Source organism: Wolffia australiana, chromosome 7 (genome assembly GCF_029677425.1).
Source record: "Wolffia australiana isolate 7733 chromosome 7, ASM2967742v1".
Taxonomy (NCBI): Eukaryota; Viridiplantae; Streptophyta; class Magnoliopsida; order Alismatales; family Araceae; genus Wolffia; species Wolffia australiana.
The window spans coordinates 14,746,706-14,811,601 of NC_135841.1; the positions used below are offsets into that span (position 1 = coordinate 14,746,706).

The 64,896-nt window shown below is 37.4% G+C and overlaps 5 protein-coding genes, 1 long non-coding RNA gene and 1 other non-coding gene across 11 annotated transcripts in view; 5 read left to right on the forward strand and 2 right to left on the reverse strand.

Moving 5' to 3' along the window:
- The window catches only part of LOC144705976 (O-fucosyltransferase family protein), a 3,379-nt gene extending 3,176 nt beyond the window's left edge, over nt 1–203 (reverse strand). Inside the window, exon 1 of one of the 2 annotated variants that reach the window (XM_078578858.1) lies at nt 1–203. This exon is cut by the window's left edge and continues 114 nt beyond it. In XM_078578858.1, coding sequence (XP_078434984.1) covers nt 1–150 — 150 coding nt within the window. In that variant the 5' untranslated portion in view covers nt 151–203. The other variant, XM_078578859.1, reaches the window with a different exon arrangement.
- A 14,083-nt stretch (nt 204–14,286) lies between these two features.
- Nucleotides 14,287–16,992, forward strand: LOC144705296 (GDP-L-galactose phosphorylase 1-like). Of its 2 annotated transcripts, none has more exons than XM_078577901.1 (6): nt 14,287–14,928; nt 15,123–15,250; nt 15,422–15,724; nt 15,831–16,016; nt 16,135–16,383; nt 16,510–16,992. In XM_078577901.1, exons 1-6 carry the CDS (start codon nt 14,844–14,846, stop codon nt 16,831–16,833), a joined length of 1,275 nt encoding a protein of 424 aa, XP_078434027.1. In that variant the 5' UTR covers nt 14,287–14,843; the 3' UTR covers nt 16,834–16,992. The 2 variants fall into 2 exon arrangements, with proteins under 2 accessions (XP_078434027.1, XP_078434026.1); XM_078577900.1 differs by having other exon boundaries at nt 14,290–14,946.
- Nucleotides 16,993–17,494: 502 nt separating this feature from the next.
- On the forward strand, nt 17,495–17,597 carry LOC144706229 (U6 spliceosomal RNA). Its single transcript, XR_013582201.1, has one exon. It is a non-coding gene; the product is annotated as a U6 spliceosomal RNA (small nuclear RNA).
- Nucleotides 17,598–43,453: 25,856 nt separating this feature from the next.
- On the forward strand, nt 43,454–45,589 carry LOC144705794 (putative clathrin assembly protein At1g03050). The gene is made up of 2 exons (XM_078578620.1): nt 43,454–44,195; nt 44,453–45,589. The coding sequence occupies exons 1-2, from the start codon at nt 43,553–43,555 to the stop codon at nt 45,511–45,513; spliced, it is 1,704 nt and encodes a 567-aa protein (XP_078434746.1). The 5' UTR covers nt 43,454–43,552; the 3' UTR covers nt 45,514–45,589.
- On the reverse strand, nt 45,340–47,432 carry LOC144705796 (uncharacterized). Of its 3 annotated transcripts, XR_013582115.1 has the most exons (4): nt 47,016–47,432; nt 46,176–46,297; nt 45,591–45,725; nt 45,340–45,465 (listed from the first exon to the last, which is right to left on the reverse strand). It is a non-coding gene; the product is annotated as an uncharacterized LOC144705796 (long non-coding RNA). The 3 variants fall into 3 exon arrangements; XR_013582113.1 differs by lacking the exon at nt 45,340–45,465 and having other exon boundaries at nt 45,525–45,725; nt 47,016–47,362; XR_013582114.1 differs by lacking the exon at nt 45,340–45,465 and having other exon boundaries at nt 45,525–45,725; nt 47,159–47,343.
- Nucleotides 47,433–47,770: 338 nt separating this feature from the next.
- SWEET1 (Nodulin MtN3 family protein) lies at nt 47,771–49,742 on the forward strand. The gene is made up of 6 exons (XM_078578619.1): nt 47,771–48,121; nt 48,234–48,270; nt 48,405–48,500; nt 48,570–48,849; nt 48,939–49,058; nt 49,444–49,742. Exons 1-6 carry the CDS (start codon nt 48,079–48,081, stop codon nt 49,615–49,617), a joined length of 750 nt encoding a protein of 249 aa, XP_078434745.1. The 5' UTR covers nt 47,771–48,078; the 3' UTR covers nt 49,618–49,742.
- A 463-nt stretch (nt 49,743–50,205) lies between these two features.
- Nucleotides 50,206–52,302, forward strand: LOC144705656 (PRLI-interacting factor). The gene is made up of 2 exons (XM_078578427.1): nt 50,206–50,985; nt 51,351–52,302. Exons 1-2 carry the CDS (start codon nt 50,335–50,337, stop codon nt 52,218–52,220), a joined length of 1,521 nt encoding a protein of 506 aa, XP_078434553.1. The 5' UTR covers nt 50,206–50,334; the 3' UTR covers nt 52,221–52,302.
- Nucleotides 52,303–64,896: the final 12,594 nt, after the last annotated feature.

A 64,896-nucleotide genomic window follows, 5' to 3' on the forward strand; every position in this document is an offset into this window, starting at 1 on the left:
GGATGAGGCTTGTCGGGGTTGACCCCTGTTCCTTCCATGGGAGAAAGAAGAAGAAGAAGAAGAAGAGAGAGGAACCAATCGGGGCACCATTTCTCGTCTTTGATTTCCTCGAGAGAACCTGCCACTGATTAAACTCCGCAGCTCTCTCATTCCGCTGTAGATGCGAATTCTCAGGAGACAGAATGAGAGTTCGTCGGAGAAAATGATAGAACTAATATTCATTCTGCTACAAGGTTTTCGCATAATCATTTTTTACAGCGTTTTACCATAATTATGATAATTATATCTCGTGTTCCTTTTGTATTATGCGTATTACCATGATATCTATTATGCATTTTAGATTCAGAGCTTATAATTCTGATGAAGTAAGTTTTAACGGTATCTTAAAGAGAGATATTTATATAGTATTTAAGCCAATTATATGCAGCAGAGTTCTGTGTTAATCAAGAACAACTAACACTGATTTTTTTTACTCACTATTCTCTTTACTCGGATGTCAGCTTGGGATCACAGCTTTTAATTATTTTCTTTTTTGGATTTTAATGTTACACCATTATGAGGATTTCCTTATTTTATAATGACTGAGTTCATTTTTTGAAGTTAGCAAAATGAAAAAGATAATAAACAAGTGAGCATCTCTTGATCCTATGTATCTGATGTACAATCAATGTATGATTTTTTGTCCATGTCTTCAATGGCTCTCCCTCCTACAAATTGGATGACCTTGTTTTTTCCAAACTCTATTTTTTCAACCAAAGTTGTGGAAGGGAAAAGATATAGTTTTTGGTTTACATCTACCTTGCAATACCTTGACAATTTTGACAACCCCTTCTTGTTTTAGAGCTTTAAAACACAAATCATTGGAGGAAAGAGAGAATTTGCTAATTTGTCAACATAATGAGAGTTCCTCTTTATAACCGAATTCTTGAACATTCCTAGCTTGTCTCAACAGCCCAAACCATTGGCTGCTCTGTTAGTTGGCAACTTGGTATGGATCTCTTTTGGTTGTGACCACTCTGAAAACTATGATACCATCTTTCCCATTCTTTGACATATGTTATTTTTCTCATTTGGTAATTTTTTTATGGTGGCCGCAATAGAAATGAGTTTTCATTGAGTGTTGGTAGTTACCTATTGATATTTTTGTATTAATTTAAGGTTCAGTTCCAATTAGTGGTTTAATTTGTAATGGTTAAGCTTGTGACATAACACGTCTAATAATTTGTATGTCATCTTTTCATGGCTAATGATCTTAGAATGTTCTTTTTAAGCGTCAGCCTATCACTTTTTGTTATACACCAACTCACGCCACAATATTTTGTATCATAACATTTTTTGTATGTTGGATTTGGGAAAAGTAATATTTAAAAATGTATTAAATTCCCCCATGCGATACATGTATTGTTATTTTTAATTTTTTAGTTAAAATCCTTCACTCTTCAAAACTTGGGAATGTCGATGTCAGATGATGTTAGCTCATAATATAGTCATAGACTAGTATAAAAAAATCACATGAGAAATACACTCAGCGTTAGTATTTTATATCTCTACAATATTAGAATCAACTCACAAAAAATGACTTATATTGTAGAAGTTAATGCAGTGGTTTTTAGAAAGGTCATGGCTTCAAAAATGTGTGGCGTTATTTGTTGGTCATTAGTAGCTAACATTTCATGGATTTATGTGGCCTACAAGCCAACCACACTCCTATAATTTTTCTATGTTCATTGAAATACATTATTGTTTATTATGAATCTTTTTTGATATTCATAATAAATCCTTGAAGACATGAAATGACTAAGATGATAGTCATGAGATAATAATACAATGATCTCTAGTATTTATCCATGTATTATAAATGTTCCTATCCCATGGATACTTGAGAAAGACAAGGAAGCAGCAGATCATACTCTCCAATGCACCTCAATGATCCTTTTTCATCATGTGCCCCGCTCCTGCTCCTTGTATATTCTTCTCGTTTGGATAGATAAAAGAGTCTGGTATGATCTTAAGTCATACTTCTTCCATGGGCGACCTTCCCAACATGTTCGGGTGATGCTACTACTATCTAAATAATTAATAAAATAAAACTACGTCCCACACATGTGATGAGTATAATAGCTCTTGTAGCCACTAATGTGGAGACTTATAGGATAGTTGTTGGTGCTCTTTAAGGAAATAGCCCATTAAATCGATACATATAAATCCCAGAATGGTATTACATCTATCAATCAGGTTGACTCATATCATAGTTGTGTTAGTGATCTTTTGACTTGAGATAGAGACATCTTGTAGATGGACAGTTGTGTCTTAGCTATAACCTAGAGTTCTTAATCACAAAATTTTCAAGTAGTCTTCATTTGGATGTAGAAACAAGTCCACAAAGATGACTACAAGGTCAAGGTGGAATTTTTCATCCCTCGTATATTTTGAGATTGACTGAAGGAAGGCAATGTACTTAATCCTAGCCACATAAGTTGAAATATCAGAGAATACCTTCTTCTCATATTACTAATTTATTGAATGACCAATTAGGGTTTAACAATAATCTATACATACCTTAATTCATTATTGGAGTCTCCAACTGATTAAGGATCATACATAAAAGGTAACTCATTCTCATATGATTCCACAAAAGAGTTGACATACTTCTTTTTAACTTCTAGGGATTAATGTGTAGAGGAGTACATCAACTCTAGATCATGAAATTTGAAATGTCAATGATAACCCCTTGTTAAATGCTTCTAGTCCTGTAGCAATTATGAATAAACAAGCCACAAGTTTCTCATGTTGCGGTAAGGTGATCTCACAATCTATTTATTCCTCAAAGGTAACTGAAGAATTTTCTCACCATCCTTCAGTTACTTTATTCATTTAGGCTACTCAAGAGTTGAGTCCTCGATAATATTCCTTTCAGACTATGGAACTTTTGTTAATGTTATTTTGTCTTGGTACTTCCTCACAACCAGGCCTCACTATTTGGTTGAGCATGCAAAATGTCATAAGCAATTTAGTAGAGAATAGTTAAATGAAAAAATGTGTTTCCTCTAAAATAATTTGCCTTTTTTGTTTTTATTATTCTTTTTTGCATGGTCTAGAAAAAGAGGCATAAAACTTCCCCTTTTCTATGACCCTTGCTGATTATATTGTTTGTGACATTGATTGTACTTAAATTTCATATATTGCTTATAACAATTCTTAAACGTTGCTTTCACAAGTTATATCACCTATAACTTGTTAGAAGGAAAGCTATGGATTGATATAGAGCTTGGACATGGAAACAGAGATTCATAAAAAGTTATCAAGACTAAAGAATGAGAGACAATAACAAGAGAATATGCTTATAAGATATATATGTTGGATTATAGTGCTTTGGTTGAACTCTGGAAAACTATCTTCTGTGAAGCAGAAGTTGAAATCAATATCTAAGACAAAATACAAGTTGTATATGTTGTGGGGAAATTGTTCCACCCTTGACCTGCTCCCATAAAGATTTTTCTAAAGCCGTTCGTGTGTCCTACCTCTATAAGTATCCTGCAACCAAGGTGCTCTTGGATCTCCACTTCCTCTTCTCCAACTCTTCTTAAAGTTTTTTGGATCTTCTCACCATGAAGACACTCTTCTTGGTTGAAGGGAGAAATGAGAAGGAAGAAGGGCGTTGAGGGGGGGGGTGTTGATTGTGTTGAGAGCAATGACATGGATGGACTAAGTGGATAAGTTACACTAACACTGATTGTGGTGTAGATGGCTACGAATATGCACCAGAAAGTGGCGGAGTGGAGTGAGTGATGCAGATTTTACCATTACTATGTGATGCAGAGTTATGGAACAATATTTATGATTTCCTTACGAGCATAGAGCAAGGGTCAAATCTAAAGAGAGAAAGTATTGAATAGGTGATTTTTTACCTTTGATTTATATCTTTAAGAATTTTTATATTGATTTTAAAAATTTTAATTTTAAAAAGTAAACTAGTAAAAAGAAATTTAAATTAATTCTAGGAAGGTCAGAGAATATTAATCCTATTTAAAATAATTTATTCAGATCTCATAGAATAATACTGAGAATTTAAATATGAATTTATAGTATAAAAATACTAATTAGTTATAATTTAAAGGTACCTTAGCCGGAACTTTGGGAGCGTTGGGTGACAGTAGATGGAGATGGATGTGAATGGAGTGGAATAGATGAAAAAGATATTGCATTGTTTGCAACAGAGATGATGGCAAATAAGCCCTGACAAACGACGGAGCGTCGCAAGTGATGTCAATTTTATTGTCATTGGCGCAATAGAGATGGAAGTTGATACGCGTTAACGACCAGCAGAGTTGAAGGTGGTATGCGTGAGAGTGGAAACCTAGGCTATCAGAGATGACAACTTTGGGAAAAAGATGAAGACATGAGTTGGAAAAAGACGTTGAATAACCTCATTGTCATGTGCCTGACGGACCGAGTGGTGCTTTTTCTTCATGTGTCTTGATCTGAATGTCACTCCAATATTTCACTCTTGGAGTCCAAGAATGGACCCAATCGAGATTTTGAATTAGTAAATCACTCAGCTAATCATAATTAGGACTAAAATCCTAGGATAGAGGAGGGAATTGTGGAGCTACCCTCAAAATTTCAGCCTGAAAATCCTTTTGGATCATTGATATCATTGTTTCAATCTTGAGCAATCTGAGCCATTTAATTTCTCTCTCCTCCAATTTTCTCTCTCCTCCAAATTATATTGCGGATTGCCAGCGTGGCAAAAACTTCTAGGACTGGTCAATTAATTCATTAAACATATTTAAATAAATTCAAAATTACATTTTCTAACTGATAAAATGATTTTTTAATGAACTTAACTCCAGAAAATTCCATAAAAGTACTAGAAAATCCAATAAATCAGAATATCATTTTAAAATATAATAAATCCATTAAAATATTTAATTAAATATACATAAATGTTTTTATGACTTTAAACTAATTTTATTCATGAAATTAAAGACAAAAGATTATGTTAAAATACCATAAAATCAAGAAAATTTTGGAAATTTATTCTAAAAGTGCAATAAACAATTTTAACCATTAAGAAAAAATATTTAATATCATTTCTATAAAAATAAGCACATTAAAGACATGAAATGATTGATAAAAATAAGCACATAATTTATGATTATCACATGGGTGATAATGAGAACCTAGGCTATTGACGATAATAATGTAGGAAAAAGGACAAAGACCTGAGTTCATTAGAGATGAAGATCATATTAATCTTGTCATCATATGTCCAGTAGGTCAAGTGATGAGTTTTTATCTGAACATTTCTCCTTGAATCCCTATTTTGGATATCACTATTTGAAGCTGAATCATTCTTGATCATCAGAATTTTTCTATGATCTTTGGCCCATGTGGTTCAGTACCAACATGACACAAACTTTATGGAAAAAATAATTTTATTTTAAAAAAATGTAATTTTTTTTTCAAAAATAATAATTATATTTGATTTATGAATCTTACATCATAAAGTTCCATATGAATACTAGAAAAAGGAAAAATCAGAATATCATTCTAAAAATATGAACCCTAAAAAATAACAATATATCTTCTAAAATTTTAAATTATTTTTCTTTATGAACTTTTGTTGAGTAAAAGTTATATGTATATTGTGTATTTTTTAGGTTATAATTTCAGCCTTGGGAGAAATAGTATTCAGTCATGAGCATCAGCTCTTCCTAGACCGCGAGGTTTTGTTCCGCAATTTCTGAAAAGAGAAGTGCCTACATTTTGTGGTGAGTATTGATGATAAACATTTCATTGATATTTCAAACACTGCATAAACATGTATTCTTTTTTTCAAAGTGAATTGAGATAATGGGAATTTCTTTAGGATTGGAAAAGATTAAGTTGGGGGATATTTGATAACCACAAATAACATGCTAATTTTTCATATTAATTTCATGTTTTATGTGTTTTTTTTATCAAATGATAAAAATGCATCTTATTAAGGCATTAAATTATTCACTAAAATTGTAAAATGAAACTCCAATTTTTCTTAGTTTGTATAGTATTTTAAAAACTATGACATTAAATTCATATAGAGAATACTTTTATCAGCCATTCAGTTTAAAATTCTTGGATTTGGTTCAATATTGTTAGGGGTTTTACATTTAAAGAATGAAAATTTTATTTCCACAATTTTATGGTATTTTAATAAAAAATTTTCATTAAAATTTTAGAGAAAATAATTTTAGAAATTTGAATGTAAAACTTTGAGTTTATTTATATTAACGTAGGTATTCTAATATTTTCCAAAAAAAATTGTGGGATGCTTGAAATTTGCCCATGGATCAGAGATGAGAGAGAAAATTAGAATATGTAGAATGATTTAAATGTAAATAATCATATCTAGTTATCTAATAAGAGTTTTAGGTGGAAATTTTTTAGGGTAGCTTCATCTTTGTCCTCTCTATCTATCTATCCCCATCTTTTGGAAAATGGGCACCCTTGGATTTTGTTACTAATAATGATTAGTAGAGTGATTTGTTCATTCAGAATCTCAAGTCTATTCTAAGATTCCAAGAGAGAAGGATTGAAGGAGTGATTTTCAGATTAAAACTCATGAATAGAAAATATTACTTGGCCTGTTGGGCACCTGATGATGAGGTTATCATTATCTTCATCTTTCCAAACTCATGTCTCGGTATTTTTTCTTTGGTTATCTCTACCGATGGCCTAGGTTATCACCATCATTCAACCCACCAGCAACTCCATCAATTGTCACCCATATTTGCCTCGATCTCTGGTTCTAACAGAGACAGTAAATCCTTACCACTTTCCCACTCTCCTGCTCAGGGCTATATGCATCTATCATCATCTATGTTGCACTCATTGGATATCTTTAATTATTTGCTCAAGTCCGTCTGTCTTATCACCATCGACCTTCACCTGATGCTGCCAAAATTAGGGTTAATATATTTATTTATAAATAAAGTGATGATTAAGGTATTTCTAATATTTATATAATTTTTTTGAATTATTTTTTCCAATTTTGTTTTATTAAATTAGGTTTAATTACTAGATATATTTATATAAATCCATTAAAATAAATTAAATTTGAATTTAGTTATACAATAATTTATTCCTATGGATTCAACACTTGTGATAAGCTTGCATAAAAAATTATAATTTTTTGGTATACACAACATATTAACCCTTATGTCTGGTTTATCAACTGCCACCATTGCTAGGAAGTACTTGTCATTGATATTTAATTAATTTTATTATTTATAATGTTCATTCTGTCATATATTTTTTAGTTCACAAACCTTTCAAAAAGGATTTTGGAGGTAAACCTACTTACTTAATCCTTTATTATTGTGGAATGAGTTTATGTTTTATACATAAGGAATTATGATTATCATGATCTTAGATAAAATGAAAGTTGTGATCCTTGTCATCCAAATGAGGAATCATGTGAGGACTACCATTATAAATTTCAGTCAGTTAAAGAAAAGTTATTGATTTCCCTAGATATTGCCATTCTTAGATATAATGAAATTTGATGTGTTTTATGAAAGTTATTATCATTCTTATCAAGTCAGAGAAAAGGATAGTGGTAATGAGTTGTGTTGTAGACATATTGATTACACTGCACTAAATCCTCTGGAAATTTCAATGCAATAGGAATTGTTTATCATGTTTTCAAGCATTAAAAATATCCATAGTTTGGGACCTTCCAAGTCTAATGAAACTTGTAAAATTGAAGGGAAACCTATAGTAAAGAAGGGAAAATAATGCCAACATCATTGTCCATCACAATAAAGACTGACTTTTTCGGTCTTCTCTTACCCCTTAATCATACAACATATAGTAAAGGAAGGAAAATAATACACATCAAATTCTTTTGAATGAATTCTTTCCCCATATTTTGTTCTACTTTAAAATCTAGAAGAAAATGAACAGATCTTAAGAGGAAAACTTTTTTTTTTGGCCAACCACAATTGGAGCACAAATATCAAGATCAGATACTAATAGAGGGAATAGAAGTTGAATTAGACAGCCCTAATATTGTCAGCCTTTGTCAATAAATTTAGGAAATTAGAACCCATGTTTGATGTCTTGAAATCCAGAATTAGCTAATGTTTCATCCATCATCCAATAGTAAATGAACTTAAAATTTTGAATTGTGGAGTTAGTACCACAAATCATGCGTCCTTTTTAACATGGTCTGCAGAGAGGATATTTTTCTCCATGAATTTTGGGGATCCTATTCTGTTACTGGTCATCATTTGGGCTCTCCTTCTCCAATTTGGATACAAACACTAAAAAAATTAATTTACTAAGTTCTGTATTTCAACAGAAATACAAGAAAAAGCGAGAATGTATCCGCTCAACTCAATGGATTTATATAGGGTTAGTCTCAAAAGTCGTTCATAAGTTTCAAATTCATTCATGAATATTTTAGGGTTTCTATCATTTAACCATAAACCATAAATGAATAGTTTATATGCATTATTGAATATATCAATTGATAAAGCACATTAGCAGGTGAGATTGAACATTTATTTGGTATTATTATGAAATATCTTACTGAAATAGAGTAAAAAAACACTAGTGAAATGCTTTTGTAAAGTCATTTTTCTCTTGAGTATCAGTTTTTATAATAAAATGACGGCTCTTTCAATGACCTTGATGCCAGTTCCTGTTTTTAGATTGTCATTATCTTCATTATTTACTTCATGAAAAAATCAGGAATTTGATGTGGGAGACTACATTAATCTAGAGAAAAATTGCCTTTCTAATATTTACATTTGACTACAAATGTAAAAGGCTAATATAATTTTCATTTTAATTATATATCCATTTGATGATGTATTTTTTAGAGTGGGTATCCATGTCTTCCAAGAAACTGTAATAATTAAATTAAGATAGGAAATAATGGTTGATATTATGTTGCCATTAAGCCAATTACAATTCCAGTTCCTTAAAATAAATATTTATTCACCATTATTATCATATCATGTTTATAAAAAGTCCTTGAATACATGCACTTTGTGAATTAGTATGAAAAAAAAATACACTGATCACTAGTCTCCAAACATGTATTCTAAATATTCCAGATTGTTGGATAATCAAGTTAATCATTAGTACCTGATCCAACTTATAGGATAAACATGGTTGACCTTATGGCCATTATTGTACATATACTACGGGCAAACTTGGGTACCTTTCAGGGAAATATTTGACTGAATTAATCCATGTGAATCTCTAAAATGTATAATGTTTAATCAAGTTATTTCGTGTCACAATTGTACAAGTAGTACATTGACATGAGGCACAAATGACATCTTATGGATAGATGGCAATATTTTTTACTAAGATGTACAAGTCTGTAATCATGATATTCAACAAATTCTTATCTCAGACATAACAAGATATATGAAGGTTATTAAGAGCCCAAGATGGGATCACCTACCCTTGGTATTTGAAGAAGATATATTAAATCCCTCTGAGTAGAGGAGATATTAGAGAAGGTGTTCTATAGTGAGCTATGTTACACGTCAGTACTTACTGGACTGATGGGTTAGTGTTTGATTATAAAGAAAACCCTAAGACATTCAAGAGTCTCATGTGGATGAAGGTTTATATGTATATGCAAAATGATGATAATAAAGGATATATGAGAGAGGTTATTCATCACTTTATATTTGTTAGACCATGAAGCATAGCTTTGCACCCCACGTGCTGGAAGCTTAACCTATCAATTACTCCTTGATTATTCAATATACATATATTGATATAGCTAATTAATAAGGTTAGCTAATAAGTGTTATTAGGACATTAAAGTTATAATGACTTTTCTGAAAATACCAAAATTGGAATACATACAGAGGGGCCACCCATTTTAGTGTTGGGTTGTAGATGCCTTGACATGGATGAAAAAAACAAAACGATTGGCAGCAAAAAACTTTTGCAAAATCGTAACGGCATCAATAAAAATATTAAAACGAGTACCTTTCCACGGATCGCATCCATGATTTCTTGGATCCTGAAGTGAGCCGAGTCAAGCTGCTCACGTGTGAAGCCTCTAGACGTATCCACGCGGTCCTCAGCACGTTGGATCTCCTCCTTCTCATTGACGAGCCCCGTTCCTTCTCCATCGGCGTCGTTACGTCGTCCTGATCACATCGGGTATGGAGAGGGGGGTGTTGGGAGAGTGGAGAAGAACGGGAAAGGCCCTTGAACAATTCTGGCCTGGGTGAATTTCGTTCAGGGCCTTCCCCTATTTAAACTAAGTGGGTATTTTTCATAAAACCCCCAAAATTTAAGTATATCTTCCGACGTCCAAAAGACCATTTGCGTGTGACTCTCTAGGCCCATGTATCAGTCTAGTTAATGACTCCAGCAGCCGAATAACCTTTATTGGCCTTTCAAATTAATTAACTATATCATCATATAGATTTATTAATGTCGGATCAATTTAACCCAATCAATAGGTCGAGTCTTTGACACGTGGGGTGCCAAGCTACACCTCGTGTCCTAGAAGATACAAAGGAGTGTTATCGACTTACTCATGGAACATGTTCGTCATCATTACCGTGTATGTATAATCCCTCATCCACTTGACGCTCCTTGGACGACTTAGGGTATGGTCAACTGTCAAACCCTAATCAGTCATCCGAGTTAGTACTGATGCATTTGGAAATCATCAAAGAACTCTTCTCTGATATTTCACTGGCTTGGCCAAGGACTTCATTGCATCATCTTCCTTAAAAAAGGAAGATGATTAGAGACTCATAGGCCATAGCCAAAGTACAACCGTCCGTCTAAGGTCTTTGGTGTCTTTGGTGTCTCAGGTCTAAGGACCACTTACACAACCGTGATGTGAATCAACCTGATTGAAAGTTTGGTATAATACCAGTCAGGGATTCGTACGGATTAATTTAGTGAACTCTTTCCATTAAAGAGCACCCACTATCTATCCTTAGTGTCTCCACATTAATGGCTACGGGAACGGTCATACTCATCATATGAGTGAGGCTAGATAGTGCTATTCTATCCGGATACTTCGATGTCCTTCTCGCGTATCCTTTCAATAGGAATGTTTAGAACACATGCTTAAATACTAGTGACCTCCGTATTACGATCTCATCATAATTCACTAAGTCTGATCATGTGTTCATGGACTTCATTATACGCATCACACGTGCACTACAATGAATATGTTCTATTAATGAATATGAAACGAGATGTGGAATGTGTGATTGGCTTGCCGGCCACATATATTTCCATCATTTAGGTCCTCATGCCATCTAGAGCTGGGCAGCCCCATTTCTTATTTTATTAACCATTCCACTCACTCTAATAGTGAGACTTGTGTTTAGGAAAGCTACTAGATCTTAAAAAAGAGTTTGGAGAAGTAAAAGAGGATATCCATATTCACATAGATCGCGTGGATAGGTCTCGGGGCAGGACATGTGAGCGACTTGAAGCAACTCTTCCAATGAGCATGTTAATGATGGAACTAGATTTCTGCAAGGTGACGCGATCATCAAGTTTTTATACATCAGCTATGAATTGACATCCCATCTTCCCCTACATAAAAAATATTTTAAGCACTTAATCAAAGCAGCACAATCCACTAGCTAATCAAAAGTGTTGATGGAAAATGAAGTCATTATCATGATCAAAGATATATGAAGACATTTCTTTATCACCATTTGGTGGATTATAATTTCAATAATTTTTTGACTTGGGGGAAAAATAATGCCAAGGTAGCAGTCCTCCATCTTTAAAGCTTGTGCTACAATGGTGTTGAAGATGACCTAGTTTGTGGTACCTCACGCTCATATCCGTGCCTTTGTGCTGGTTTAATTGGATGATCCCTAAATGAATATATATTTAATTAATTTTGTCTAACCAGCAGGATGCCCACTTTATGTGTTTGTTCTATTATTAGTATTCAACGATTAAATTAACGATACTGACATTTCTAGAGATTGATTTCATCCATGTTGGCCAGTTCAAGTCTTTCTCATAGAATAAATTAATGCATTGTTACCTAAAATGGATCAAACACTTGTTCGATCTCAGCCATGATCTAGATTTTTATACTCTCTTCCTATCTAGAGGGTCAAAATGTTACACTGGTGGCAGATAACAAATGAAATTTCTTATCTATGGTTAGCGAGGATTAAAAAGGAAAATTTTTGGGGGTCAACGACTAGTGTGCTGTCAAAGTGACTCCTCTTTGGTGATCGAGGAATCATCAACTATAAGAGGTCATAGTTTATGGTATCAAACTACAACTGACATTGAAGTGCTAGTGGTGGGCTGATGATGACATTGATGATGCTACTAAGCTGGACGAGAGCAATGATGATGATGATGATGCTATGATGGCTGTGTGATAGATTGGCCATATAAGTAGCAGGAACACAGCAATTGATGCCCTAATGCTATGAACTTTTTCAGAATGCTCTTATCTTGAATAATTTAAGAGAGCTTCTGATTCTTGTTCCCCAAGCATTTACTTGCATTTTCTTTCTTGAAGAAATTATACTCTGTGTGTTTATTTCCAGTTGATGAGAGACTGTCCTTTGAGTTTTTAATATTCACCTATACTTAGATTAGAAAGAAAGCATTTTAAGGATTTTGAAATAACTTTTTATATTTGCCTTTATTTGGAATAGAATGGAAGATTGATAAGGATTTTGAATTTGATTACTCACATCTTTAGTACGTTGACTATCCTTTACATAAATAAACCTAGTTGAAATACCATAATAGTTTTTTATTTCTTAATAAATACATATTACTCTACCTAGTTATTTCATAATATAAATTATTTGTATCATTACAGCTACATAAAACTTTAGAAATTACATAAAAATATTTATATTTACATTTATAAATAACATGTACATATTATTTTAACATATCACTATTTAAGAATAACAAATCATAATTAAAAAAGAACAGCAGTCCGGGGCATTGGGGGGTTTGAATTTCTGCCCTAACTTTGCCACCCTCACTGCCCCTGGGTCTGGGGCTGTCTAAAATTTGTCCACTTTGGATAAATTTCCGCTGCGAACCATGCGCCCATCCCTAGATGAATCCGTGTGCATCTAAATAATAGAGTTAGAATGAACCAATAATAGAAGAAAGATGATGCACAGATATCATACGAAATGATAGTCCACAGCTTTAATATATCTCCACCTCCCAAAATAGAAGTTGTTTCTTCTTCTCCTCTAACTACTGCTACATTATTTGCCTAAGCAAAAGCACTGGGCCGGCCAAGTCAACGAAGTAAAGACCACAAACAAACCCAGCATTTGAGATAAAATTATTTACATCAAAAGTCATATTAGTCACCAGAAGATTTAGGCTTTCTTGTGATTTGCGGTCAGTTTTTGTCAGCAAGTGATGGGCGATTCAATTCGGTTACGGATTGGTGCAAAAAAAAGAAACAAACCAATGGGTCCATGGTTGAGCCCTTTGATCAAATTCAGTTCATGGAGATCGGGTCCCATAAAAGCTAGGAATCAGATCGTCCATCCCAAGGACTATCAACTTGAAAAAATATAGAAAGTCCATTTAATACACCTCTGTAATCGCAAAAATATAGAATGTAATTCAATTCGGTGCTTAAATCCCACAAAACCAGGAACCCTTTCGAATCCAATAAACCACAAGTTCGACTTAGCACGTGATCCATGAGTTGCTTTAAATAAACCTATCAACATCTAGGTATTCGATAAAATAACAAGCCCAAAGAGGGAGCTGAAACGTGTTATACTAAACACCCCAATGATGGTCATCATCATGTTGTCAGTTTCTCTATAAATAATACACACCACACTCATCTAATCCTAGACAAAAGAGCTAAGTTGAAGTACTTTCTGATACAGAAAGTCTTCAAAAGTCTCCTGGATTGTCCGTGGACAGCTGACGTCCCCAAGTTGCTCATCTCTGTGGCCAGGAAAATCTCAACGCACAGAACTCTCTCGAAGCGCAGGGAACCGACCTTAATTGCGATAATTTTATAATGTTGAATAATCGAGAGGGGCCCAACTGTCACAAGGGCACGTCAAAATCTTCCAAAACTTGAAAAAGGAGAGCATCTTGTCAGGATTACTACAAGCCAACGGATCATGTGGAACGTAGAGAAGAGATAGAAAGGCGCATTCTTTTGATGGGCATGCAGATGAGAGAGGCGGCAGCAGCCACAAGAAGAGATATTTGGTCGGCGAGCGAAGATCGTGACGTTGGACTTTTGCGGCCGGGAGAGTTTGGGGCCGTAAACGAGCGAGGCGTGGGCTATCGCCCACCGCCAGCCGCAGTTTGCGGCTTCAACTTGCACCGGTCAAAAGCCAGGGACACGCGGCAGGCGCCCGGCGGTGCGCGCCGGAATATTCGGGCCGAGCCATTTGGTTGTATATAACGCCCCGGCGGCGCATGCGGGGTCAGTTGTGCGCTTGGCGAGAGTTTTGTGGCGAGGAAAGGAGAGAGCGAGCGGCGTTGAAGGGCACCACGGCTTTGGCAGGAGCAGGGCGGTGGGGGATCCGCCGCCGCTACCTTCGCCGGCGGCCACGTTCAACCGTTGAGGTGGAGAGCAGGAACAGCATCGCTCACTTACATCTCCTCTTCGATAAGAAGAGGAGCCCCTCCGCGCACGGCGGCAGGGGAGCTCTCCCTTCAGAGGGCGGCAGCCCGTCCGATCTCCTCTTCCTCGCCGGCGGCGGCTCCCTTCAAGCCACCCCCCTCTCCCCCCTCTAACCCGTAGTAGTTGTAAATTTCTTCTTAGATCTCTCTCTTCTTGATCGGTTCCCGAGTCGCCTGCCGAAGAAGGAACGATGCTGACCATCAAACGAGTTCCGACCGTCGTCTCCAACTTTCAGGAGACCTCCGAAACTGCCGGCTGCGGCCGCAACTGCCTCGGTCAGTGCTGCCTTCCCGGTAATTGCTCTTATTTCTCTTCCCCCCATCTCTTGATTTCATCACTCGAGGATTTTTCTTTTGTTCGATCTTCCTCTTTTGTTTGTGTCCCTTCTGTTTCTGAGATCTGGGTTTTGTAGCGAGGTCTTTACTTCTCTTCTTTACGTTCATCTAATTAGTGGTCGATCTGGTTTCAGTGTCGACACTCCCGCTGTATACCTTCACGAACGCGGGAAAAGAACAAGAGAATGTCAAGGGGAAGTGCCCATCTGTGCCCGATGAGGACTCTCCGATCGACTTCCTCAACACCCTGGTTCTCGGCCAGGTATGCTCTCGGGATTCATGGCTTCAGAATAATTTTCGTATCAAAATTCAAGTTTTACTCAAATCTAAAGTATTAATCCTTATTGCTTCTCATTGATTCTCGAAAAACTTCCAAATGTTCCGAAAACTTCTGAATGTTCAAAACTTATGTTGAAATATGATTAAATTTCAGTGGGAGGATCGACAGAGCAAGGGGCTCTTCCGCTACGACGTTACGGCATGCGAGTCGAAGGTGATCGAGGGCGAGCAGGGCTTCATCGCTCAATTGAACGAGGGCCGCCACCTGAAGAAACGCCCGACCGAGTTCCGCGTCGATCAAGTCCTCCAGCCCTTCGATCCCAAAAAGTTCAACTTCACCAAGATCGGACAGGAAGAGGTGCTCTTCAGATTCGAGGAGAGTTCCAATGGGACTTCTCGCTATTTCGACGGCGCCCTCGTCGGCGCATCAACCAAGTCCAACGTCGTCACCATCAACGTGAGACTCTAAACAAAGATCAATCTCTTCCTCCTCGCCATTAACGAGAGGTTAACTCTTCTCGTCGACTTCTTATTTCTCACTCGATCTGCCCTTTGAAATTCAGGTCAGCCCCATCGAGTACGGACATGTGCTCTTGATTCCCCGCGTATTAGACTGCTTTCCCCAGAAGATAGACGCGGAGAGCTTCTTCCTCGCCGTGAAAATGGCGGAGGAAGGAGGGAGCCCTTACTTCAGGCTCGGCTACAACAGCCTCGGCGCCTTCGCCACCATCAATCATCTTCACTTTCAGGTACTCTTTCCCTCACTTTCCTTGTGAATAAATCTACTTCTGCTATCGTTATCTTAATTGAATGTGTAAAAAGTATATTTTTCCTCGTGGGTTGACGGAAAATGATAATTCTGGCCAGGCCTATTACCTCTCGTTGCCGTTCCCAGTCGAAAAGGCTCCAACGAGGAGACTCACCTGCGCCAAGGGCGGAGTTCACGTGTCAACTCTGATGAACTACCCAGTGAGAGGCCTGGTTTTCGAGGGCGGAAGCGACCTGCGCTCTCTCTCTGACTTTGTCTCCAACGCATGCATCTTCCTCCAAGAGAACAACATCCCCTTCAACGTGCTCATCTCTGACTCCGGCAAAAGAATTTTCCTCTTCCCCCAGGTAAAGTCAAACCCAAAAATCCTCTCAACTTTATCTCAAAATGGGCTCTTTTAAAAAAATCAAAATTTTTGAAAGATGTCTTCTCCTTTCCAACGTCTGATCGAGAAATAATGAAAACCCCTGCAGTGCTACGCCGAGAAGCAGGCACTGGGTGAGGTCAGCCAGGAGCTCCTTGACACTCAGGTTAACCCCGCGGTGTGGGAGATAAGTGGGCATATGGTTCTGAAGAGGAGGAAGGACTACGTGGACGCGTCAGAGGATTACGCGTGGAAGCTCTTGGCGGAAGTGTCTCTTTCCGAGGCGAGGTTCAAGGAAGTTCAGACAGAGATATTTGAGGCGACTGGTCTGGTGGAAGAAGAGTCAAACGAGGAGGAGAAGTTGCCGGAGATGGCTATGGCCTCATCCTCTTCCTTCAAGCCGACGCCTCCGAGTTGCGTCGTCTGGCAGTGAAGAAGAGCGCTTGGATGGTGAAGAATTATCGTTCCGTAGGTTGCTTCTGATTCTTGAGGGGCTTTCTGCTTTGATTGGAATTGTGTGGTCTCGATGTTGTCCAACTCTACTAAAACCGTACGTATTGCTTCATGTGTAATTATTTCTCAGTTCCTTTCATTCCCTACGCGATAAGTTCGAGGCGAGGATAATGCGCGGATGTTATTGCACGTTAATTAGAGAGGAACATCATGGACGGTTGCTTAATTGTCTTGTAACCAAGAATATAAACGTTGCTCGATCCCTCCATTACACTGTGGAGATAAACAACTCCAGTTTAAGTCGCTAACTGATGAATGGATGGATATAAATGTGAATTAATTATATGGGTGGATGGAGTGAAATGGATATTATTTTGATGTGTTTTTTGAGAGAAGAGGGTAAAATATTAAAATTCCGTATTCAACTATTCAATGAGAACAGGAAAAGGATGAGGATTAATGGAGGAGATTCAATATGCCTTGGGTTCCTATATATCCCAGGGACGTTGGAAATTGCTCCACATAGCCAAGTGATGTTGACCGCTAAATCTATCGAACTGCCTTCAATTATTCAGCATAAAAATTCTTAAAGAAGAGTGGATATTGCGAGGTCTCTTGATTTTTCCTCTCTAAGGATGTTTGTCCCTTCGGGGACATCCGATAAAATTGGAACGATACAGAGAAGATTAGCATGGCCCATGCGCAAGGATGACACGCACAAATCCAGAAATGGTCCTCTCTAAGGATGTTTACAATACGGATGGCGGCCTTTGTCCTCTCTAGTTGAGTGCCCCTTTCCTACTTTAATATCTTTCTTGATTTAAGCGTTCGCTTGATTTAAGTGTTTGATATGTCCTTGATGCCAGAGGAGTAGGACAGAAATGGGATAGGAGGACTTAAGACAACATAGGATTGAATAAATAAAGCCACTAGTCCACATGGTCAACTCAAACCATGATTTTGTGGATGGGATGCTGCCTTACAACAACTACAATAAAAAAACCCCCAAATTCAAAATCTCAAACTATAGACCACATGAAATCATGTGACGAAGCAATGTGGATCACCAAAGAGTGAAGAGTGTACCTTTGACACTGTGCTAGCATGGTAGGCGGGTGCTGAGAGTGAGGATAGTGAACAAAAAAAGGGTGAAGGATGGTGTCCTTTGATGAGCAAGATTTGGGTGTGTGAGAAAAGCAAGGCAATGCTTGGGCGATGCACATCAACGTGGGAGGGTGACATGTTGGGCAACAAAGGATAAAAATGCGCAATGACACATGAGTGTGACACGAAGTGCTTCATGAGATGTCTGCGCTGGGCAACACTGTACAACGGGTTGATGCTTAGGTGTTGTGCAGTGATAAGGGAGGGTGGTTTACGGGGTGACACAGGATGATGACGTGGGATAATGCAGGAGGATGGAATGGGGTGACGCAAGCCAGCAGTGTTGCATAAATATAAGATAGCATTGTGTGGGGCAACACAATTCGAAAGATCACTAGATAGTCCATTACATCACCCACCAAATTATATGATGAAGATTAGGCTTTAATGGGATCTTAGTAAAATGCTTTAATGTGTGTTTATTGATGAATGGTCAAAGTAATGCTTTCCGTAAGAGGGGTCGTGATCAGGGACAATAAGTCATCAATCAACAAATTGAATGGGTGTAAGTGAAGACCAAATAGTGTCCTTAGTTATATTAAAATGCGTTGTAGTTTGACTATATGGTGAACACATCAAGTCACTGATTTAAGACTTGAATTTTGTATGATGTGAAGATAAACATATTCTCTAACCCTGTTGAAAATAGTTGTGTGGATTTTACCTCATTTGATTGGTTTAATGACTTCATCAAATTCCTAATTACTACCTATGATTATTTAAGGCTGAATTTATTGATGATTTAATGCACATTAATAAAAACAAGATATTCATATTCAATGACAATATCTAGAGTGAAATGATGCAGTAAACATAACTGCATTTACTGAATTTACTGAATTTATTGAAATGATAATATCTAGAGTGAAAATTTCAGATTATAAGGCTGAAATTGGCGGCATAACAACTAATTTTCATATTGTCTATTCAAAATCAATACATCTGTTGAACTCTTGATAAATTACAATTATGCCCTTTTGGATTTCTGAGTCCTTATACCGTTTTGAGTCCTAATTTAAACCCCCTATTTTCCTTGCTCTTTGAAAATGCAGTCCCCAAGCTAGAGAGCTCTTTCACCCTTTGAAGAAAATTTCAAGCAGTTTTTCAGAATTTCTTCAAGAGGATATTTCTTGGTAACATCAATCCGAATCCATAGAACTTGGAATCATATTTTTGGTGTGGGGTTATTCAAGATTCAAAGGAAAGAAGGCTGACCTCCAAAATTTGCACATCCTCGACCCCTCTGATAAGTTTGACATCTTTAATATAAGTTTTAGATTGATTTTGAGATTTTATTCAAATTAGAACTAGTTGTTAACATTCATAAAAATCCATAGAACTTAGGATCACATATTGTGATTGTGTTTCAAAAGAGTTACAAGGATTTGAATCAGAAAATTGATTAATAGCATGAAAATATCAACCTTTAGAGATTGATTTGATTTGAGTTTGAATATTTTTTCTGAGATAAAATTTATTGGTAATTGTGTTAAAAGTCCATACCAGTTTAAATTGTCTCATTTGGTTTAGGAATAAATAATATATTTTAGTTTTAAGCACCAAAGGTCAAACACAAATCAGCGGATTTCATCCAAAGAGAAACATGGAGGAGAAGACTAAAGGAAAGACAGACCACAAAAAGGAGGTATAGATGTTGGGAATTCATAATTACATTTGCAAATTTTTATCTCTGAAGTGAAAATTTTGTGATTTAAAAATATTCCAAGTGAAATACATGAAATTAGGCGTAGTCTTGAATACTACTCAAGGAGAGTGATTATATCTTAAGCGTGGTTGAGGAGAAATGCATTCTGTTTAAATTTTTTTTCCTTATTAGATCTTTGTGATGAATCAGGTTAAGGCTTTGGGGCATAAGAAGAAGGCTTTAGGACCAATTTGAAGTAGTTCAAGTGGCATTTCTTCAAAGAAGACTTTGGGAGTCGAGGACAATAGAGCTTCACCAATTTTTTTCCTTTTGGTAGCCATGTTCAGTCCTATTTCCAAGTGATTTTCCTAGGTGGCATTCACGCAAACACGGCTAGCGCAAATCATCACCTTGGGATGGATATCCCAGATATCATTAAGGATAAGCATAAACTGTTTTAAAAAATAAGCGTGTCTTCAATTTCATCTACCTCATTCCCTAGTTAAAAAAATCCTAGGTTACTTAAAAATCATAATATAATATAACTAAAGAATCTAGTTCACTCCCCCCAACTCTTAGCTTATTCCTTAGCCATTTAAATTAACATAGGGCCTTGGAGGAGGGAAAAATATATGGTGTTAATGGAAATCTGAGCCATCCAATTATAATTTATCTTATCACCAATTTTATCTCTCCTTTGAACTATATGGTGGCTTTTCAGCTACGCAAAAACTTCTAGGAAAGGAAATTTTCAATTAATTCATTAAAAATATTTAAATAAATAAAAAATTAAAATTTTGAATTATAAAATTATTGTCTTAATGAAATTAACTTCAGTAAAGTCCATAAAATAATAGAAAATCCATATAAATATAATGAACCCCTTTAAATATTTATATATATCTAAGTAGATATTTTCTGAGTCGTGAAAGTATTTTATTCATGAAATTTATGTCAGAAAATTATGTTAAAACACCATAAAATAAAGAAAAAATAGAAATTGAGAATAAAAATAAAATAAATCATTTTAAACTCTAATAACATGGATTTATGATAATTCCAAGGATAATAAACACATCAAGTGCATGAAATTACTATAAAAATTAGCATATTATTTGTGATTATCACTCACCCTAGATTCTTTTACAGTAAAAGACATCTCCCACATTTTCTGGACCATCTGTAGGCCTGCCTACTTAGTTTTCAATGAGGGGACCTGAAATTATGTCTGTTTTATTAAATAATATAAAACAAGGTAAAAATGTGATATAAAAAGTCATGAAATTGGTTTAGAGGGGTGAAAACAAACCTCATCTCCCTTATTAGGCTGTGATTCACTTGGTTTGAACAAGCCATGGGTAAATGGGATATATTTGTTCATTAATGGACATATGATACGACTAGTTTTTTTTAAAAATATAAAACAACTGCCAAGATCGTCAGGCCCACTAACAGCTGTTAATGGAGGCACATGTGGGTGCATGCTGACCATGGTATATGCTTGAATTTAAGTGATTTTGATGATTGCTTATAATGCTAAAACATATATCATTTACATCATCATTTTGGGTTGTGTAGTGTTCATGGAGAAGTGATGCACATTGATGTGGTGGCCATTGATAGTTACCTACCCAGAAAGGAGAATGTGCAGAGTGGAAATGGCACCAAGTAACTTTCCCATTGGATGTGTCTGATCAAGATGCATCATGCCATATCCAATGATGTTAAAAAAATAATATAATATTTAAATTATACTCTAGTCCATTGATTAATGGACTTATCAATTTGATAATCGTATGTTTACGAAAAAAAATCAAAAAATTAAATTGAGTAATTAAATCAATATGGATGAGTACACGATCCATCATTAAGCACAAGTTCATTGTGATTCTCATTTGAATTTAAAAATCAAACATGTGGTTATACATGCTCATTAGCAATAGTCACCTTGAAAAGACTTTTTAACTTTACCCTATGGCCAGCAAACATCTAATTTAGATCCATATCGAATAAAGAGTTAACAAATGAAATAGTTAAGTTTTGAATGATAATATTAAATAATATGAGGAAGGAATAAATAATATTTGATTGCATGCGATGTGAGCTAGATAATGGGTTCTAAAATAGTTCCTCGGTGTTTTGCTCCCTCTTACACTTGGGGCCCATATTTGTAAATATTATGGAAGGAAAGGGATGCACCCACGTTTCTATTCAGGCACCATGTCATCCCACAAGGGTCCAATTTAGAGATCCCTTGGCAAGATATCCCAGTCCATTCTCCTCTCTAATCCATTAGATGAAGTCTTGTTGGTCTTCCCTTTGACCAGACAGTTGCGACCTAGGTTCAAATGTTACCTATTTATGTTTTTAGAAAAACTTAGAACTAAAAGACAATTTGATTAGATAAGAGCTATAACAATGGCATCTAACTTTTTCTGAAATTATCAGGAAAATTAAGTTAGTTTAGTTATTTTATTTCATTAATTTTTATAAACTTGAATAAAATATGATGGAAGATGTATAATAAGATCTAACATCTACATTTGATCTTTCTTTATGAAAATGTTTGAAATTTGTAGGCTATATTCAGGATAAATAACATAAGATTGTATATTATTTAATAATGACTTATAGTAATAAATAAAAAATTTTAATTTAAAGTTAGTATTTTATCACAAAACTAACTGAAATTTTTAGTAATCCCTAAGCGATAACCTTAGATTGACCTTATAAAATCCATTCAATCAATACATACAATACATTTTGACAACAGGTGATTCATGTATCATATGATCATATGTTTATCACATAAATTATTAATGTATTTCTGAGGTTAATCATTGACGCGCCATGTTTCACGATGTCAACCATTGGTAAGTAAAAAAACCAGGAGTTTCCGCATTGACTAGGTCATTAACCAGTGTCACAAGTGTCTTTATGGCGTCACACATTGCAATCTTATAACGGCCTATGATTGCTTATGGTTGAATCTTTTTGTAATTACAAGCAATGACATGGACAAATGGAAAGGTCAGATTTTAATTACAATAAGCGCTTCAGATGGATCAATGAGGTGCATTTAATTAGGTTCATTTTGCCTTATTTTATTAAATTGACAAGTCAACAATAGCAGAACCAACCCCACTTGACACCTGACAAATGGTGCCACGTATACACGTGGGATGCATATGTATTTGTGGCGCAGACTTGTCTTAAAAGTAATGGTGCTTATTAAAAAGCATGATGATGTTGTACGTATCATTTTATTATTATTACAATCATTATCATATACTGTTATTCTTGTCATTTTTGTCTTTTTCCTGCAGGGGGACATGGTGTCGGGCAAGCCGTTGATACAGTATGATGCATAATAGAATGATGCATAATAATTATGATTACTCATGACTAATCATGACTAATCATAAAGGTGACGTGGTGGCAGTGACAAGGATGAGAAGAGAGAACTATTAGTTTAAATCAACGGCTAGGAGTCGTCCAACTTCAATGCTTGATATCTGAAAATTCAGAAGGTGGGTCGCGCTGATTTCTTTAAGGCCAGCTTTGTCTTTCTCTCCTCCATCCATTTGTATGAGTTATATCATATAGCCATTTCTGTTGATACATCAAGCACACGTAGTGGATTCTCTTTGGGAAAGAGTTCACTCAAGTGATCTATATCATGTCCCAGTCGAGTAAGTGGACGGTTGTGTTTTGACTAAGACAAATGAGTCTTAAAGATTGAGATTCCAAACCATTCTAGCTTGGAGGAATCATCAAATCTATTAAGGAGATTATGTAGTTTAAGATGATATCATTTGCCCTCATTTTAGAGGAAATAAACTCAATGACAAAAGGTAGTTAAAATATCAAAGAAGACATTCTTTATGAGTACCCCACACATGTACTAAATATAATAATAGATTATTTGTATCCTATGCCATTTTGGAGTCTCACATGGATGAAGGATTATATGTATCCAAAACCAATGACGGTAAACCTTCCATGAGAGAGTTGACATACTTCTTTTTATCTTCTAGGGAACAAGGTGTAGCTTGACATCCCATGGCCTAGCAACTTAACCTACCAATTGGATTAAATCAATTCCTGATTAATTAATTTATATGTTGATATAGTTAATTATAAGGTTGGTTAATTAGTTTATTAGGACATCAAAGTAGTTAAATAGAATGATACATGGGACTAGAGGTTCACATGCTCAACATTTTTAGATGTCAGTGGATATAATCTAATTTTGGGAATATTTTATAAATATTTCCCATACAATTTTATGAAAATTATGCAGATATTATATATAGAGGGGGACACCCTCACTTGATATTATATAGGCAGATATCATAAGATATTATGCAGACATTTTGACCACCCTCCCTTTTCATCTCACAAACTTCCCAAGATTTCGTTCGCATGAAACATGATGGAGAGGAAATAAGATTTATGACAACACAATCCATGGAAATAGGGGGAGTTCTGGTGATTCGAGGATTTCAAGGATACATCTCTACAATAGACATCTAAACGGTTTGATGCTACTCACTCAAGGAAAAAATAAATTACCAATTTTATCCATGAAAATGTGATATTTGGTTATAATTATGTTTTCAGTTTTCACATCCATCTTTGATTCAATATTCTAGTTTATTGAGTTGATATGTAGTCAATCGAAGACACAAAGTCCCAACATTGATATCAAAGGTAGGTTTTGTGATTTGATAAACATGAAAGCTGTCCAATTAGGTGTCTAAAAATGGTTTTTGGATAGTGTTTAAGGAAAATAATTGTAAGAGTTTTAAATATATATTTTAATTCGTAAATGAAAAGGTTATAAATCAAAGATATATATTTATATTTACTTAAACATTTATAAATGTTTATATCGCAGTTTTTTATATTTAAACTTCTCCTCCATGTATCACAATCTGTTTCATATGGATTAGAGCCAATGATTGTGATTTACCAGTTATTGGTTGCATTCAATGATTGGCACAACTAATCATTAAAATGTGTAATTCAAGGTAATTTCTTATTATTACTTTTAAACTCGGGTAGGATGCACCCAATAGGAAAAAAGACGCATTTTCACAATAAATGCACTAATTGCACCATTATTTCTTTATTTTCTCCTCTTTGTAGAATAATAACCAGAATAATAGAAACAAAAAGGATCCAAGACACGTGGAATAACAATAATAATAGCAAAAAAGGAGAATTAATTGCAACATTATTTCTTTATTTTCTCCTCTTTGCAGGTAGACGTGGCTTTTTTTGACCGGGCAGAAAATCACGCCAATAATCAGCATTTTTTTGGCAAAAAAAGACATGTAATTTGACCCCATCATCATTGGAGGGCATTATTAAATTTGGATTATGAAAAAGAATTTTCTAGAAATCTAATGATTAGGTGCCACACTGGCAATCCGAGATGGGGAGGGGAAAAATAAATGGCCTAGATTGCTCAAATTTGAAATGGCAATATCTAACAATAGGAGTTACTAGCTGAAATTTTAGGGGTAGCTTTATCTTTCTCATGCACCTCTTGGTTATATATTAGACTGACCATTCAAGTGATAAAATGTAGAGTTATATATTTGTTCCTAATTTTAGTTAGTCGAGTGATTCGGTCATTTAAAATCCATTTAGGTAAATTCCTACATTCCAAGGGTGAATGATTAAGTGAGGGACACTCAGATCATGACTCATGAAGAAAAAACAAAACTTGTCCCATTTCACACTTGATCATGATTTTAGTGTGATCTTTGCCATTTTCCAATTCAATTCTTAGTCATTTTCCTAGGTTATCGTTACCCATAACCTAGGTTTTTTAACATCATACAAACTACTTCCAACTACTGCCTCCATCTCAGTCTAGCATCCACCACAACAAAATCGTCATCACTCGCCCCATTGTGCTGATTTTGGTGCATATCCTCAGCCATTTCCGCCACATTTCACAATGGTAAAAATCATCTTACCTATGCCATCAAGTGTCCAGCAGTGCTTCTAAAGCTCAAACGAAGGTACTTATTTCTAAGGTTTGGCATTTTTTACCAACTTTCAGTAAAACCAATATCATCGGTTTGGGTTTCACGGTTTTACTGAAAGCTTGCTACAGGTTTCAGTTCGGACCGCAAACTGGATAAAAAAATGAACCAAAAATAAATAAGCAAAATATTGATTTTATTTTTTCTGGAACAAGGATTTGAATCCTGGTCTCCTCTATTGGGGCACCCATACGCTTCAACCAACTTAGCCATTTCACTTTTATGAAGAAGGTAAATATGTAAAATATATAATCATATAAATATAAATTTATTAAAATTGCTGATCCAAGAGGAAACGATTTCCCAACTTTCTGGCTTCTAAGGTAGGATATTGCACAGGTCATTAATCGCTGTTGCCACTTGCATTTTGTGTTGTTGCCACTAGTTGCCGCCGCTTGCATTAGTGCTGCCATCAATGGCGTCATCATTAAACCTCTAGTCATAGCCTCTTGTTGTCCATATTTCAAAGTATCATCAACTTTTGTCGATGGATTTGAATGGGGACAAGGTATATCCCATATTTTTTACATATTTAATTTTATTGATATCGAACGTTGGTAGTATTTTCCATTACATAGGTCCCATCAAATCATGCACAAATTGAAACTAATTTGCCCATGACTGAAGATGAGAATTCTCACCATAAGAGAGTTTCACCTCTCTTGAAATACTACATAAAAATGAGTAATGGAGATTATTGATGTAAGCTTTGTAAGGCGAAGGAGTTGATAGTGAAAAAAGATAAGACAGGCAGCACAATAAGGTTATCGACACACTTAAAAAATTTTCATGTTGTAGTTCATAGGCAACTTAAGCCTTCATCTAGTCAAAAGCCTATATCAGAATATTTTCACACAACAACAGAATTTACAGGTAGAACACCAGAGCAAAGGTGACCACGACATCGCACCAATACAGGACGTGTCTCAACTTTCACATGAAACGTCCCGCCTCATGACATGTCTCCAACGCCAACTTCAAAACCGTCCATTAGCCTGACACGTTGACACGTCGCCAACGTCATTCAATATTAGAATTTTTAATTAACAGTTATCTTATTTTCTACGCCTGCGCGTGCACGTCAACCGTCTACGACCGTCTCATGCAGGCCGCCCGCCTGTGCCCGTCATGCACAGGTCATCCGCCCGTGCCCATCACGCGCAGGCCGCCATCTCCTTGCTTCGTAGACTCCATAGTCGATTCAGCTCCACTCGATCACGCGACCTGTCCTCAATCTGATCTGCCAACTCCATATTGTCCCTTCTTGCTGTCGCCAGATCAAGAATTACCCACATCGCCACGTCGCACTGCTTTAGTGTCGAGGTAAATTCTATCCTCTTTGGTGTTTGTGTTCTTCATCCGATATCCTCAATTGTTTTCCACTGCCGTCGGATTATCTGATTTGGCTTTTGAATCTTCTAGCGATTAGTTGATTAGGCCTTTGAATCTTCTAGCAATCGACCGTTCGATTTATTGAAATTGTTGCTTTGTTTTCATCACGGTTGTTGTAAGACAGTACTCCCACCCTCGAACGAGGAAGGGGCTGCACGCATAAGTATTTGCACCAGACTGAAATCTTCGAATTTGATCATGTAATTGTGGTCTGATTTATCCCACCCTACACTAGATAGTCTTTCCTACCTGTGTTAGTCCTAGTCATCCTGCATCATCTCATCACCTGTACTGATACGCCATTAACGATAATTGAACAACCAAAATTCAAAAAGTGTGTGAGAACTTTGCGCAATGGACTCACACATGGAATAAGACGTAAAGTGGATGAAATATTTTAAGAAGAGAAATCACAGTTTAAAGAGGAGCTTAGCTGGGTTGAAAAAGTCTCAATTATGCTTTTTTTTTTTTGACAACTCATTGGATCAGTGCGGAATGGAAGCTTTGTGAATGTGTTCTCAGTGTAAAGCAATTAATTGGATCACATGAGAGCTCGTACTTGGCAGAGATATTGCACTTAGTTTTGAAAAATTACAATTTGACTCACAAGTTAATGATGTTTTATTAGATTTTTCCTCTTAATAACTAAGTTAATTAACAATTTTTCCTTCTTTTTTACGTATTTTCCATCCCGACTGATAATGCTAGTGATAATACTACAATGGTTGCAACTTTTAGAAAGGCTATTGAAGCATACTTGCTCCAAGTTCAATAAACAACGCCATGCACCATGAATGGCCCATGTTTTAAACTTATATGTGCAGTGAGGCTTGAAGGAACGAAGTATTCAATTATAATAATACTTTTATTTCATTGATTTTTTTACAGTTATTCTTTTAAAATGTTTTAAAGTAATTTTTTTATTGATATGTTGGGGCCAAAAATATAATTGAAGAGGGTACTGAGCAACATGAAAATACAATTGAAGAAAACATTCTTACATTATTCAAAGATATTCTCTATAGACTTCGTAAACTAATCATTGCAGTTGGAGCTTCACCACAATGACTTCACCACTACCAAAATAGATGTGAGAAATTGGGCATGGAAAACTATAATTTACGCCTTGAAGATGTCCGTATAAGGTGGAACTCAACATATGATATGATTGAGTTAGCTTGGGAGAAAAGAAGAGTATTGGAGAAGATGGCGAGTGACTATCTCAACACCAACTAAGTGAACTTTTCCTAAAGCTTCTTCCAGGTGAACTTCAAGATTTTCATGACATAACTGCGGTAATTTCAAAGTCCAAGTCTGTTACCTCATCAACAGTTTTAAGAGGTTATGCATTTTTATCAAGAAAATTGCAAGCATCAATTGAAGGTCTAGACAACCCTCTTCAAAGTCAGGTAAGGGTACCCCTAAGCTTTGAAAAATGAAGGTCACTTAAAAGTGCATATGTTGCCATGAAGGATAAATTATTAGAGTATGAGGTTCTTTCAAAGACTAAGCCTATTTTGTATATTGCTACGATGCTTGAACCAAAAATGAAGTTTGCATTCATTGCAATAAGTGAGCATAATTCTATCATTCAGTCTGTACTTAGGTTGCTTGAAACTACTTTGTTGATTTCAAATACATATTCAGTTATTGAAGATAGACCTGTTCCCAGTGGCAAACGATAAAAAGGTAATTAGTGCATTGATGGAGAAATAATTACCAATATCTACTAAAGATGAAGTGGATAGTTATCTAAGTGAACCTCGGATTGGTGTTGAGGATGATTCACTTGAATGGTGGCATTGTATTGGATCTAAAAGATACCAACATCTTGCTATCCTTGCAAAACAATTCTTATCAATATGTACATCAAGTGCACCTTCAGACCGTCTTTTTCATGCAGAGTGAGGAATTGTGTTGATCTTGAAAGTACTTCTGAGACATATTTGCAGAATTGATCTTGATATCACATTTTGAATCTTAGTGCATTTGATCATTCATACATCATTGAGAGCGGTGATTGACCTTTGATCAATCACGGGGAGCGGTATATCGTTTCTTCCACTAATCTGAACAGGTGTTGAAGATCGAGAAGGCAGGGAGGTGATGTTGGTGGCACCAAGGACGTGATGGTGACGAGGGAAGTGGACGTACGAGGAAGAGCTCGTGACGGTCTACCCGAAGGTGATTCGGGGGTGAAGTTCGTGCACCCAAGGACGTGACGTACCATCAGAAGACTCCTCTACAGAGGCAACTCGGTGAGTTGGGTTGGGGTGCCTTACGAAGGAGGATCCTTAGTAAGGTTATCTTGAGTCCTAATTAGGACTCGAAGGGGGGCCTTGGATTGACTCGATCACTAGCGGATCGAGGAACCAAGTAAATCTTGTGTTTGAGAGAAAGAAGGTGAGCGACAATCCAAGGAATTTTAAAAGTAATTTAGGCAAATTAAAAGTAGACAAGCTAATTCACCCCCCCTCTTAGCTTCCATCAGTATTGGATCTAAAAGATACCAACATCTTGCTATCCTTGCAAAACAATTCTTATCAACATGTACATCAAGTGCACCTTCAGACCGTCTTTTTCATGCAGAGTGAGGAATTGTGACTTTTAAAAGAGGAAAGTTATCAGCAGAAACAATATCAGGTCTTGTGACTTTGAAAGGTTGGGCTCGTGATGACCATATGGATGATGAGGTAACAGAGTCCGAAGTAGACGATAATGTAGAGGAACTCAAATGACACATATTTTTATTTGTTTCAGGTGGCATTCTTATCTTTTTTAAAAATATTATTTTGATTTGTCCTTTTACTCATATATTGATGCTTTTTTATAATTTCTACAGGTTGAGAAGATAGATCATGATGCATGGTTTGAAGCAATGTAATGGCACATTGGAGTCAAATCAAGAAAAGTTACGAGCAAAGAAAGATAAGGAACCACATGTTGTGGGATCTCTTATAACAAAACTTAGAATATTTTACAACTCAATAACTTATCTTTATTTAGTACTTTTTTCTTCTTGAAATTTTGAAATAGAAAACTCTTATATGACCCTTTTTTGATTATGTAGTGAATCAATAGTGAAAACGTTTTAATTACATTCTAAAATTGATTGATTCACTTTATAAATTAATCATTTTAGTAAAATTTTGATTTTAATTTTTTAACTTTGATCTTGATTGTTAGTTTGTATTCATGACCAAAGTATAGTTTTTACCGAACCGAACTAACTTGTAGATGGCCACATTTGAGATTTTTCTTGGGTTTGATCGGTTAATCAGGAACGCCATGGTAAGTCAGTTCAAGTTTGGATCAGATTTGATCCAATGTGACTTGATCTAGCCCAACCTACAGGTTGACCTGATCAAACCGTGATTCGACACATCCAAGATCCCACCCAATTCACTTGAGTTAAATGCTCCTCTAATCCACTAGAAGCAGAAATTGAAGCTTGGAGTCATTATTCCAACAAATGCTGAACCTTTTGTTTGGACTTGAAGATCAAAGCTGGCTCAAGTTGGTTCTTTCGGGTGTCCCTGCCTGGCGGTGGTTGTTGTTCTTGGTCTTCTATCCGTATATCTTTCCTTTCAAGCGAATGAGTGAACCTATAGATTATATTGATCAATTGGATCAGACCTGGGTGATTTGGTGTGCCTTGCATTCTGACCAAATCATTCTGATCTGATCAGATCAGATTTTTATTTTGATATAATTTGGAATTATTCATGTTTGGGCTCTTCAAGCACAATCTGATTACTTTTTCACAGAGTTATAAGATATTTCCTAATGCATATTATAGATAGGAATTTTAAATAACTCTTTAATTCCATTTATTTTGATAAATATTTAAATAAAAATTTATAGACGAAATGAATTGCAAAAAAATCTAGAAATATTTGAAAATATAAAATGAATTTATGAACTTGAGTAAATTAAACTGAACATTAGTTGATCTCAATTTTTTTTGAAAAAAATATAATTTTGGATTTATTGATTAGAAAAATTTAATTTGTTTTTATAAAACATTTAAATATAAATTCCTAAAATCATTAACAATTTTAAATGATGATTATTGGTTTTTCTTGGTTTAAATGTTATATTATGGTTAAATAATTTAATGTGTACAGTTTTTTATTATAATTATTTTAATTATTTGTGGTGTGTTGAACCTAATAGAATCTATATGGATTTAATATAGGTTCAGTTTAGTCTAGATGATGAACATGATTGAATCATGAGGTTGACTATGGGAGATGGTCAAGCCTCGCCAATATCCACTCACTACGTTTTATGTGTATGAGATACACATTGATGATAATTTTGACAATTATAAACTGTATACATTTCAAAATCTACATAGTAGAGTGAATAATAATGAACAGCAAAACACATCAAAATAATTTAGAAGATAAACGTAAAATTGGTGAACAAGTGATGGGCGTACATTAAAATGAGTAAGGAAAAAACATACTATCATACTGATCGTAAAATAATAATGATCATAAAATTCAGATGATTATATAATAGAGACGAGCATACAATTGGAGAACATGAAAATTTATCAAATAAAATTTATAATCAATATAATTTCAACATATTGAGAGAATGATAATGAAAATTGACAACTTGAACAATATTAATGACTAAAAAAATCCCTAATTATTAAGCATCTCTCAACATATGGAAGTAGGCAGTAGGCACATATGGATCATAAGAAAATGTGAAGAACTAGAGTTAAATTTGCATGAAAAAACTTGGCTCCTCCATTGCTTATCACCCCATCACTTCACTGCCACTCATGGTCACTCACCTTACCAGTGATCATTGGGTGTCACCCATGTTGCTTGCTGCCTCACCATGGCTCAATGTTCATGGCCTTCAACGTGACTATTTCCAATGATAGCCTCACTGTGATACCACCAGTCATCCCCTCTCTTTGACACTACCACCTTTCATCTCATTGCTTGCCACCCATGACCTCATTGTTCCACGTGTAGCCTCATTGTGGTACCATCCTCTTTCAGCTCTATCCGCTTGTCAATGGTGAGATAGTGACTTACTTCCGATGGATATTATGTGGCCATCAATCCAATTACACCATCGTGTTTATTTGATTTCATTGAATAAAATATTATGTTCTATTATTCTAGTGTGATGATTATAATGAAGTCCATGAATACATTCAATGGCCTAGTGAATCATGATGAGATCATATACAGTCATCACTAGTCTTTAAACATGTATTCTAAATATTCCTATTTGATGGATAGTCGAGATGGACTTCAAATTATTTGGATAAAATAGCCCTAATTGATCCTACTTGTACGATAAGTATAGCTGATCCTATCGATAATTGTGTGACGACACTAAGGACAGATAGTGGGTGCCCTTTGGAGAAAGAGTTCACTGAATTGATCTGTATGAATCCCTAAATGGTATTACACCTAAACATCAATCAGGTTGATTCATATCATGGTTGTAAAATCATAATACTTGAGATACCAAGGAGATCTCGTGAATGAACGACTATATTTTGAGTACGACTTAGGAGCTTCTAATCATGGGATTCAAACAAGTCATAGTTTTGATGGAGATGATTGATTGGTCAAGACGGGGTGATCCACCCTCGGTATAAGAGGAGGTTTGATCAAGGAAGACGATGTAGAAAATCCTTGGCCAGGGTAGTGAGGATATTGTAGAAGGAGTTCTCCAATGATCCCCATTACACATTAGTACTAATTGAATGACGGATTAGGGTTTGACGAGAAACCATATCATAAGTCGTTCGAGATTCTCACGTGGATGACGGATTACACGTATATGCTAACCGACGACGGTAAAGGTTCTATGCGAGAGTTCAAACACTACTTGGTATCTTCTAGAGTACGAGGTGTAGCTTGGCACCCCACGGGATGGAAACTTAACCTATCGATTGGGTTAACTTGATCCTTAGTTAATTAATCTATATCTTGATATTGTTAATTAATAAATTTGATCGATAACTTTTATTGGGCCACTAAATTTATTGACTAGAGTGATACAGGGGCCTAGAGGGTCACACGCATAAGGTCATAAGGGCATCGATGGATATATTTTACTTTCTAGGGTTTTTGAGAAAAAACTTAAGTAAAATATAAATAGGGTAAGGGCACTCATTTCAAGCACCTAGGCCAGCCAGATTTGAGAGGCCCCCTTTCTCCACTCTACTCTCATCTCTACTCAACCAAGGAGAGTGTCTTCAAGGAGAGTGTTCAAAGAAGAGGTGGAATCCAAGCGCCAAGTGATCCCCTGGACACCTCTAGAGGCGAGCACATGAACGACTTCAGAATGATCTTAAAGAGGTAAAATCAAGGGTTGAACAAGTTCCCCACATGGTACATTTGATGTATGTGTTAAAAGATCGATTATGAATCAATTTCATACGCTTCTTGATAAGCCAAAAATAGGGGTGAATTTTGCAAAAAATTTAATCCTTTGTCGTAGTTCATTTTAGCTTATACAATAAAATTTCTAAAACCATAAGTTAAGATGTATAATGATAAGTATAGGTATCATCCAAGGGAAGCTAGTAAGGAATCTAATTACTGATCTACTTAAATAATTTTACCCTAAGTAGAATTAATTTAATCTTCAATGAAGATCAAATCACCCTAACTATATTAAGAATTTAGAGAGGGAGGTTAAAAAAATGGGAAGAATACAAGAAGTGAGAAGCTCTAGATTGACTTCTTTGATCCAATAAAAAGGATCAAAGCGGTCAATTAAAGGGATAGGAAGGAGATTTGGTTTTAATATGTTTTGGGAGAGATTTGGAAACCAAATTCACTAACTAACATTTCATAAGAGCACTTTAACCTTTTTAATATGTTTTTTATCAAGTTCTAGTCTTAATTTGCAATTGAAATAGCTAGACCAATTCCATGATCTCTCCTCTCAATCCTAGTAAGGGCTCTTATATGCCACTCAAGCCAAGCGATTTAGAAATTCAGACCAAGGTCAAGAAGAATAATAAAATTTTTCACTAAAACTTAATCCAAATCACACAAAAAATCAAATACAATGCAGTAAAAGAGTACCAAATACAAGTGATCCCAGGATGAAGCTCCTCTCTGTCTTGCAGCTGTGAAAGAACCGCTCTAGAATGACCTCCTCTCAAAATTCAGCTTTTATACTTAGGTTAAATTATCAAAATTACCATTTTACCACCAATCAGTAATTAATTTTTATCCATCAATTTGGGATTGATCTGAATGATCGAACCATACAAATAGAAAGTCAAGACAAACAAATCCATAAAAAATCATCTCAATCGGACTTCAGAATCAAAAGTTATTAATAAATGAATTGTGACCAATCATAGTCGTTGGATCAATATTCATTTATTTCATTACTTTTTTTCCTTACATGCAATGATGTATCAACGTCTGATTGGCAGGAAAATTTTCACTTTATTTGTAATGCCACGTACCCCCTGGCAGAAGTGGAAAGAAATAATTAAAAAAGGGAAATACATATCAAATGCACTTACCTGTGCATCTTCATTACCGTTACCCAATCAAAGCCCTCCACATCACCCTTTGTGCACATGATGTGTCTGCGTGTCACTGGCAGTGAACTTACCGCCCTCAAACCAAGCAAATTCATGTCGCATTAAAGCCATCGGATTCGCATCCGATGGCTGAAATTTAGCCACATCTTCACCCAAAAAATTAGTTTTGGAGTGTTACGCTTAAGTCCCTCCTATAGTTTGCACGCGCAATTTGACGCTGCCCAAAAGTATTTATGTATATGCCCCTCTGATTTCTCTCTCCTCCATCTTTTCCTGAAAATAAAATAAAAATCTTGATTAATTTCAATAAAAGCCTGCAAATATTTTAATTGTACATTTACACCTGCAACCATGAACCGAGAGCTGTTTTAAGGGCATAATTACAATGAAAATTTAAGAAAACCCCCTCCAACTTTAGAAATTGCTTAACACTCTTATTTTCCTTATAAATATACTTTTTTCCATATAAAAAATCATTTCTTCCTTGAATAATTACCCAAAAAATTCAATAAAATCCAATAAAATTTTATAAAATTCAGGAATTCGCCCCCACTTCAATAAAGATTAAAATAAAATTTTAAACCTGCCATTTTCATTTAAAAATAATTATTCCATGCTTAGATAAATTCCATAAAATTCGTAAATTAACAGAAAATGAGGGAAAAATCTGAATTCACTTGGAAAAATTGATTAACATGTAATATATGATAAAAAAATTTAATGCATAAAGGGTATTATCACTTCTGCTTCATGGAATCATGGTTTCCATAGATGAACCAAGGCACATAACCCAACAGCTTCAACAGTCCCCACATTTTACTGAATAGTAGAATACCCATTCAAATTTACACTTTTATTCTTAAAATACATTTGAGACATCGGATATCAAAACATGAAAATCAGAAAAAAAAGTGGAATGCCGAATTATAACATACCCCGTTCTGTATACTGTATGAGAATTTCCTATTATCAGATATCAAATATCCTAAAATGGATATCAGCTGTTGAGAACGAAATCCGATACTGAATGAAAAATGAATGAAAGACTAGTTTATATTGTTATCTGATATTTAGTTTCATATCTGTTATCTGAATAGTAGCACCCTATGTCACAAAAACTCAATATGATGACACATTAGAAAGTGAAAATACCTTCTCTGTTGGGTTTCAGTCACAATTATCAATTCGAGATGATATATTCACAAGGGAAGAAATACAAAACTAGACCTTTTAAACTAAAACCAAAACATATGGGTCTTGATCAACTCTATTAGGTATTCCCAGTCCACTTGCACCAATAGGGGAGACTGCTCAAGAAGGGATAAGAAAGAGGTTGCTAAGAAGAAATCCACATAGGTGTCTCACTGAGGACTTCGGGTCCTGTTAAACTCATCAGATTGATATTCATGTGCGACACTCTTGGCTCGTACAATAGTCTATTTAAAGACTCCATTTTCCTAATAACTCTTTAATGGATAACCTAATCAATAGACAGTATCTAACATATCAAAAGTTAATAAAAAATTGTCTGAACCTAATCGATAGGTGTAGTTGCCAACACATGCAGTGCCAAGCTACACTGAATATTACATTATGTACTAGTGGTATGATAAATCCTTTCACATAATATGTATATCATCATTTATTGTGAGCGTATAATCCCTTATCTATGAAAAAATCTTGGAATGACTTTGGGTATGGTCAACTATTAAACCCTAATTGATCATCCCTGTTAGGACCAATGAACAAGAAAGTCACCAAAACATATTTATAATTTTTATAGTACCTGGTACAAAGTATGTATTGCATCATCTTCATTGAGTTTTGTCTCCTCTCATACAATCATATTAGCAACATGGCCCAACACATTACGTCGGCATGTGACTAAGGACTCCTAAGTCATCGTCAAAACACAACCATCCATTTAAAAGATGTCATAAATGTGTAAGATCAAAGGACTAATGAATAAAAATGTTGATAATTACACAACCATCGATCCATGAATTTATACGGAACAATTCAGCATGTGTAGCTTCGCTGCTCTTACATATCAGTAGCCGAATATCCCATCCATGTGGGATGTCGGCATAAGCATGGTTTGATGGTGCCTCGCCGACACACAATGCCGACACGACAATGCATGCCCCATGGTGCCCCAAGCTCCCATGCATTTGATGCATCGCTGCTGTAGTTGTTGGGCGCATGGCCACTGTAATAAAAAAAACAAATAGATTGGGGCTCCCATATACATTTCCCAAAAAAAGCATCAACCATGATCCTCAATGTCTCCATATAAATTCTTAGATGATCAACTATCCTAATCATATGTCCAGGAGTAGCTAGTGACATTCAATCACAAAATTTTGATATCCTTCTCAAATACCCCATGAATTGGAATAACTAGGATCCCTGCTTAATTATAATTAATAATTTTAGTATCAATATGAGTATAATTCCATCATCATCAAACATATCATTGGAATTCATATAACATTGTACATCAATAATAGCATATATGAGTAGTATTAATGAATTAAAATAACACGTGGATGTTTATAATTAATAATATTCTATGATCTTCATATTTTACTACTACTTAATAAGAAATGATACAATTTCACTCAACAAATGTAAAATAAGCCTTTAAGATGTTAATCACATCACTTAACATAGATGTACTAATGTTTTAGATACCATCTTTGTGTCAAAATAGTTTATTTGGAGCATTACATCATGGTTTTTGGAAATAAGAGCCAGAAAATAGACCTACTTTTATTTAGTTATGATGCCAAAAAATGTGATCTCCGCAATTTCAATTAAAAGGAAAGATCTCACTACTCATCCTAGTTGCTATTAAATTTTTTTGAGTTCCTGATTTGTTAATATTAATTTCCCATCAGTTCTCCACCTCATTTCCCAAGGCACACTTTTAACGTTCATAGGGTTATTAAATATGTGGAATTGCCTATAAAAGTTATCTTGTTCTTGTTATTGATTTCCATTTCTGGCATTAACAATGTGGAAACAAAGAAAGCAAAAAAAATGGGATAGCATAACATAAATTGAATGTAACTCATGGAATTGACTTCCATCTCCCCTTTTTTCTATTCATGGTTTATAACAGGATTAAATTTATGTGGATCAGAATAAAAAACTATAATTAGTTAATGCATTACATTTAGTTTTTAGAAAAAAATGAGAATTTCCACTAAAGGGAGTTAAGGTTAACTTACAAGGATTTTGGGTTATTTTTTTATTTTATCGTATACCTAAATATAGATTTTAATGAGTGAAATTAGGATGGAACCTATATATCAGACAAAAAGGAAAGATGAAAGGTTTTTGAATCACCAGAAATCCAGCTGCGTGAGAACAATAAAAATGTGATAATTGGTGATTGATGTATGATTCTTATTGATTTTAAGATAAAATTATATTTAAAGTCATGAATAAAATATCAACCAATTGTCTCATGAAATTTACCATATCATCGTCAAATTTTGATTTATCTCATATGGTCCTTTGCTTGGACCTTGATTCATGCTCCAATTTCTCCCTCATCTATCATTCAATTCACATAATCTTTATGCTCATAAGAAATGCTTATATATAATCTCCCCAATGAATCTAAAATATTACTGTCACTTGGAATAAATGTTTCACAATGATAAGTCTATCACCAAGCAAAGGGGAGAGAAGGGGATATATGGACGTACGACTCTTATAATTGAAGTCCACGATTACATGAAATGATTTAGTTAATTATAGTGATATCATAATATGGAGATTACTAATCTTGAAACATGTGCTCTAAAAATGCATATCAAATGATACTTGAGAAGGATATAAAAATAATGATAGAATAACACTATCTAGTTTCACCCATATGATGAGTATGTATGATCTTGTAACCATTAGTGTAGAAAAATTGAGGACAAATAATGGGTGCTCTTTGGGGAAAGAACTAACTAAATTGATCCCTATGAATATTCTAATGATATTATATGTATCATGAATTACGTAGATTCATATCACAGTTGTGTAAGTAATACATGAACCTGAGACACCAAAGAAACTTTGTGGATTGATGATTGTGTTTTGAGTATGACCTACAAGTTTCTAATCAAGGGATTCCAAATCGTCCTAGCTCATACGAAGCAACAAGTCAACACAGGTAGTTATGTTGTCAAGATTGGATCCTCCACCTTCAGTATTAGAGGGGATTGACTAAATAAATATGATGCACTTAAATACCTATCCAAGGAAGTGAAAATACCAGAGAATGTGTTATATGATGATTTCACCACACATTAGTACTAATTGAAACAGTTGATTAGGGTTTGGTGATTAACCGTACCTTGAATCATTACAGAGTCTTGTGTGGATGCGGGATTCTACATACATGGTAGCCAATGACAGCAAAGTTCCATGAGAGAGATGACATGCTTCTTTGTATCTTCAAAGGCATGAAGTGTTTTTTTGCACCCCATGGGCTAACAACTTATCAATCAATTGGCTTAAATTGATCCTTGACTAATTAAAATATATGTGATATAGTTAAGTAATAAGGTCAGCTAAATGACGGTTATTGGGCCATTGAATTTATTGACTATATTGCTACATGGGCCCAGAGGATCTTACACAAGGTTTTTTTGGATGCTTGAGGATATACTTTAATTTTGGGAACTTTTATTTTATTTTTTCGAGGAGAGGGACTTTTATGAAAATTTCTATAAACAGTATGAATAGAGTGGGGAACCCTAATTTAATACCCATGAGATTTAGTTTGAGTGCCCCACTCTTCCTTCTCTCCCTCTTCCTTGAGCGTTGCTTCTAGTGGACACTAGATGGAGAGGAAACCAAATCTCCATTAGTATAATTTGTGGAAAGAAGAGAAGACATGCCTTCATCGTCATCCGAGACACCCCGCATCATGACAAGTCGTCAACGCCAACTACAGAACCGCTCGGATGGCGACCATGTCAACGCACCGACATCGGACGCGCCTCCACTTACACACGAGATGTCCCGCTTCATGACACGTCTTCAACGCCAATTGCAGAATCACCCTTTCACGTGACGAGTTGACACGTCGCCTACGTCGACGTGATGGTTATCTTTAATCTTATTTTCTCTTTCCTCAAAGGCCCATACAGCCAATGTTACAAGAAGCACTTGGTGAATTTTATTTCAAGAACTGAAGTTTTCTTCTTGAAAGATTTTCCCTAACCTTCCCTCCTTCTGAGCCACTGCCGCTGCTCCCTGCCCTCACAGATCGCCTGCCCGCATTGGCCGCCACCGCGCAGGCCGCCCGCCTGCACAGGCCGCTCGCTGTGTAGGCCGCCCGCTCGCATGCAGGTCACTCGCCGCGCAGGCCACCCACCCGCGCAGGCCACTTGCTCGCGCAGGCCGCCCGCTGTGCAGGCCAACAACCGCGCAGGCCGCCCACCTGCACCAAGCGCCCATTGTGCAGGCTGCTCCTCTACCACCGCACAAGTCACCCACCCCGCCAGTCGCCTGCTCTCACAGGCCGCCGCCGCACTCTTGCCCGCTGGCCACACGCACGCCACCCTTACAACCACCCATACCCATTCATCAGGACCATCCACTCCCACATTCACGTCACTCCCCTGCGTCCTCTCGATCGCTCGGCTGCTCGTCTTTGTGCTTGTCATGGACGCTTTGAGAATTCCCTACAACCTCGTCATGCACTATCTAGTGCAGAGGTACTTCTACACTCTATGGTGTCCGGTGTTCATCATCCAGTATTCTTCGATTGTTCGTCTACCGCCGTCAAATTTGTTTTGGATTTTGAATCTTCTAGCAATTGCCCGTTCAAATTTATTGATTTTGGTGCTTGGCATCACGGCGGTAGTTTAAGACAATACTCCCGCCCTCGAGAGGAAAGGGGTTGCATCATCAATATTTTGTGCCAGATTTAATCCTCAAATTCGAACGCGTGATTTGTGGTCTATTTTATCCTATTCCTACACTAGGTTGTCCTAATATCCAGTTACACCTCGTCATCCTGCATCACTCAGTTGAGAAACTAAGAAACTACTGATTTGATCTACATGAAGGTGATTTTTTTATTTTTTATTTTTTCTTGGTTTCAGATCCATTTTCGATTTGATACACCAGTGGACAATTGAGTTCAGATTGTGTCGATCAAAGGCCCTAAGATTCCAAACTGAAATGACAGCCAATTATGTATCTTGTCACCTATAAGTCTGACCGTCTGGACTGCTAGCCTGCTTCAACATTCCATTAGCCCATTAACCTAAAAATCTAACCAGAGATCCTATTGACCCACTCTAATGATCAACAAATGCACTCTGCACTTATGATAAGAATTGAAAGTCCAGGAATTAATAAAGATAGTAATATAACATTAAACACATTATATATAAAAAATGATTTATGTACCAATAAATTCCATGATATTGGAAAGTTTTTTTTTAATCTATAAAAATCATAATGACACAAAAATCCAAAATAATATTAAATTTTGTTTATTTTTTGCATGTGATTTTATATTAATCATCTTAAATGTTCTAAGTAAAGGAAATATTATATTATGCATGAATAATAGAAATAGGTATAAAATATATATTATCACATTCGTTAATTGCATAAATTGGTTTTAAATGACATGTCAATGCATGTTATCATCTTCCAATGAGGATGGTAATGACAGTAAAAATTAGATTTCCTTCCTTGCCCACCAAATAATCCAATTTTTTATGTCTTTAGAATTTTTTATGAGGATGATGTGGGAGGTCTCAGTGGACCAAATGGTTGTGTATGTATTGATGCTCATACGATTCTGGGAGGTTCAAACCCATATTCGACGATTATAAAACCAAAAAATATAAAATTTGAGAGGGCAACAAATACTTCATAGACTAACACTTGGATCTTTACTCCTAGTTTCCCCCTTAGAAATTTCGGTCACCCATATGGAAGGCTGAAGATAGAACAATATTCCATAATTGGGAATAGTGAGGCTCCACTTATCCCCTTATATCTTCTTTGTAAGCCTTGTAGCAGCACATGTGGTTCATTGATGTTCTTTATCAATGGGGAATGATCACAGATGGCTTTTGTATCCCAAATGACCAGAGTTATTGACTGTGTGGCCATTAGACTCACATTACTATGAGCACATTTTCATGTTTTAAGAAAACCTCAAAAAGAAATCTATTTTGACGTCATAAAAATCCCATGGAAAATGAACTCTAAATCTGAAAATGGGTTATGTGAAAAATAATATTATAGAAATACCTTTTTTTTCTCAAAATTCCAGAATTTTTGAGTGAATATCAGTGCATTGAAATATGTTTTAATGTCTAATTCATGCACATAGATGAAATCCTTAATTCATTCCTTTTTTTGCCATTGAAAGAAGTTTACCTTGTCCGCCTCATCAAAGCCAATCGAGTCATTGAATCATTTGACTGGTTCTTCAAACTATTGCAGTCATCTACCAATCAATTCCAATTTGAAAGCCAAACGAGCAGAATCGATTACCAACAACTTATGATTACTTTTTCTCATCATTTGGTTGGATCAACCTAGTCAATCATCATCAATCAATACATCATGAAAGTTAAAGTGGACAATATTGATGTAATGGATAATCATCAATCCTATCCATTGATCATGATTAATGCATTAAACTGATCAATCATCATCAATCCTACTTGCTCATCATGATCAATCTGATCAATGCGTCATTCAGGGGACCATATACCTTATTGATATAAATCGGAATCGATCAAGAAAATGATTGATCAATCAGGTTTTATTGATGATGAATCATTTGAGCATAGATTGACTGGATGATCCAACCAATCTGGTACAGAGCATCTTTCAAATAGGATCCTTATTATCTTATTTTTTCCCCCTCTTTTCTTTACATAATATAATAGTGCCCTCTCATTCTCTGTTTCGAGTTTTGTGAATAAAAATATATAATAGATGATGATGCTCTAGCTGGTTGTGGTGAGGAAGCTTGAACAATTGAAATAAGATGACATATTTTTTCTCTCTCTTCATCTTTCTTTCTCCTTTGACCCTCCCTCATTCCCTATCATTTTAATTTCTCCATAATTCACAATAGATAAACTCTCTCTCTCTCTCTCTCTCTCTCTCTCTCTCTCTCTCTCTCTCTCTCTATAGTCGAATTCAACATCCACTCTTCTCTCATCAACCATGTTCCTGTATCGCTTACTTCCCATTGAAATATATTCCACTCAGTTCTCTTTTTTTCCTTAAATTCTCTTCTCTAATCATCTTGTCCACATTACTTTTAGACCCACTTTCACATTCCTCATTTATGTCCGGCCTTCACCTCTTTCTAAATCAACTTCTACCAATTCAAGACCATTAATCCCCTTATTTGTTCATTTCTAATCTTCGTTCCCACAATTGTTCTCTCTCCTGACCATGACAATTACTTTGACTTTTTGACTCTGACATTCTGCCTTTGACCAATAGGGATGACCGACAGAAATGTCACCTAACAAAGAATAGGTGTAAGTTTAACCAAATCCCATGGGTGTCCTAATGAGCTTAGAACTTTGCATACGTCGATATGGAAAAAACATTAACCGTTGAGGGAGAGGACGAGGCGAAACGGTAGACGGTTGTGCATGGGCGGTGCGAACGAGCTCCAACTCAAGCTTCCTCCGGTACAGCCGCATGATCCGTAGATTCTTTCCATAGCCCGGTTCAAATCAGGGCAACCATCCCGTTTTGGCCATGCGGAGAGGGCGACCCAATGCAGAGAAACCAGAAGCCGGGAAGCAGAAAACAATGAGAATCGGCCACAAAGCCAAGCATTAGGGTTTCACCATAGCACCGTAGTGGAGAAGGCGAAGGCTCAACAATGGCGCCAAGCAGGATTCGCAAGGCGCTGGGAGCGGTGAAAGACCAGACTAGCATCAGCCTAGCCAAGGTGGGAAGCGGCGTCGCCGTCTCGGAGCTTGACGTGGCCATCGTGAAGGCGACGCGGCACAGCGAGCATCCAGCCGAAGAGAAGTACATTCGAGAGATACTCAGCCTGACTTGTTATTCGAGGCTTCACGTCAGTTCATGCATTCGCTCCATAGCCAAGCGCCTTTCCAAGACCAGAAGCTGGGCCGTGGCGCTGAAGTGCCTCGTCCTCGTCCACCGTCTCTTGAACGAGGGCGACCCCGCGTACGAGCGCGAATTCTTCTTCGCCACTCGGCAGGGAACTCGGTTCCTGAACTTGTCCGATTTCCGGGACTCGTCGAGGTCCGATTCTAGGGACTTTTCGGCTTTCGTGCGGACTTTCGCGCTGTACCTCGACGAGCATCTCGAGTTCCGCATGCAGGGCCGCCGCGCTTGCCGCAATCGGAGCACCGGCGGTGGCGACGACGACGTGCTTGAGCCGGCGCCGCCGTCGGCTCGCCGCACCCCCGTAAGGGAGCTGAAGACGGAGGGTATCTTCCGCCGGACTCAGCACCTCCAACTCCTGCTCGAGCGATTTCTGGCGTGTCGCCCCACTGGTAAATTCCCGAATACGCCATCCACCTTCATTTTTAAACCTTTTTATCTCTTCGTCATCGAACTCCGATCGATTACTTTTCTTACAATGGGATTTGAGTTAAACCTACGTCATCGAACTCCGATCGATTACTCTACTTACAGATAACTACTTCATTGTCATGTCAACGGCACGACATCGAACTTCGTTGACGAGTACAATCCTTATGTCGCTGAAGCCGCTTTTTTGTTATTATGATTGATCGAGGAGTACTCGCAGGTGCAGCGAAGAGCAACAGGATTGTGGCGGTAGCGTTGTACCCCATGGTGAAGGAAAGCTACCAGATTTACTTCGATCTAACGGAGATGATGGGTATCTTCATCGACCGATTCATGGAGCTTCAAGTCTCGGACTGCGTCAGAGTGCACGAGATCTTCGCCCGCCTCTCCAAGCAGTTGGAGGAGCTGGACTTGTTTTACGCATGGTGCAAGAAGTCAGGGATTGCAAGAACGTCCGAATACCCCGACGTCGAGAAGATAACTCCCAAGAAACTGGCCGTCATGGAGGAGTTCATACGCGAGAAGTCTGCCTTGGCGAGCAGGAAGAAGAAGCCAGTGGAACCCGAACCCGAACCCATCCCCGAACCCGATATGAACTCTATCAAAGCCTTGCCGGCCCCGGAGATCATCGTCGAAGTACCCGCCGAGACGATAACGGTCGTTCCCTGCGAAGAAGACGAAGAAGAAGAAGAGAAAAAACAAGAAGCGCAGCTAGAGAAAGAGCCAGCCGACTTTCTGAATCTATGGGAAGACGCGCTCAAGCCGGAGGAACACGATAACCAGTTAGCGCTGGCCTTGTTCGACGGCGGCGGCGCTGGGGAAGGAGGCGCCACGCTGAAATGGGAAGCGTTCACGACAGAGGAACCGGATAGCTGGGAAACAGCTCTGGTACAATCAGCGAGCAGCCTCCCCGATCAAAAACCAGTTCTCGGCGGAGGTTTCGATCAGCTTCTGCTAGACGCGATGTACCACCACGCGCCGACGGCGGCAAACGCGGGGGAGTTCACTGGCAGCGCGAGCAGCGTCTCGCTTCCGCAGGCCCAACGTTTGCTCGCGCTGCCGGCGGCAGCACCGGCGGCGGGTGACCCCTTCGCCGCGTCGCTGGCGGTAGCGCCGCCGTCGTACGTGCAGATCTCGGATATGGGAAAGAAGCAACAGTTTCTCGTTGAAGAGCAGATGATGTGGCAGCAGTACGCCATTGACGGGATGCAAGGGCAGCTCGGCTTGGCGAGGCTGCAGCAGAATCCCCATCCCATGGGCGGATATCAACAGAGATTTTGATTCTCAAGTCGAACCGCAGCACGACATTGTATATGATTAGACTTAAATGAATAACTTGAAGAGATCTTTGACTAAACTCGTTCTTGCTCGCGAAGTCCGAGTGGATAATTAGTTGAAGTTATCGGGGTCCGCCGAAGCACGTAGACGCTTAGACGGATTCAGAACCACGTAAAATGGGCATTGGCTCAGACCTCCAGATGAGCCCCATTTTCCTGATTGTAGTAATAATCACATCGGTTGGTTAGATTTGAAAGAATCATTTGAATAAACATTTGACAAAACTTGTTCTAGGTCGCAAATCCATTTAGACATAAAAGAATCATTTGAATTAACATTTGACAAAACTTGTTCTTGGTTGCAACTGTTGGAACCTAGCTCTCTCATTTCAGTTACTCACACAGAGAAGGGAAGCACAAGCACTCACTCTCTTTATCTCACACAGAGGAAAAAGAAAAAGTTTTCACTTTCTTGATCTCACACAGAGAAAGAAAGATTAAACTCTCACTCTCTTGATCTCACACAGAGAAACAGGAAGAAAGAACACTTTGAGAGAATAAGGAACCAGTTGTTGCACACAGCATAATACAACAAAGGAATTCAGACATATTTTTAGGCATTCTCCCATAACTGCCTATAGACTCAAACTAAACATGGCCACACACCTGTCCATGTACTTGGTCCTCCAAGACACCCAGTCTTTTGCTCCTCAAACTCAGCCCCTACCTCCACATCTCTCTATACCATGCTGACTTGGTTATTTCTTGAATTATTCAAATATCAACTCCTAAAATAACTCATTCAAGATTATTATCCAACAGCAACATAGATTAAGATATAAATGAATAATTTGAAGATATATTTGACAAAACTTGTTCTTGGCTGCAAAATCCATTCAGACTTAAAAAGAATAATTTGATTTGGCGAAATTTGTTCTTGGTTGCAAAATCCATTTAGACATAAAAGAATAATTTGAAAAAATATTTGACAAAACTTGTTCTTGGTTGCAACATCCATTTACATATAAAAGAATAATTTGAAAAGGTATTTGACGAAACTTGTTCTTTGTTGCAAAATCCATTTAGACATAATAGAATAATTTGAAAAGATATCTGACAAAACTTGTTCTTGGTTGCAAAATCCATTAAGGTATGAAGGAATATTTGAAGAGATCTTTGACTAAACTTGCTAATGTTTTCAAAATCCGTTTATACATAAAATAATGATTCGAAGAAATCTTTGACTAAAGTTCTTGGTCACAAGATCTGTTTGGATGATAACTTAGCGGGTTATCGGATTTTATTGACTAATTTGAAGAAATCTTTGAATTAAATTATTTGTGGTCTCAAAATCCGTCTGGAAAACAATTTAGCTGGTATTCAGATTTAAAAGAATAATTTGAAGAGATCTTTGAATTACATTGTTCCTGGTCTCAAAATCCGTCTGGAAAAAAAATTAGTGGGTGATCAGACTTAAAAGAATATTTTGAAGAGATCTGAACAAACTTGTTCTAGTCAAAAAAATCCGTTCAGGTAATAACTGGGGATGGTTTCATGAAGAATGCGTCCATGAATGGTGTGGCAGTGGTTCCCCTGGATCGTTCTTGTTGCAGACGACCAAAATAAGAACATTAATGGTCGAACCTGACCTTGACGTCCTGCTGCCGCTATTTTCAGGGCTCTGACTGCCCAGCGGCGGAGTGGGTGGAGGGCCCGTTAGCTGCCGCCGGGAGTCCTAAGCCCTCGTGGCAGAACCCCTTCTGAGCCTTTCTCTCCGCCATTCTGCCCTAATATTAAAAGCTTTGTGCGATCAAGCTGTCATCTTTCTTCTTCTTTTGTCCTCATGCAGGCACACGCCAGAGGTCTAGAAAAATAAGCGGAGTGTGTGAGAGAGGGGGTAGAGAGAGAAAGAGAACAAGGGATTTGGGAAGGCTGGATAGGAGTTCCGTGACGTCAGGGGAACTTGAAAGCGATGGAGTAGGAGGAGCGGCCGGCGCGAAGAAAGAAGACGACATCGTTTTTTGTTTTCTTAATCATCATCACGATCCCATATTTTATCGAAGCCTCTCAGGTCTTATGGAGGTCAAGTTGGCGAGTCTTTGAATGGGTCGGTGAAGGAACGATCTGAAGCTGGGAGAGGCACGTCGTTTTCTCTCAGTCAACTGCTTGATCAAACCCAACAACAAGAGCGACGCCTAATTTATTGGCCTTCAGAAAATCCCTCTTTATCAGAGAGACATTTGAAGATGAGGGAGGAATTTGAAGTTGTCGAAATGCTGTAGTTTCTCAGCTCTGACGATTTTTTGGTGGGTCCAGTGATTGAGATGAGAACGAATTCAAGCTCGAGAGAACGTCTCTGCCCTCCATGAAGGGGCTCTCTCTCTCTCTCTCTCTCTCTCTCTCTCTCTCTCTCTCTCTCTCTCTCTCTCTCTCTCTCTGAGTGTGTGCTTCTATTTCTCTTTATAAGACCACATCTTGTCTCTCAACTCGCGCTTCTCAGAGACTTGCCACGGACCCGTCTCTACCGAGAGCGCCGTCTACAGCCTCTTTCGCTCTCGTCACCTCCGAGATGGACGCCGTTCACGTCCTCCATTTCCTGTTTGGGATCTTCGGTGCACCCATTTCTCTGCCGTTTTCTCTCTAGCGCGCCATCATTTAGTTCTTGCACTCATTCCACCCCATCGTTCTTAACTTTCCATCACTCTCTCTCTTTTTCTTTCACAGGGAATGCGACTGGCCTCTTCCTCTTCCTCGCCCCTATGTGAGAATAAAAACTAGCTCACGCGTCAATCCTTTTCTCCTTCTCTCTCTCTTCCTCTCGCTTTCTTGCAGCAACAGCTACCACCTTTGAGATGAACCAGAAGAGAATTCATGCAACTGTCTCAATTCTCGCAGGGTCACATTTCGGAGAATCATAAGGAACAAGTCGACGGAGCAGTTCTCGGGCATCCCTTACAATATGACTCTTCTTAACTGTCTACTTTCCGCATGGTAGGTGAACGACGAGCTCAATTCTTCACCTTCTACAACGCCAATTAGAAATAAAATATTTTCGCGCAGGTATGGTCTTCCTTTCGTCTCTCCGAACAATATGCTGGTTTACTCTCTCAACGGTACGGGAGCAGTGCTGGAGACCGTCTACGTCGTCATCTTCCTCATCTTCGCTCCGAAGAAGGCCAAGGCCAAAATGCTGAGCCTTCTCCTCGTTCTCGTCTCGGTGTTCGCTACAGTGGCGCTCGTCTCTGTGCTAGCTCTTCACGGAGAGAAGAGGAAGCTCTTCTGCGGCTGCGCTGCCACCGTCTTCTCTATCTGCATGTACGCCTCCCCACTTTCTGTAATGGTGAGTGGGACACCCTAAACTGCCTCAAAACTTCTCCATTTCTCTATTTTACTCTTCCGTGAAACTTGACCTTATGTCTGAGCGCGCAGAGGCTGGTGATCCGGACCAAGAGCGTGGAGTTCATGCCATTTCTGCTCTCTCTCTTCGTCTTCCTCTGCGGCACGTCGTGGTTCGTCTTTGGGCTTTTGGGTCGCGACCCGTTCGTCGCGGTAAGCAGTCGGATCTTGTTAGAATTTCAGCGCTCAACCCTGAGCTAAAAGCTATAGCTCATAGTGTGTTTTTTTGGGATTTGAAACAACAACCTTAGCTTTGATACACTGTTAGAATTTGAGCGCTTACAGCTTAAACTTCTAGCTTATACCAAGGGCTCTACTTCTCGCACTAACTACTTCTCCAACACTACCCCGCAAAACCTGCCTTTGACCTATACATGGTCAAGAGGCGCGCTTTTGTTACATGAGATGCGAACCTTAAACCTTGAACGCTTTCTTCTCCTCTTAACATTTAGGCAGAATGTTGATATTTAACAGATATCTCCTCGATAAAGGAAGACTGGAACTACTTAGCCTGATAGTTCTGTATGGTTTTTCGCAGGTGCCGAATGGATTTGGGTGCGGGCTCGGCGCGGTGCAGCTTATCCTTTATGCGATATACAGGAACAGCGAGGCCTCGCGGACGAGGAGGGAGGAGCAGCGTAAGGGCGCCGCTGTGGAGACTGGGCTTGAGAAGCCCAAACAGGGCAATGCCGAAGAGGCCGCCCATGCATAGACGTTATCCTTATGGGCTCACTTAATTTTCCCCCTTGATGCGACTTTCTGATCCGTCTTCCCATCTAAGTGTAAGGAACAAGGCATCGCCAGTAAGGACGTTGAGGATAGGCTCCGTCTTATTTCTGTCTTTTCCACTGAGTGTGTGTGTGTGTGTGTGTGTGTGTGTGTGTGAGTGTGAGAGAGAGAGAGAGAGAGAGAGAGAGAGAGAGAGAGAGAGAGAGAGAGAGAGAGAGAGAGAGAGAGAGAGATTGCTGTCGCTGGCCCTCGCTATCTCTGTATGTCGCACTCTCGCCCGTGACCCCCCTCGCTAACGTTACTCACTAGGACCAGGCGTCGAATCTGAGAAATCTGACGTCCTAACAATAAATTTTCTCAAAGATTTATTGTTAAAGAGTGCTTTGATCGGGTAACAATAAATCTACAACGTCATCCATAAGCCACCAAAAAACAGTCGCTATTGCTTTTTTATGGAGCAAATAATTCGTCGTGGGATTTTCTGGCTGGTGGGTAAGCGGAAAAGGCAGAATCTCTTGCAAAAATTGCGTCTGTGCTGGCGCACAATCACTAAATCCAGCCCTCTCCAGCGGGAAAGGGAGTTAAAGATAGAGATGGATAGAGAGAGAGAGAGATCTGAAATACAGGCTTCGTCTCCCGAGTTCCAACCGTGGTTGAGAGCTCAGCCCTCTTGCAGAGACTCTCTCTCTTCTTCTCTGGCATGGCGGATTCCGGCCACCGCCGCGCCAGGCGGCGGCGGCGGGGTAAAGACCAGGAGATGAATCGGGCGTGGTGCTGCTCGTTGGGGGTCGTTCTGCAAAGCCACGAGATCCTTACCAGGCGCCATGACTGCAACCCGGGGCCGCCAGTTAATCCCCGCAAAACCGTCTCCGCCTCGTCCTTCCAAAGCTCCCCTTCGTCTAGCGCCAAGATGAGCCTGGGCTTCATGGATCCTCGTCGGATGCTCTCCCCTGGCAGGGTTTCCCCGATCGATTCGATCTCCACCGTCGATCCACCGCCGCCCACTACCGGGGCTCCGCCGGGTTCTCTCTCTTCTCCTTCTTCTTCCTCGGCGGTGGAGCCTTGTTATGGGGTTTCGACTCTCACCTTGAAGGGAAAGGATGGGAGGGTTTTGTTTGTGGAGGTGGATCAGGCTGTATTGTGCAGGGAAAGTAAGTTCTTTTCCGCCATGGCCGCTGCCGGCGATCGACGGTGGGGATCGGAAGTATCTCAGAGATCGCGAAAGATCGAAGTTTTAGAGGTGGATAATGTTGCGGCTTTCAAAGACGTGCTCGAGCTGATGATGTGTAGGGAGGATCGGATCAAGTTCATCGCCAAATGCGGGGTTTCTCGCGCCATTGACATGCTTGAGGTTAGCCGGCGGTTCTTTCCTGATTTGGTTTGGATTGATGCAGAAACAAATAAAAAAGAAAAAGGATCTTATCCTCGAAAACCCATTTGTGCTGAAATCGTTCTTGTTTTCTCGGATGAATTTCTGACTCTCGAACTCATGAATTGCCGCGTCCTGCCCGTGTTTTCTTCTGGAATTCATTCTTCGTGCTCTCAGTTTCTCCTTAGGGGCGAATTTGTTGTTCCGCAAAAAAAAAAACCCTCTTTTGATATCATCTTTCAGTACTGTTTCCTACCGAATTACCCATCTCGTCAGCTCATCATCTATAATTTGGATTGATTATTTGAAACAGTAGTGTTGATCCCAGTTAAAAATGCGATGAACAGGTAGCGGCGGTGATCAAGTTCAAGGAGGGCGTGGCCTCCTGCTTGAGCTATCTCGAGGCAGTTCCCTGGAGTGAAGACGAGGAGCATCGTATCAAGGTCCTCTTCTCCCGTCACGTCATCAACGACCCGGCAGTCAACGACATCCTCGGCCGGATCTTCGGCCAGCCCCCGGACCTCGGCGCGAAGCTGGTCCGAGCCGTGGTCCACGCCAAGAGCGGCCCCAACAGGAAGAAGATGCAGGCCCTGGTCAGCGGGCTCGTGTCCAGCAGCTCCGTCTACGTTAAAAGACCGTGCGGGCTGACCAAGGCGGCGCTTTTGGAGGCCTGCGAGCTTTGCATGGCTTCTCTGGCGGCGGAGCTCCGGCGAGGGCGGGCGGAAGGCGTGAGCCGCGAGGCGGAGAACCTGGTCTGGCTCTTCGAGCTTACCGTGGACCAGCAGCTGGGGGAAGAGTTTGTGGAGCGGTGGGCGGGGCAGGAAGAGCTGCGGAGGCTGTGGGAGGCGTCGTCGCCGATGGCGCGGTTCGAGCTGAGCCGGGTCTCCGGGGCGGTATTCTGCGCCATAGGCGCGGCCAGGGTAAGGTGCTCCGGCGGTACGAGGCGGGCGGCGCTGCGGGCGTGGCTCAGGCCGATGGTGACGGACTTTGGGTGGATGCGGCGGCGGCGACGGGCGGGGGGGGAGCTGCGGGCGGTGGAGGAATGCACGGGGCGGGCAATTCTGACGCTACCGCTGCCGGAGCAGGAGGCCTTGTTCATGGAGTGGCTCGGAAGCTATGCCGAGCTGGGCGTGGAGTGCCCGGACCTGAGTGGAGCGTTCCAGGTCTGGTGGCGGAGGTCGCTGGTGGCGGCCGAGCGCCGCCGGGCTTCGCAGTGAGAGGTTCTTGGCGAGAAGCGTTTTCCTATGTCTGTTTCCACCTCCGCATGCGGCATTTCTATACATGGCGTCATGTTCTTCATCTTCACGATGGTTAGGAAACGTCTCCGGTTTTCTCGTAGACGCGTGACTATAAAATGTGTGAGAGAGGGAGAGATAGGGAGAGAGAGAGAGGGGGGAGGAGAGAGAGAGAGAAAGGGAGGGAAGGAGAGAGGAAGAGGGAGACATGAAAGGAGAGAGAGAACGGGAGGGAAGGAGAGAGGAAGAGGGAGACATGAAAGGAGAGAGAGAACGGGAGGGAAGGAGAGAGGGGGAGGGAGAGATGAAGGAGAGAGAGATAAAGGTAGGGAAGGAGAGAGGGGGAGGAGAGAGAGAGGAAGGGAGGGAGGGGGAGGGAGAGAGAGAGAGAAAGGGAGGGAAGGAGAGATGGGGAGGGAGAGAGGAAAGGAGAGAGAGAGAGAAAGGGAGGGACGGAGAGAGGGAGAGGGAGAGGGAGAGGGAGAGGGAGAGAGAGAGAGAGATAAAAAAAGGAAGGGAAGGAGAGAGGGAGAGAGAGAGAGATAAAAAAAGGAAAGGAAGGAGAGAGGGAGAGAGAGAGAGAGATAAAAAAAGGAAGGGAAGGAGAGAGGGAGAGAGAGAGAAGGGGAGGGAAGGAGAAAGGGGGAGTTAACTACATTGAAGGTTTGTCTCCACCAATCTATATTGAAGATTTTGAAGGAAATATTGTCAAAAATCAGACATTCAAGACACGGTGGAAACTAGATCAACAAATAATTGGGTTTCTGCATTTAATGCTGTAATACTCTATATACCTGGCATCAGCAATGCAAGATCCACCAAAGAAGCATGGGAAAAACAAGAAAACACATTCTCCAGCCAAAGTGTGTCAAGAATCATGGAACTACAGTGCCAATTTCATACCATGAAGAAAGGTACAATGGCAACTGATGAATACATACCTTCAGATCAATAGTTGAATCTCTTGAGAGGACTAGGTACTTAATACACAGTTTGTTGTTAGCATAAATGCTAACATCAATAATACCAAGCTTGATGATATCATCATGAATCTAAAAGCGCATGATCCATACCAGACATATCAACAAGAGAACAATGGAGAATTTTTTAGTCCCTCTACCAATAAAGTGACCTGGAAAACAAGAGAATGCAGTGAATTCTTCACCAGAAGTGGATTGACCTGGAAAACACAGATCATCAGAGAACAACATAATCTCCATGCTAACCTCGAGATGATATTACAAATGCAGCTGGTTCATCTATAAGTGAAGCGTGGTATCACGATAGTGGAGCCACGCATCATGTCACCTCATACATAAACATGATACATCAACCCAAAAGCTATCTTGGAAATGATCAGCTTCATTTAGGTAACGGGTCATGTTTTAACATTCGTTCTTCTATTAGATCTTCTAAAATTATTACACATGACAAGAACCTCTATTTAAAGATTTTCTTCTATTTCAAGAAATAACAAAAATATTATTATCAATTTGGAAATTAACTTTAGATAATGATGGTTATATTGAATTCCATTCTTCATATTGTATTTTGAAGGACAATAAAACAAACAGGATCCTTCATCGAGGATCAATTAAGGATGGCCTTTACTACCTTGATTCTCCAAGCTCAACCATGTCTATAGTTTAACTTGGGGAGAAAGCTTCATCACACATCTGGCATTAATGACTTGGATATCCTCCCTTTCAAAATTTAAAGCTTATAATAAAAAATTCTCCTTCTTGCTTCTCATATTCGAAAACATTACATGTGTGAATCTTGTTGTATTAGCAAATCTCACAAACTCTCTTTTACTTCTACTAATCATTGTTCACAAAAATCTCTTGACATCATACATCCAGGTTTGTGGGAGCCATCACCTGTGCAATCTCACTCAGGTTTTCTTTGTTACAATATTTTTGTTATTTATTTTAGTAAATTCACATGGTTATATCCACTTAAGAAGAAATGTGATCTATTACTAGATTTGAAGAATACCAGAGTTGAGTATAGAGTCAGTTCTCTACCAAAATTAAATACTTTCAATCAGACTGGGGTGGAGAGTTACAAGCTCTTCATCCACTCTTTAAACAAAATGGAATTATTCATTTAGTATCCTGTCCACACACAAATGGACAAAATGACACTGCTGTAAGAAAACATAGGCATCATATGGAAAAAGCTTTAAATCTGCTTCACCAAGCTAGTATGCCAATAAAATTTTGGGAGGAAGCTGTATCTACAACAACCTTCCTCATCAATAGAATGACTACTCCCATTCCAAAAAATAATTCTCCCTTCAAAGTTTTTTAATATTTATCTTAAATACTCCTGGTTAAGAACATTTGGGTGTCTCTCATTTCCATTTTTAAGACCATATTTGAAACACAAGTTAGATGACAGATCTGAGAAATGTTTCTGAGAAATTTGGGTGCCGGATACAGATGTTTGTCACTCTACACAGGTAAGTTTTTCATACCTTGACATGTTATTTTTTATGAAAATATATTTCCTTTTTAACATGTTCCAGTCGAAACTACAATGCGTGGTCTTCTTGGAATGTCTGAATGAAAATTCTTATCAGGTACCATTCCAATTTTCAACTGCATCTAAGCCTAGCAATTTCATACAAAAAATTATTCTCCTAAAACACCCTCCTTGAATTCCTATCACATTCCCTCAACCTCTGTTAGCAACATCTTGAATATTTCAACATCATCATCATCCATTTTTTCTTCTTCATCTAGGAAAATAGAGTTTGATGAAAATATCCTTAGCACTCGAGACATAACACATGAAACTGGTCTTAAATTAAAGTAAAATCATTTTCTGATGTATATCTTCAATTAAATAAATTTCTTTTAGAAACAATGATCGTTCCTGCCAAACCTAAATGAGCATCCGTGAAATCCCCAATATTCATTAAACATCATCTCCCTCATTGTTTCAATACTTGCTTCACAACTTCTTTAGAGGCAACTTCCTTCTTGATGGCCTCCAAGACCAAAACCTGGATGCTAGCAATGGAATCAGAATTCAGTGCTCTCCTTGATAATGATACATGGTCTTTATTTCCTCGGAATCTCGATTTGCATGTAATAGGATGCAAATGGGTCTACAAACTCAAGTACAAACCTTCTGGAGATATTGATTGTTATAAAGCCCAACTAGTAGCAAAATGATATAGTCAAGAAGAAGATTTTGACTACTTTGAAACCTTCAGTCCCCTCATCAAACATACAACTATCATATTGCTCTTATCAATCGACATCAGTAATCAGTGGAAAATACATAAGTGGATGTGTCCAATGCTTTCTTACATGGTGATCTTTTAGAAACTATTTATATCGAACAACCTCCAAGATTTAAAGATCATCAACATTCAGATTATATTTGTCGTCTGAAAAAATCCATTTGAGGTATAAAACAACCATCACGAGCCTGGTATACAAAACAAACTTCTTTCCTAATTACACAGGTTTCTTGACTCAAAGACAGATACTTCTTTGATTTCAAAATCTGATCTCATTACACCCATCTTTATTCTAATCTATGTATACGATATTATAATCATTTGCCGTGATCCTTTTGAAATAAGTAAACTTCTTGCAGATCTTCAAACATGGTTTGCAAATAACGATCTTGGACCAGCACATTTCTTTCTCAGAATTCAACTCATTAAAATTAAAAATGGATTTCTGTTATCACAATCAAAATAGATATATTCCTTTTTACAACGTGTAAATCCAGAAAACCGCAAACCATTGCCCACTCCATGTCCCTTGACTCAGTCATCCATATCATCTCCTTTTTCTTATTTATTAGATGATTCTGCTTATAGAAGTTTAGTAGGGGGCTTCAATATATCTCCTTGACTTGACCTGATATAGCTTTTGCTGTCAACAAGGCATGTTAGAAGATGCACCAACCATCTGCTGATGGCTGGCAGACTCTAGAGCATCTACTTCATTACTTGGCAGCCTTACACATGGTTTTATTTTTTATTCTGAATCAAAATTATCTTTAAATGCATTTAGTGATCCAGATCGCGCACATACTCATACTGATGAAATATCGGCCAGTGCTTATTTAGTATTTCTTGGTAAAAATTTAATCACTTGGAAATCCAAAAGCAACCAACCATAGCCAGATCAAGTACATAATCAGAATGTAAGTTTTCATCAAACGTGGCATATGAAGTTCTCTGGATTAACTCTCTCCTAAAATAACTCCACATTATACCATCATCTATGCCTAAGCTCTAGTGTGACAACATTGGTGTAACTTATCCGGCCGAAATCTGGTATTTCACTCACGGAGTAAAGTGTATCGAGATAGATTTTCATTTCGTCCAAGAGGAAGTTGCTGCAATGCTAATAAAGATAAAGTTTATTACACGTAATGGAGAAATGGATGATGCTTTGACCAAGTCTCTCTCTAAACAAAGGTTTTGTGCACTTCAATCCAATCTCAATGTCACCACTGACGCCGATGAGCATGGGGAGGTGGGGTTAAAGGGGAACTTATCGTCAGAGCAGCACCAAGTCATGATCTTCATCAACCAACATGATCTTAAATAACAGTAGACTAGTAAAATTTGAACACGTACCTATACTCGTTATGAGATTAGAAGGTCAGGCTATAAATATAAGATACCATAGATGATTAGGTTTAAAGATAGATAGGATAAAATCTAGTGGTTAGGATTAAATCCGGATGGTTTTATAATGACCAAATAATATAATGGTCCGGATTAAAACCAAAAAGGAAGTTCTAACTGTTATAAGAATTAGAAGGTCAGGGTTTTAATATAAGATGACATATATGGTTAAGATTAGAGATATATAGGATAAAATCTAGTCGCTAGAATTAAACCTAGATAAGGGCCAAATAATATAATGGTCAGGATCAAATCTAGAAAGGAAGTTATAATCATTTAGTTATAACTTCCTTAAAATAGCCTTTCATACTACTATGTTATCATCTAAAAAAATGAACCAACACATTCTTAAACATTGTGTGGGAAATAATACTGATCTTCAGTGATTATTCTAGGTGTTATCTTCTCTCTTTTTCTTCTACATCCATTCTTCTTCTTCTACTACTTCAGATATTTTGCAGAGGGAAAGAGAGAGAAAGAGAGCCAGGGAGTCTAAGCGGCAGCAAGGAGGAAGAAATTTGATAAAAAAACAATTTTTTTTTCAGTATTCATAAGACTGGTAACGCTAAAAATCTATTCTGCAGTTATTAGCATGAACCCCAAGTCACTACTATACGTTTTTGCCATCTTGAACAGTGCTTTTGGTGCAAACTATGGATTTCCATCCTCCAGGAAGGTTGACCATTGTTAAGAACTGAGAAGACTATGCAAAGGACGTGATGTGAAGATGGCATAGAGGGGCATGACACAAAGAACTTGTAAAATATGATGTATATATCTTTTGGGGAATTCTTGGGCCCCCTATTTACAAATACACTCCTTGAATTATCTTGTGTGATCTTAGGATCAGTGCGAGCCTGCGGTGGTTCCCATCTATTCTTTTACTCGATCAAGTTTAAGGTATGTTCATTTTATGGTTTAACTTCCTCTTTACTGCAGGTTATTAGACATGAGATTCATCTAGTGATTTTCTCATTCGAACATCACAATATCTCAAGATTTCTTTATATATTTTTCCCCGCAGTTTGTGACAATCAACCTCCTTGACCACAGATCCTCATCAAGATAAAATTTGAAATGGGTATCCTAGCCAGCCTTTCTTGCACCATCGTCCCCTTTTAGATCACTCAGTATGAGGCGACTGCATCAGCCCCTTTACCTCCAATGCTCTGAATTTTTTGGAACACTCCTTTTGCTTATAAGCTAAGTCTAGAGTATTGTGGCCCATAGCCATCTGATATGCATGCTGATTTCTCTATGAAAACTAAATTTGTATATTTCAATTGCTTTACTAATTAAGCATTTAAAGTAATTCTCATTTTCCAATCACTATTTTAGTATGAGTTTTTTCATGCTGAATTAGAACATGAAATTTTCTGGCGTCCAAATCTTTTCAAATCCGGTTGGAACAAAAATCTATCAAATGTCACGAAAATTCAGAAGTATACATCATGCAGGATGACTCCCAACAGAGCAATCACCTTTTGTCTCTCTAGGTTCTCCATATAATTAAAAAACTACAAAACTTGCACATAATTTTCTAGCTCTAGAGCCACAAGGCAGGTTTTTTCTCCCACACTATAAATCTCAAATTTTCACATTGTTCTTATTTCTCGATTATATTTCCAGATGGTACCCAATTATCGATTCTCCGGGTGGTGAGTAAAATTTTGTTGGGTCATTATGATTAGAAGGCATATTGTTTGCAACCCCATTTGATCTGAATTAAAATATCAGTGGATATTGATATCACAATTAATTTTTAGTTTTTTCTCCTTCTCTGCAACTTTTATTAACAACTATCTCACACATAAATGATGATAAAGAATGATGCATGAGAACTTAAATTTATTTTATCCAGGTAAAAATGCTCTTATTTATTTGTCTTAACATTTAATGGTGAATTATTATATGTTCATGCCTACCCCATTGTCACAGAATTAAAACATCTAGTGGCTTCTCCACAAGTAATAGTTGATTAATCATCATCGAGGAGTTCTGATGCTTTAACTATTCTCACACATGTCATGAAAATTGACAATTTTTTTTACATTTTCACCTTTGTAAAGACAATCGATATGGGAGGGACTGATCATCGTCTTCAATATCTAAAAATACAGCAGACACTTTATCTATAAATGATGGATAGCCTTCAGTCATGATAAATATATTTCAAACATTCTTGATTGAGTCTTTCACTGAACTGTAAGTTATACCAGATGCACCATATTATTCATGGTGGTGCTCCATCTCTTACTATTCCTGATAGATTACTTGAAATTTTTTCAGAGGTTCCTCTTCAAGGATGTGATCACCCTTGGAGATTTTGAGTATATGTGGTTAATTTATGTCATATAAGTGAAAATGAATAAAACTCTATCCAACATACAAATTCTGCGAGTTATAGATTTCTCTACAATCAGTCAAAAAAATTCATTTTTATCAAAAAGAAACATTTGATGAATGAAGGAAATCTATATAATAATAAATACAATTAATGAAACCAAAGAAATATTAAATTCACGTTATTTAGTTTCCTTTCCTAAATACAAATAATACATCACACAAAAATTTATATACAGTTTCAAAGAAAATTCTGATGGGTGAGTTTTAAGTTGCAACTCTAGATTGATGGTGAAGGGTTTCAACCAACATCATGAAACCAATTTATATAAAATATATTTTACAAAATTTTGAATCAAAATGAGGCTGGTTCTTTGGTCTAGGATTTATTCATATGTTGCAGATTTTACCAAATAAATATCATCAATTCCTTTTTCAATGGAGGCCTTCACAAAGTCATATGTTTCTTGTTTTTCTTGAATCTGTGCCTGGTTTACATAAATCACCAATGTCATGATACTCAATCACATTCATTTTTTGTTGATTTTTGGATTTCCCAATCAAATTATTATTTTCCCTCATTTTAATGGATAGTATCCCAACCTAAGCCTCATTATTAACGTGAATGATTATATTGTACTTGGATATCATATTTGTTTCATTAATGAAGTTTAATTTTTTGGGTTACGTTATAGCGGAGTATTTGATATGAATGAATTTTATGCATACAAGTATCTAATTGGGTAAAAGGATCCAAATCAATTTGGATAAAACTGAAAACTGAATCCAGTGAACGAGAGCCTTTCGACCTGCCACACTTGCATCCAATACACATGAATGGGAATCCATGATGCTCAATATGTTGCAATGCAACATTTAATTGAGATACATAAGACCATATGACTTGACGACTGTGCTGGGATAATCTAGCTGATACCCCACTTCCTTGATTTCTGTCTTGACCTCAAGACCAAATCAATGGAGCATAATCTCTCATTTGCCCATTCACCTGGAGTTCTCTCTGTATCTCTTATCACCCTGATAAGATTCGAGGTCAAATGGAATCCCAACTCCATAAGGTCTCACTCCTTCATTTTGAATCATTTTGTGGTGGTCCTTTCTTCTTTCCTCTTCTTGAAAATTTTAAACTACCTAACTATGGATAGTAGCCATTTTCCTGCTCCACAACTTGCTCATGTGATGACTAACTTGTCTAAGTTTTCCCGTCCATGCTTCACCTCAGTAACCCATAGAGAGAAGGATCATGTTACAATCTGGTGCCGATTTGGAAATTTAGGAATTCCACTAGTGATGAGCATAGGTTGTCTCGACAGAGAACATATTTAAGGAATTAAATGTATTTTCATATGTTGATTAAGGGATGAGAAAATATTTTGTATTAATTAAGAATATGGCGAGATAAGGAAAATAGTACTTATATATGGAATAATTATAAACTGATATTAACAAGTGGAATATATGGGTGTCGCAAACGATGGTGATGGATAATTTAGATATGAATTGATGATGTGTGTGGACGTGGATAATGCCAAGAAGAATAAAATGAAGGACACATAAGAGGACTTGCCATAGATCCTTATATTCCACTAGGATGAAGGTAATCTGTGACAGAGGGAGAGCCCCTCCACTTCTCCTTCACTTTGTAACTTCAATCGACAAGGAATACCAAGACACTGAATGTATCATCAAATCACTTTATTTCTATCACCCTACTGGAATATTTTTGCATGAATCAATGTGATTATTTATATATCCAACTTTAGGGGTATAGAGGATGGAAAGATAAAGCTACGGTGACATTTCAGCCCTAAACTCCTTCTCGAGTAAATTCCTTCTGATTGTTAGATATCACAATATGATGTTGAATCATTCCCACCCCTCTAGGTCTCTCTTCTCATGTTTCTCTCCTCAAATTGCAAGCACAGCACAAATTTTTTGACAAAAAAATAGAAAGAGTCAGCAAATGTATTAAATCATTATAAAAACATACTTTAATCCATTAAATATTATAAATATATATTTAACTTAAAATATATTTTCAATTCAATGTCAGAGAACTCTAAAAATATATTTTGTCTTAGAGGATTATTTTCTTCATAAATACTATGTCATGAAAATCCATAAAAATTACAATATTATTCTAAAAATAAATTTAATCATTTTAAGCTTGATAATATGAATATATAATCATTTTGATCGAAATAAAAACATAAAAGGCATAATATTAAATAACAAGATTTCATATTTAAGAGCCAAAAGCCTGCATAGCTTATCTCAAGTTGAGCAAGTCATTTTATTTTACCCGGATCAGCCTATTTATCTGAAATTTTACCTTTTCTTTCTCTAGTGTATCCTCTTATTGCTACATGTTCACTTGAAGAGGAAACTTTGGGGCATCCTTATGACCCTCAAATAATAACATTGTCCCGAGATGAGTATCCAGGAAAAACTACTTCATTATGTTTTTACTACATTTTATAACAAATGGAGGAATATTCCTTATGATTCACATGGTCCAAGTCCAGGGAATTTTCCTGAGGCCTCTAAGGCCAAATGGGAGTCTATATTATGGCAATGTTGGACCACATATTTTTCCCTGCCTTATCCATTAGATTCCATTCCCACATCAGTTGACCTCAAAATAAAATTAAAAAATAAGAAGTTTCACTTTTATCAATTCCATTAGGATCACTAGACGTCCACTTCGTAATCAAAATAAAAATAACTAAAATTGATGTTGCAAATCTAATAATGCATAAAAATGATAATAAATATATAATCCATATGATGTAAATCTATCTTATCATTGATCCATAAATGTATTTCGTTTTATACTTCGTGAATATGATGAAAAAATATACTTTGTTTACAACTACTAAAATGGAGCATGAATGTTTTCATTTTCATGGCTGATAATGCAGAGACAAAATACACCAATTTAGTTTAATATTCATCTTGATAGTTGACAGAGAAAAAAATAATATAAAATCATAAAAGTGGTTTTATTTTATCTTTATTTTAATTAAGTCAGTGGAAATAAATTAATGCTTTATAATGTTTTTACCAAATAAAACACAAATGCATACATTATTTATTTCCCTAATATATTTTAATAAAAAAATAACTGAATTCACTTTTCAATGACACCGAAAAAATAGGTTTTAATTTTACCATTTTTAAACTGATAAAATTAAAACATTTTAATTTTTTTTCATTTAACTGCTATTATTGCACTTAAACAATGTGTATAATATTTACATATGTAAGATATTATTTAAATATGTATAATACTTAAATATTTAAATATGTAAAATATGTATAACATGCCTACAGCAGTGCGAGAGCCTTCCAAATGGAGGTGGCAAAATCAAGACTTGAAATAAATTCAATGAAAGAATATGGATGTTCCAATTCATGGTAAAACACATAAATCACTAAACACAAATGAAGGGGACGAGCACTCTAGAGCGGAGAAGGGACAAACTTTAAGTATGATGAAATAAAAATGGAAATGTCTATTATAGTGCTATATAACAAAAGAATTTGATTTCTTAAGACAGAAAATGCACATTAATATTGGTTGTCATTAGATATCTGATCTTCATTATGCAGTGTCTCAATTACACACTGATCTTCATTTTGGTAGTGCATTTGGTTCAAAATATGATTTATCCCTCTGTTATCAATCAACATGTGTAATTCTTAGTCAAGGAGTATATGTATATATTATATCCACATAATCATGAACATGCTCTTGGGAAAAAAAGTTATTTATCTTGGTTAAGATTCTCAAGGAATGTCTGAATGGATTCAACAATGTTTCGAGTTTTAATTTATAAATCACAGGTATTAATGGACCTCAAATACTATTTGTATATAAACAATCAAGCCTCAAATTTCTGCCTGAATCCATATCAATATATTTATCAATCCCTAAGTCGGGATGAATGTGAGACATTAGATATGTTGGCTCTTTTACAGATTTTGTGTACATTGAGTTTTATTTCCACTTGGTAGATGACCAATATGGTTTATGAAAAGCTTATCTAATTATATATTAGAAAGTGCTTATGTGGTAGTTGAGGGCATTGCTATATAGGCTATAGGCATATCTAAGAAGATGACATAGGAATCATGATTACTCCAATAAGGTTAGTTTTTTTAACAAAATAGGCATCATGATGATTTTATGCATAAAATCTTTGGAATGATATACAATAGGAACTATTATGTTTATTCATGATGACATGATTTATTTGAACCAAGCATATGAATAAAATAGCGGTAAATGATGTGGAAATTCATGTTATTTGTGGTATCAGTAAAAAAAAATAATTTCCCTTTTTTATGTGCATGATAAATCAATTTTAGAAAATATGAAGAAATCTGTAGTGAATTTATTCACAGGCTTAACCTCATGATTCACCCTCCTCAGATCATCACCAAGTCATGAACTTTTTTGGATTACATGAGACCTGCTACCTAGAGGTTTCATTATGTGGGTCTCGATCAGGGATGCTTCAAAGTTAGATTACAGGGATTAGGGTACATCTAAGCTTAAAAGGAAGATCATAAAGCTCAGGTTTTGGAGCATGCTCCAAGGTAGATGTTTAGAAAGTAAAATAATTGCATGGTCCAGCTAGATAGAGATCACCCAGGTTTTTAAGTACCATATGCCAAATGTTTTAATGTTTGGACAATTATGAGTTCAGAATTATTCATGCATGATACATTGACCTCTTTATGCACATGCCATTCTAAAAATGTGATACAAATAATTATATATATTTATACAGCCCAGATCACAAAACTATGCATTTATGGACAACTTAGCATAAATATTAAATATAAAAAAATCAAAAAGTAAATTTATCAAAATTAAAATCATTTATTTTATGAATGTCATAGACTTATTACAATTTAAATCATTTATCAATACTGTAACCAATGGTGGGTTATGTTAAGGTAATGCTTTTAAAAAGTCTCATTTTCTTATATCTTTTGCCTTTTATCGCTCATGTTCATGTGAGTTGAGAATTTTTTTCTTAGACGTTGAAATTATTTAATTTTAAATTTAGGCTCTAGGGAAAAGATAGAACCCAAAATAAGATATAAGGATAAAAAATTCCTTTAAAAGAAACATGTCATCTATATCCCATACCTTCATTATTTATATATGTTTTACCTGACGGGATCTTTTTCTTATTTTCTATAATTTTTCAGAAACCTTATTAAGGCGTATTTTTTGTTACATCCCACCTTGATAAAACTTTATATTCATAAAATAAATTGGGCCCTATGTTACGAATAGTCAAACTGTGTTTATCAAGAAAACATGAGGGATAAAAATGCAGGGCTATTTGATGAGTGAGTTGAAAACAAAGAGAGACACTTGAGTTAGTGAAAGGCACTGCAACAAAGTATGAACGAGAGAAGCATGATGATGAGTTTCCCTGGATTTGGGATACACCATTTGATCTTCCACCAATGAGGTGGCGTGAACAGGGTACAACTTAATCTGGGTCCACGGCTGCAATTTAATCGCAACCATCAGACCTATGTAAAGAGGATTCAATGGCTAAGGGAATTTCCATCCATCCTTTCCCCTGGCTGTTGATGCCACTGCCAGAGGCG

Bases quoted from the DNA above. Each gene is read 5' to 3' on its own strand.
- LOC144705296 (XM_078577900.1), top strand. From the start codon at position 14,844: ATGCTGACCATCAAACGAGTTCCGACCGTCGTCTCCAACTTTCAGGAG. The intron at 14,947-15,122 runs GTAATTGCTCTT...ATCTGGTTTCAG, and splicing joins CGGTCAGTGCTGCCTTCCCG to TGTCGACACTCCCGCTGTAT. The intron at 15,725-15,830 runs GTGAGACTCTAA...TTTGAAATTCAG, and splicing joins CCAACGTCGTCACCATCAAC to GTCAGCCCCATCGAGTACGG.
- LOC144705794 (XM_078578620.1), top strand. From the start codon at position 43,553: ATGGCGCCAAGCAGGATTCGCAAGGCGCTGGGAGCGGTGAAAGACCAG. The intron at 44,196-44,452 runs GTAAATTCCCGA...GAGTACTCGCAG, and splicing joins TCTGGCGTGTCGCCCCACTG to GTGCAGCGAAGAGCAACAGG.
- SWEET1 (XM_078578619.1), top strand. From the start codon at position 48,079: ATGGACGCCGTTCACGTCCTCCATTTCCTGTTTGGGATCTTCG. The intron at 48,271-48,404 runs GTGAGAATAAAA...CAATTCTCGCAG, and splicing joins TTCCTCTTCCTCGCCCCTAT to GGTCACATTTCGGAGAATCA. The intron at 48,501-48,569 runs GTAGGTGAACGA...ATTTTCGCGCAG, and splicing joins AACTGTCTACTTTCCGCATG to GTATGGTCTTCCTTTCGTCT.
- LOC144705656 (XM_078578427.1), top strand. From the start codon at position 50,335: ATGGCGGATTCCGGCCACCGCCGCGCCAGGCGGCGGCGGCGGGGTAAA. The intron at 50,986-51,350 runs GTTAGCCGGCGG...TGCGATGAACAG, and splicing joins GCGCCATTGACATGCTTGAG to GTAGCGGCGGTGATCAAGTT.